This window comes from Pinus tabuliformis, chromosome 7 (assembly GCF_031772625.1).
Source record: "Pinus tabuliformis cultivar Carrire ecotype Pingquan chromosome 7, CPIR1, whole genome shotgun sequence".
NCBI classification, from domain to species: domain Eukaryota; kingdom Viridiplantae; phylum Streptophyta; class Pinopsida; order Pinales; family Pinaceae; genus Pinus; species Pinus tabuliformis.
The window spans coordinates 2,036,547,803-2,036,619,891 of record NC_142293.1 but is presented as its reverse complement, the minus strand read 5'-3'; the positions used below and the strand labels follow the sequence as shown (position 1 = coordinate 2,036,619,891).

General features: G+C 40.5%; 2 pseudogenes; both read left to right on the top strand.

The window, feature by feature from the left end:
* The first annotated feature begins 30,335 nt into the window (after window positions 1–30,335).
* LOC149256683 (bifunctional cytosolic FAD synthase/FAD diphosphatase-like) lies at window positions 30,336–49,597 on the top strand (annotated as a pseudogene).
* Window positions 49,598–51,601: 2,004 nt separating this feature from the next.
* On the top strand, window positions 51,602–54,503 carry LOC149256682 (bifunctional cytosolic FAD synthase/FAD diphosphatase-like; annotated as a pseudogene).
* The last annotated feature ends 17,586 nt before the right edge of the window (window positions 54,504–72,089 follow it).

Here is a 72,089-nt window from a genome sequence, read left to right as displayed (position 1 = left end):
AGCGCCGTTTCCACCAGGTAGGAGCTAAACCCTAGCTCTATCTTTTCATGGTCTTATTTCTCAGTTTTATGCTTGTTTCCCTGCCCCTATGAGCTCCTGGGGTTTCTCTAGGGCGCCCTACCATCAGCGCAGGTGCCCTATATCGAAACCTGCGTTGGGGGTTCTCATTTTCAAAGGCAGTTTGTCTCCCAACGCAGGTGAGGCCCTTCCCTACCTGCGTTGGGCGCAGAAAACATCTTGGTTGCACAATTTTTCATGAGATTTTTGCCATTTTCTTTACTCAGTCAGGGATCTTACTCCTCCTCTTGTTGGTTTTGCAGAGTTTATTGGAGCAAAATGACTCTTACGTGGCGAGAACGAGAGCATGAAGAGGAGGACATGATTGCCCTCCATGATCCTGTTACCGTGAGCGCGTTGCGGAACTGTGGCTTGCTAAAATTCTTCCGCATATCTAGCATGAGGGCGCAGATACGTTTACTGCAGTACCTGCTTGATGCTTGGGATCCTGTTAACCAAGTGTTCCAGATTAGGGGCAAGTCCATCCCTTTGACCATAGTGGACATTTACTTCTTGACTGGGTTGTCAAGGCGGGGTGCCCCCATTTCCTTGTCCGGTTCGACCCGAGGGAGTGATTCCGTGAAAGACTATATCTGTCAGTATTGCAGGGAGGGATCCCAGACGAGCAGAGACGGCAAGATTTCTATCTGTGATGTTACTGACAGGTCTCTCAGGTCTATTCTGTACACGATTTGTAGGATGGCCGGTAGTGCATCCCCTCATGTTGCCAACAGGTCATATGTGTAGCACGCCCTGGAGTGTCTTCAGCCGAAAGTTTTTAACTGGTGTGATGCAGTACTGGTTCAGATGAAAAACCAGTTGACCAAAGTAAAGGACAGGAGACTGAAGAATTTTGGCTTTGGTTCAGTTTTGACTGCCTTCGCTTTGGAGAAGATACCCCTGATGCAACCTCAGTACATTGTCCTCGACTTGCCATCTCCTACTGAGCCACGCATGCAGAGGTGGGTTGACCACATGGCTAGACATGCAGGTCAATCTCGGATTACTTTCACTGATGCCTTCTTTAGGTGGTTCGAGCAGCAGGATATGGCTTTTTCCGAGTATCCATATATTGGCATGGATTTCCGAGGTGATCCGGATTTGGTACTACCGGATGGCGAGCAGTGGGGTGATCTTGGTAAATATTTCGACCTTATCACCGTTTACTGTTTTTTATTTATAATGTCCTTGTGCTTTACTCTATCAAGACTCTAATCAAACTCATGTGTGCATGCAGATGTGGGCCCCGTCCGTCCAGCAGTTCGTCCGGGAGTTCCGGCCGCTGCCCCAGTAGGGGAGGCTCCAGGGAGGGCTATTCTTCGTGACCTTGACTTGGCCGAGACTCTTGCTGCTGTGCAGGAACAGGTCGAGGGTCTTAACTTCGGGATTCCGGATGTACGGATTGACGAGTTGCCTCTGCGATTGCAGTGACATACTGCTGGTGTTCCTAGACGATGGTCTCGTCTTCTGTGCATGATCGCACAGGCCGTGGCATGTTATCATGAGCATCACTAGGATAGGGTGCCCCCCAGCTATTTTTTGAGTTTTGGGGTCGTATGACCGATTTTGTCTTGGTTATAGAACATTATATGTAAACCGTAAACAGTTATATATATTTTTGATTTTCGGGGTTTATCCCAGTTTTTATGTGATCCATGTATGAAACATCGATGATGCTTCTCTTTTTATCAAATTTGCAAATGTCTATCTAACACATAGTTTGCTAATGAGTCGGTTAATGTGTTTAAGTTTCTGGAAATGTGTTGATATTGGATAAAATCAAACTGTCTTTCCAAGATTTTAACTCTTAGGAACTTGCGATAAATAGCTGGATTTCGGACAGAGTAGGTACCTTTGAGCTGTAGTACCATGAGCTGTAAGTCTAGCCTGACGACTAGCCGGCGTATGCCACGTGTGATGGCATCAGAGAGGAGCTCTATCAACGAGCTGTACTCAGCGATATTATTTGTTGATTGACCAATACATACCCCCCCCTGAAACTCATTAACTCGCCGCTTGGGTTAAAAATGGCCCATGCTACTGAGGATAGGTTCCTCGAACTACGACTCGCTCTGTCAGCATATCCAACCCATGGTTCCAATGGATTTGACATCTACAATAAGCGTAAAAAGGCGGATTACTTAAACCGGAACAAACGCTTTAGCGAAAACAAAAATGTAACAAAAGCATACAGGTTACTATTAGGCATAGTAACGCTTAAGGTACAACCCGTTGCGGGGTTGCGCCAGTGGAATTCCGTCATAATCTACCAACTCGTAGGCACCTTTTGCTAACACTATTTTAACAATATAAGGGCCCATCGACAAGGACTTGAATTTCCCAGCTCCCAATTTATCGGATTCTTGGTCATAAAGCAAGACCAAATCACCTTCCGAGAAGACACGGGGTTTGACATTTTTGTCGAACTGCGCTTTGACTTGTTTCTTATGGGCTTCGTTGGCCAAGGCGGCATCACGACGGGTTTCATCCAACTGGATTAATTCCAAGAAACGAGCTTCTTCTTCTGAGGTTCCGGGGAGGAGATCAATTGCGAGTTTAAGGGACGAAATTTCGCACTGGATTGGTAGGATTGCTTCCAGGCCATACACCAGTTGAAACGGTGTGAACCCAGTGGCATTCCTTACCGATGTTCGGTAGGCCCACAAAGCCGAGTACAGGATCAAATGCCATCTTCTTTTGTGAACCCCCACCATCCTTTGCAGCATGCGCTTCAGGACTTTGTTGATCGCTTCAACTTGTCCGTTAGCTTGCGGATAGTACGGAGTAGAGCTGTCGTGAGACAGTCCTAGTTTGGCAGTTAATTCATCCATCATGTGATTGCAAAAATGCGATCCATGATCTGTTACTATGGCCTGTGGCACGCCGAATCTGGCGACCACATGATTAAAAAAGAATAGGGCTGCTGTTTCACCAGTGTTATCCAATGTAGGCATCGCCTCGGCCCATTTGGTAAAATAGTCCACTGCGACTATAATATACCCATGCCCCCCGGTCGAGGTGGGGTTACATTGCATGAAATCGATGCCCCACTTGGCGAAAGGCCCCACAACTATTATTGGCTGTAGAAGAGCAGGGGGTCTTCTGGTTTTGCTATCAAAAATCTGACATGCATGGCAACTTCTAACTGCGGTTATGCAATCTTTGAACATGGTTGGCCAGAAGTATCCTGCTCGTAAGATTCTTTGTGCTGTAGCATATCCTGATTGATGCCCCCCACAGGTGCCTGAATGACATTCATTCAGGGCTTTTTCGGCTTCCTCATGGGTTAGACACCTTCTCAGGACCGTATCGACACCACGACGGTAAAGCGTATCACCGACGATCATGTAGTCTTTTGCTTGGTATCGAATGCGTTTTTGTTCTGAGTGAGAGGCGTCTGGCCGAAACTTTTGGGTTTGGAGATAAACTATTATATCTCCATACCACTCATCACTTGCTGATATCAGAAACAAAATTTCATCCACGATCGATTCTTTGGACGTTTCATCGTTGTACGATGACGGGAGATCGCATAATAATTCTGCGAAAACTAAAGCTTTCTTTGATTTGGATTTCACAAATTCCAGATCAAACTCTTGAAGGATAGCTATCCACTTTGAATATTTGCCCCCAAGCAACTGTCGCGACAGTATATAAGTCATGGGGTTGCAATCTGACAATACGGTGGTCTTCCTAAAGAGGACATAGTGCTGAAATCTTTGCATCGCTTGAACAGCTGCCAATGCTAGCTTTTCAACATGAGAATATCTACTTTCTGTATCATTTAAGTTTTTACTTAAATAATATATAGGGTGTTCAATTCCATCGACTTCTTGAACTAAAACCATTGCTATGGTCGTATCTGCTGCAGCCAGATACAGGTTAAAGTCCCTTAGATAGTCTGGGGCGTACATTAATGATGCTTTGACTAGCGCTTCTTTCAAAGCATCAAAGGAAGCTTGTGCAACCTGGTCCCAGACGAAAGGTACATCCTTTTTTAGGATACGGGTATAACCTTTAGCAAGTTCTGCGTAATTTGGAATGAACCTCCTCAGAAAGTTTGCTTTCCCTTGGAGTTTCTGAATCTGAAGCAAGTTCGAAGGTGGAGGCAAATTAATGATTGCCTGCACCTTGCAAGGGTCGAGACGAATCCCATCCTTGGAGACTATAAAGCCAAGTAGACGACCAGAACCGATGCAAAACACACATTTGTGCGGATTGAGTCTTATCTTGTAGTGTCGGCAACGTAGAAATATCGCTCTTAAATGATGCGGATGATCAGTCTGCTTTTGTGAATGAGCCGGAAGATCGTCGAGATAAGGTTGAACGATGTTCTTGATGTCGTGGAAAGCATAATTCATTGCTCTCTGAAACGTCGCCCCTGCGTTCTTTAAACCAAAGGGTAATTTTCGATAAGCGAATGTGCCCCACGGACAAATAAATGCAGTCTTTGACTGGTCCTGTGGGCGGATATTAATTTGATTATACCCGGAAAATCCGTCCATAAACGAAAAGATTTCACATCCGGCGCATTCATCGATTATTTGGTCGATGAAGGGTGTAGGGTAGTTGTCCTTTGGACAGGCTTGATTTACATCCCTATAATCGACGCACACTCGTATTGTTCCTTGTTTTTTCATAACAGGGACAATATTCGATACCCAATCGGTTAGAGGAACCGGGTAGATGAAACCAGCATGGAGAAGCTTCTCAACTTCTGCTTTAATGGCAGCGGCCTTCTTGGGGTGTACCTGCCGAAGCCGTTGCCTTACTGGTTTGACATCAGGATACATCTTAATTTCATGTTCAACGATACTCGAGTCAATGCCTGGCATTTCATCATATGACCAAGCAAAGACATCTCTAAATTCGCGGAAAAGAGCTTTATATATTTCTTGTTCTGAAGGGGAACAACCTTTGCCGACATAAATATTCTCTACAATGTCTGTTTTGGTCGAGATATTTATGGCTATAGTTTCTTCTATATTGGATAGGTTTCTCTCAGAATCCACCGTACTTACAGTATTTGTTAGGAATTCAAATACTGAAGGGTGATATAGGTCGCCTTGAGTATCTTCCTGAGGAAGGGAACGATGGTGGTTATCATCCCATGGTGCCCCTTCAATCAACATTGATTGCAGGATTCCTTCGTCACTTGCATGCACTCGTGACCAAGGATCCAAAGGGGTACCACATTCTCCTGACCTATCTACCCAAACGCTTGACGAGCATTGATTTGGGCTCGCCTCCCATGCCTGAAACATTGATTGCTACAATATTTCGATTGGGCTTGGGTGTAACACCATTGCCCGATCCATGACGACTTTGTCTTTTGCGACCTTCGTGGAAGATATCATGTTGCAGGTAGCCACCAATGGTACATTTCCTATGTACATATGATTTGGTAGCGAGAAAGTCCCCATCATCGTGGGGTATTTCAACAGGCCTACTCCTATATCTTGAATTGAATGGTCGCTCTCATGGATCATGGGAATGCTTCCCGTAACTTGTGAACCATTAAGGAGGAAGTTCTGTTGGTCGACGACCGTAATCCCTCCTTCAAACGGGAAAGCGATCTTCCTAAAGTAAGTCGACACGACAACTGCCATGGCATAAATCCATGGTCTTCCCAGTAGGATGTTGTAATCCAGATTTCCATCTATGACTTCAACATCGATCTCTACTGTTTTTCCACCTAGTTCAACTTTCAAGTTACTTAGGATACCGTAAGGGGTATATGTCCTACCGTCGAAAGCCTTTAGTGTTGTTGAAGATCTCGACAAGGTTGGTGACCCTAGCGTTTTCCAGCAGCTCATTGACATAATACATGTCGATGCCCCCTCGTCAATAATTGTTCTGTGAACAGTTTTGTTGAGGGCCTTCACTTGAATAAGGAAAGCTAGTTGAGCTGGTAACTGAGGGTCATACCCTTTGTGATCAAAGGACACAAGATTGGAATCCTTAGGATCAACCCCCCCTATTGCCGATAACAATGCCTGCCTTTGGGATGGACAATTTTGTAGTACTTCTAGAGTCGACATAGCGGATGGCGATTGAGCCAAATCTTCTACTATGTTATAATGCTGCGCCGCTCTGGCACGAGGATTAAACGTCGACTTGTGTACTACACCCTTAGGTGGTTTTATCGTTAATTCTGGCATTATGGGTGGGACAACTTCTGTCGAAGTCGTTGTCGAACTACTAGGTTGATCTTTACCTTTTTCGTTTGACAGTTGTGGATTCCCGTAATCTTTGTTCCTTGTTGAAATCAAAGCATCATTTTGCTGCTTAGAGATCGACAACATCAGCACTTGCGACGGGGAAGCATTTCCACTATCAACCATATTTTGACCTGGATTGGGAAATGGATCAGTCAGCACAGCTGGGTTCTTTGGACTTTTAAAGAATCTCTTGAGTTCAGCTTTGTACGGACACTCTGATGTCTTGTGATCTTCGTCACATATCATACAGGGCCATTTCTTTTTCCCTTTCTCAGGAGAGTCCGAAGAAGTTTTTCCAGGTGACAGATCATCTTGTTGCTTCTTCTTCCCTTTGTTTTGCTTCTTCTTGCTTCCTGGTTGATTGGTTTCTTTGCCTTTATCTGCTGATATGGCATTTACTTCTGAAGCAAGAATCTCTTCATGGGCATTTCGATCTGAAGTCTTACGGGCTTTCTGAGGTGAAGCCTTTTTCGACTTCGCGCTTGCAGTGCCAATCACGCCGTCTCCGGCATGAGAGTCAATATTCGATTTAGGAGGGGGAGGAATTGAAAATTCAAGTCTGGGGGCGTTAGGTATTTTGTCATAGAGCGTGCCAGACTGAGTATATACCAAGTCTAAATATTGAGCACGAGCGATGACTTGCTCCTCTGTTACGACTCCCCCCTTGGCCACATCTTCCGTTATAGCCGGAAGTAATGACTTTATAAACCATTCAGCTAATAGCTGATCAGGAACGTATGTTTTCACCATCCTACGACGGCGACGCCACTCATGTATATGATCAGATATGTGAGTAGCTGTCGTCTGTTTGAAGTTGGTTAGCATCTCGGTTCCTGTTTCATACCTGATAGGTAATTGAAAATGGGTTAAGAAAGTCGTGGCTAAGGAGCTGAAATTGTCGAAAGAGGCTCTTGGCAATTCTATATACCATTTAGCCGCCGGACCTGTCAATGTCCTCTGGAAGAGGCGAAGTCTTATCGAATCATCGTTCAGGGTGTTCGATGAACACCACAGATGAAAGGTCATGACGTGATTCGACGGGTCTTCACCTGGATTTCCATTGAATTTAGGAATGTCCGAGGGAAGTTTGTGAGGAATCGCTGGCCACCAAGGGGCGTAGGCAATCGGATCGTTTGTCAACCGATGTAAATCGGGTAACTCCAAAGTTGCCACGAATGGCAGCTGTTGACTCAGGTTAGGTGAAGCGTACCCAGGATACGACGGAATCGCCTGAGCAGTTGGTCTTTGCATACCAGCATAATGTAATTGATGCTGATATGATTGATACGGTTGATGGACTACTCCACCATAGAGTGGTTGGTTTTGACCGTATTGTAGGTACGGTTGTCCATTGTTCGCAAAAATTTGCTGCTCGGTACCTTGGTACACTTGCTGGAACTGCGGTTGTTGATACTGCACCAACCATGGTTGTGATACCATTGGTTGTTGTGCGATGCTTACCACTGGGCCAAGATGAGGGGTAAGGGTACCCGTTTGTGCTTGTGGCGCCCCGCCAGTCGGCGATTTTGGTTGGGTTGCAGGGTCAAAGGGTTGTTGCATTACAACCTGAGAAAACTGAGGTTGACATGCAACAGGTATCGTTTGAACTTGCGACACAGTCACAATTGCTGGTGTCGTCGGGATGTTCGTCACAGGCATCTGTTGTTGCATAGAATACACAACTCTTGGTTGCTGGGGTAGCATAGGTATCCAACCACTTGTAGTTATTCCAGTATAACCTGAGTATGGTTATGAACTCCCGTATGGGTAACCTCCCGGAGGGGGTAATGAAAAAGCATATTGCCCCCCATACGGTGGTGGTCCGGAACCGAGAGGATTTATTACACCTCGAGGACCGGATTGCCCAAACTGATTTCCGAAAGGATCAATCTGTTGAGTTCCAACATAGGAGTTACCGGGTATTATCCTGGGAGAACAAACAGGAACAGACCATACTGTCGTCATGGCCCCCGAAGGGACCCCCTCCAGCTGTTGAGAGTTAGGGACAGATGGTATGCCGACGAACATTGTCGGAATGACTGCAGGAAGTTCTGCTGTCGCTGTGTCATTCGGCACAGTCCTAGATGTCGACGGTTGTTCAGACATTTTGAGTCTATCCAATAGATTGCCTAGTGATTCTTCAGGAACTTCTCTGGGTGATAGGCTAGCTTCTGATGCAGTAGGAAGTAGAGTGATCCCTGCTCCAAAATGTGTTGGAGTAGTTGCTTGCGGATCTTCTACGATTTCCTCTATTGCGATCAGACCGGGTGGAAGAGGAAGACCGTCAGGTCCGTAGAATATTTCTGGTGCCGAAGAAGGGGTTGTTTCGACAGCGACAGTTGTTTGAGGAGCAAGACTCTCTGAACTGATCCCTGATGGAACTGATTCAGTAACACAAGTATTTGCTCTCAGACTAGGATCAGTGTTACTGTCCTTCTGGGGCTATTGAACTTCTTCAATAGGGGCAGGGTTTCCAGAAATGTTTGGAGGAACCAGAACCTCAGATGTCGTCGGAACACTTGTTCTAACTTTGACAGGAGATTTGGAACCAGTTGAACGAGATCGCTTTGCCCGGGTTGTTTTCGATTCCAGAGACAAAGACGGTTGACTCGTACGCCTCCGCGAACGACGGTTCATCGATTGACTTTCTTCCATGGTTGCGGATTACTTGATCAACCAACAATGCACAGGGTAAAATGTGTTTTCGAAATGAATTAATTTTAGACGCTTTTTTAAGACACAACTTGCTTTTTCACTTTTTAAGAGTCGAGAAAAAGCTAAAGATGACTCTAGTCTCCTTCGATGTATTAACGAGCCCGAAGTGACAAATGCTCGGATGGACTTTTTCAGTTATAGAGTTTGAAAAAGGCCAAAAGAAACTACTCTGGAGTTCTAGGCAGAGGGTGTGCCAAACCTTTCGCGAAACCACAGAATACGTTTTACGGTACGAGTGGTCGATCTTCGTGAATGCTGTGTTCACTGCATCGCGATCAGTAGGGCGGCCGACACGGCTTCCTATGGATAAAGGCTTTGTTCCTATAGGGGTCCCCCAATATACGCGACGGTACGCGGGGGCACAAGTCCGTATTAGTGCTATCGTCCCTCAGGAGGAATCACCCACCTTCATAGAGATCGACAGTCACTATGTTTAAAGACGCCGGTTCACGTCTCTACCTAGACCTCTACTGTGTTTCGTTATGTTTCAAAGCATTGTTAGATAAATTCAGTTCTTTTTAGGTTGATCTTGCTTAGCAGTTTGCCTTTATGGATCACCACGTGATGTATGATACAACTCCTAAATGCAGTCTAAGAATGATAAGCAAGCTTTTTCAATTCTTTCAACTTATGAAAACCTTAACTACTGAAGGAAAAGAAAGACATCATCTTTTCAAATAGATCATAGAGCACACACTGATGCACTTTTCCTAAATCGACATGCAAACTGTCAAAATGCACATGCACAATGCAAGTATTTCTTTTCTTCTTCCTTAATGTTGATGTATTACAAAAAGAAAGCTGTTGTATAATTTCGAATTCAATTTCAAGCGAAAGCAAACAAGTTTTGTCCAATAATCAAAAGAGCACCTTAAGATTCACTCGTTTCAACACAAGAAATACTGAAATTCGAACCATATAACGAAAGCAAATGCTCAAGCAGCTTATGAACAGCAATAAACTAGCTCTTAAAATCACAACGACACTTTCTCATAGGTCTAGATCCAAGAGGTCATAGCAAGACTAGTTCACTTTCGCTATGGGAAACTGTGAATGACAGCAAGAAATACAATAAGAACAATCACGGTTTCTTCATACAACTGAGGCGGAATGAAGGCAAAGAGAAGTGGTTTCAGCTGGGTATACAGGTTGACAACAGGCTGCAAAAACAATACTGAAAACTGGGCAACAGACAATGGGGAATCCCAGCTGCACAAGGCAAAACTGGATCAGCGCAGGTGCTGCACTATCAATCTGAGATGCAGCGCAGGTAGCCCCTTCGGGACCTGCGTTGCAGCGCAGGTAGCCTTTGCTGCAGCTGCACTGATGAGACAACTCTCGTCTCTCTCAGATTCCGGGTCACAGTTTACTAAAAAATCAATGGTTTTTGGCCAAATCAGAGGCTATCAGTCAAGTATACACTAGAGGATGATTAAAGGAAGATGAACACTATCACAAAGAGCTAAAAAGAGTCCTTGTGGATCAGCTCTTCAAATCATAAACATGCCCAGCACTGGGCTAGAGTAGCTGCCCTCTACTTTGCATTCGAAGGACTCGAATGCAGTTCGATTCGGTACTCCCTTTGTTTAAGAAATGAATAGCAAGAAACACAAGCTACCAACAAGACATGATCCCCAGCGGAGTCGCCAGTCTGTCGTGGGGGAAAGTATCCAACTCGGAATGACCCTAACCCACTCTAAGGGTGACAGTTCCTTAGCAACAGCTGAAAGCAAAGCTATCTAAAGTTTCGTCTTTATGACATGCAAGGAATGAAAGGAAGAGATCCACTTACCGATGTCTTGCGCAAATGGTCGATCCTATCTCCTCTATTTGCCGTTTGCTCCCAGCTCCAAGTCTTTTCACGGGCCCAGCTACACGAGATCCTGCAAACAAGACAAAGAAAGGAAACTACAAGAAGCATGCATTCATAACTGATTCAAGGATTAGCATAAATCAAATACGCAAGTAAGACAACACATCATTGAAACACATGCGAATAGAAGAACCTCAAATGCTTTATTAATATATGGAAGTAAGGTTCAGGCGGTGATACAACCATGAGAGGTCCAATCCAGCATCACCTTCCCAACGGAGAGAAATCTCTTCTTCACCTCCCTCAAGCAATCACCCAATGCTCACAACTGTAAACCAATAGCAATTCTTCGCGCTAAATTCCAGCCTCCAGATCCCATGGGATGAGATCCTTATATAGAGTTTTGGAGTGAAGATAAGTCAGCTTGATGTGCGACTTGTTGTCCTCTTCAACTCCAGTTGTTCTTCAGTCCTTCACTCGGAGTTTCTACCTTCCACTTGGAGTTTTAGAACCTCTTAATTCATCATTAGGCGAATCTTTTGATCAAGTGTCTTTTTGGAAGCTTCCTGGGCACTGGCACATTGAGAAAAAGATTCCTCCACATGTCAAAGTACGCCCAGCGCAGGTAGCCTTTGTTGCACTTGCTATGCAGCGCAGGTACACCATAGAGCTCTTGACATTCAGCGCATATGCCTAGTGGAGCAGCTGCTTTGATCCAAAATTGACCTGTTTTTGAGTGTTTTTCAGTGGAGAACTGATTTGCAGTGCTGTGGTTTGCTGACCTTGTTCCTCTAAGGGTAAGAACAACATGTTTAGGGACTTTGGATCCCTTAGATTATTGACATTTCATGATCTATGCTGTAAGGCACAAAAATGTCTATAACAGTGACATGAAGATCATAGGAAGACAGAGGATGGAACAAAGAAGGAGTTGCATGTGCTAAAGCAACAACCCAAGGAAGAACATGAAGCTACATAGATATATGAATGAGTTGCAGCAGTAATAGGAACAACAAGGGGCACAACATGCACCCACAGATGAAACTGTGCCCATACAAGTTGTAGATCTATCCCTGCAGCTGGTGTTGGGTGTGGTTTTTTACTTATTTTCTACACATTCTTTCCCCAGTTTTGACCGTCCTCCAGGCCTACGACTTTACATGATCAAATTCCCTATTTTCTTACCTTTTTAACCTATTCTACTGTCATGATACTTTGTTGTATTTTACTGAATAATACAAGGCTTTATTCCATTTTTGTGGCTAATTGGGAGAGTATTGAAGACGTATTTTCGGAAGCTCTTCTTTTCAGGTGATGGCTCATGAGAACAAAGCTATGAAGTAGACATGCAACACGAATTAACTACAGAAAAGGGTAGAATGATTCGTTGTTACACCCTAGATTCTATTACACATTGGATGTTGTTACACATTAGATGCTGTTACACTACGCGTTGATACAAGAATCTGCCGTCACACCAAAAGTGTTGTCACCAGTGATGTCGCATCATCTCGAATTGCCATTCACTCATTTTTTTTGCACCGAAGATGGAAAATGTGGATACTATTTCACATATTAGTTGTCGACAGTATGAATTGTTTATTTTTTTTGAAGCAACAAGACTCAAGCAGTTGCAATCATAACTGATGTATATTTGTATTTAGCAATAGGTTGTAACTACTTTTATTTTTGATCAACATGAGAATCGTGAGATTCTCATGACTGATCTGTTTCTAATTTCAGGTTGTAATAACTATAAAAGACTCGATTTTTCATGTACAAGGAGATGAAATATAGAAGAGTATTGTTACTCTGCTTCTGTAATTCTGAGTTTATTTTTAATATCAATTAGCATGGTGATGTTGTTACTGTTCTTCAGCTAATTCGTTAATCACTTTTGTGTCATTCCTACACCCTACTGAGGAGGAAGGGACCTCCTCTTTGGCAAGGATTGCAGTGATATAGGTAGTGTACATTCTAGTTTAGTTAATTGATTTATGGTTTCTCACTATTGTTGCACAAATCGTGGATTACGTTCGCTTCTGTTTCTATTTATATTATGCTATTACAGTGAGTTAATAAAAAAAATGGTAGTAACCAGCTGGAGTAGATATTAGTTCCTGTGTGGCACGCCTTTACTTTGATAGCTGCAAGTTGCGATTTAATTCTATAGTGTGTTTTTGTGTCTACGTGCATGGTTTGATTCATAAATTTAGGTCAACAACATCTTTTACAATTTTCTGCATTTTCTTATTCTTGGTTGGAGTGTATCGACATAGACAGTGCGAACTCCATTGAAACATCAAGACCTACCATGGGTTGACAATTAATGTTGCAGTCTCAGTCAATTAAGATTGATTAAAATAACACTACATTTTGGCGCCGTTTCCTGGGATGGCAGTTGACGATACAGTCATCCAAGTTGTTTGTTTGATATAGAGTGTTCCTAGTGCACAATTGTTGGGCAGTAAGATGAGAGGTAAGAACCTTCATCGTTCTAACATACCTGGGTGGGTTCACCATTGTGATTACTAGGACACCTAGGACTTTTTGGTGTTTTTTTAGCGTGTCTTCAACTCTTCAGTCACTGGGCGGTAAGACGAGAGGTAAGAACCTACACATTACTCTAACATACCTAGGCAGGCTCATCACTGTCAAAGATTGAGACACTTAGGGTGGGATTTAATACACATAGGGTCCATGTGTGCACTTGTAGGAATAATAGAGATACTGAAATCACCCCCACTCTAATAAGTCACAAGAACGATGGGTCGTAAAAAGGAAAGGAAGGGTGAAGATTTGGGAAGGAAGACATTTATCCAGGAACTAATCTCCAAGGTGGAAAAAGAATAGTCCATCTCTCAAAGGAATGCAAGGAAAATAGGGCCACAGAAAGCTGTTACTCCCATAGCGAAAGAAGAAACCTCTAATTCCTCCATCTCGGGACCGTATCATTCTAAAGCTAGCACTCATACCCCCAAGACCAAGGATTCAATTCATGAGCAAGAAGGGGAAGCTAGTAGCCAGAATTTGAGGACCAAGGGGCAAGGGGAAACTAAGGGGGAACATCAGACACCTGAGATGGAAAAGCACCTGTTGGTTTATCAATATCCAAATACAGGTAGTGCGGTGAAACAACCAACCCCAAGGGTATCTGAGGCACTAATCACATCTACAGGGCCATCACAAAAATAGTTTGAAGGATGTATGCTACAACAAGGGTTAGAAGAATTAGTCATGGGGGACAACAATGATAACAATGCTAAAACAGATGCCACTATCACCACCTTTGAGTTCCCAATCGGGAATATCAGAGGTGAAGCTCCTATGAAAAATATTCCTCTATCATCCTTACCATCCTTTCAGGGGATGACTGTGGAAGATCCAAACACATTTTTATTTGAGTTTGATGTCTTATGTAGAAGTTATGATTATACAACAGATGCTCAGAAATTAAAGCTATTCCCTGCTACGTTAAAAGGGGCAGCCTTGAGATGGTTCATGGGATTGGGCTCCACTTCTATTTCAATGTGGAATGATATGAAGGAGACGTTCTTATCAAAGTACCAAGACTATTGCAGGACCAGGGACTTAAGGGAAGAAATATTTAGAATGACACAGAAGGAGGATGAAAGCCTCGAAGCTTATGTAGAGCGGTTCCACTGTAATCCACAGAGGTCTAAACACAACAATTTAGACCAAGAAATCTTGAAGACTATATTCATCAAAGGAATGAGGGATGACTGCCTTGACACCCTGAACCTATTGGGAAAAGGGGATATATCACAAGAGCCATTAGATGAAATTGTAAAGCTCTGCATAAGATGCTCTCGAGGGTTGTCCAAAGGAAGGAGTACAGTTCGAGATGCCTCTATTCGTATACAAAAATCTATAGGCGAAGGAGTAACCAGAGTAGAGATCAGGAATTTTTTCAAAAACTTCAAGACTGATATCCTCAATACTCTCTCGGCCCAGATAATGATTGTCATGTGAAGAACTGTTACTACTGTAAAAGCCAATTCGGGAAAGGTTGATACATGTGTAACAATAGATTCGACTGTTGTAACGCAGGACCCCCTGTATCCTCAGAGATTGGCCAAACCTAGGATGACTTCACAGCTTGAATCTGATTTTCTTAAGGAGTTGCAAAATTTGCATGTACGAATTCCTCTGCTGCAAGCCCTTAAAGAAGTACCCATCTATGTTTAGACATTGAGATATTTGTGCGTCAAGAAACCTGGGAGTAAGCCTAAAGACCATGCCACCATACATGTGATGGGGAAATTGTTCGAATTAATGTATGCTCAACCTCTCCCAACTAAGTACAATGATCCAGAAAATCCTACGGTCACTCTCTACATTAATTATCAGCCCATACCCAACACATTGATCGATCTCGGGGTTTCCATTAGTGTAATGACAAAGGACATCTTTATCACGTCCTGGAGATATCCAACTATTTTTCTTATCTTACAGCCCAAATCCAACTTTTGGGGGGAATCCTTCTAGGGAGACCTTGGTTGGCCACTGCAGATGCATTTACAGGCTGCAGGATGGGATCTATGGTGATCTCAGATGGCCAGGAAACACAAAACCTTAATCTTTATCCACCAAAACTAAATATGGATGTGTACAACCCTTGGTCGGATGAGTTTGAGCCAGAGTTAGATCTTTCCCTACCACTCCTCACTTTGGGGAAAGCCCAATATTTTAAAAATGAGACAGAAGATGATGTCATTAACGGTTTTATTAGTAACTCATTTTCTGTCGATTCTGTTAAAAAAGAAAATGAGGAAGAAGAGGTCGAAGATATAGATTTTTAACAAATTAGAACCACTATGAATATTCTAGCAGTCTAATTAAGATTTAATTTGGAAAGTTTTTGAATGTTAATCCCAACCTGACTCCTGAACAAAACCAACGACTGTTACAGCTGTTACAAAAGTATAAAAAGGAATTTGCATGGGATTATACGGATATGAAAGGGATCCACCCTAACCTATTCACTCATCGTATTTATTTGAAGGATGGTTGCTAACCAGTTAAACGGCCACAACACTGCATGAACCCTGCACTAAAGGAGGTGGTGAAAGAAGAACTACAAAAAATCTCGAGTGCTAATTTTATTTATCCAATATTTGACAGTCAGTGGGTGTCACCACTTGTCATAATTCCTAAAAAAATGGAAAGTGGAGAGTGTGTGTTGATTACAAAGAACTCAATAAGGACACTCAAAAGGACCATTTGTTGGAAATAATACTGAGAGGGGGGGTGAATCAATATTATCAGATTAATAAATCTTTTTCAATGCTCAGAAACATATACGCTACTTCAGTTAAGTGAACCAGCGTATATACGCTACTGTGTCTAAAGAAAACAGCGTATAACCAGAAAACTTATAGTTCAGTTAGTTTATCTTCAGTTAACTGCATCAGGTCATTATTCACCATATTAAGAGTAAACAGATGCAGTATAACAGAACAGATCATCACACAAAAGCCACACACATGAACACCATGATATAAGGTGGAAACCCAATGTGGGTGAAAACCACCTGCTGCAAGTCGTCTCTATCTTTCTTTATTAAGGATTTCAGATTACAATCTTTTGTACTGGTGCAGCCTTATACCAGTACGCAGGCTACAACCTGCAGAAGGCTTCAACCTTCTCTCGTTCTCCAAACTTCCTTGGAAGGGAGCTCCAACCCCCTTTGCTCTTGTACTAGCTAAGATACTAGTACGTAGGTGCTGCCCTACAATCTTCTTTCCTTCAGGTACCACTTTTCATCAATTTTCAGACTGGATACTCCTGAAGCACAACATTACAATCTGAAGACCATGATTCATTCACAGATCATATAAAACAACCAATACTAGCATCATCAATCTTTGAATCACTGAACCACTGAAACCCTGTCAAACCCAGTCACCAGAACACAGAGCAGATTACAGAACTCTGCAATAACAGTCAGATCCAGCTGCAACCCAAAAATCAAGCTCCAAAAGATATACGCTACTACTATGAAGGAAACCCGCGTATACACGCGGTTTTACCGAAGACAACCTGCGTACAGATCTAAAAATAATCTTTCATAACTTGCAGCTGTACCAGATTTCATTTATACCTAGAACATAGCATTGCGTCACTATGCAGATCTAGAAAACACACATAATCAACCATATAAAGATAGTTCATTTCAAACCATTTGATCCCGATCTCTCCTTAGATCTTGGTCTTCATCAACCGATGAGATCTCTCCTTAGCTCAGATCAAGCAACCCAGAACCTGCATACCAGATCTCTTTCTTTTTCAGATATTCAAGCCTTTTCAAAAGATGATCTTGCCTAATGATCTTCTTCTCCTTATATAGCCTTAGGCCTTGCTCAATACCAAGAGCCAAAACCATAGAGATCCAATACCATCAACTTAAAAACTAGGGATCAACACGTCTGTCGAGATACTTTGGTCAAAAGACATAGGCTCAAGTACCGAGGACTAACTACCACGGACCAAAAGGAAGTTTCCCGACATATACGCACTTTTTGTTCATGCATCTGCGTGTATACGCGCCTTCGTATATAGCTCTCCTGCGTATACGCGACTTAGTATGCCGATCACCAGCGTGTATACGCAACTTCGACTTAATTAACCTGCGTATATGAGATTTCTCTTCATTCTGTAGTCTGAACGGAGATCTGTCATCAAAGAGAGTTGCCATCAAGGACAACACCAGTATCATAGCGCCACACCTGTGCCAAAATGCCAACAATCTCCCCCTTTGGACTTGATGGCAACCTCAAGCTCCTTAGAATCATTCTCCCCCTTTGTCATCAAGGGCAAAGGGCTGTGCTCCCCCTGAGTACATGCTGATACCTCTGCTTGGCTGTGCTGAATCATGCTCCCCCTGATTGTAGGCAAGATCTGCAAACGATGTTCTTCAAAGAGAACCAAGACTTATACACCATAAGGGACCTTCCTATCACCAAAAGACTCAATACATACATCCATACTCCCTGAAACTGTGCCTGAAGCATTCTGGCATACCCATCTCAGACCTTCTTCAACCAGAGTCTGCCCTTGCTGTTCAGAACTCCATATACGCAACTTATCCTGCATAAAACAACGTATGCACGCGGATATGCTTTCTGCAACATGCGTACGCCATATACGTGACTTTCCCACCATAAATTAGCGTAGATACGCGGATATCCCTTACGTAACTTGCGTATACCAACTTTTCTGTAGAACAGACAAGCTTCAACAGCATGATGAAGCATCAACTACTCCCAGCTTTTGTCTGAGATATTCAAAAGTTTCCCTGGGTAGTGGTTTTGTGAGAATGTCAGCAACTTGTTCCTTAGAAGGAACATACTCCAACTTCACCTTCTGCTCAAGCACTTGTTCCCGAAGAAAATGGTACTTGATTGGTATGTGCTTGGTCTTTGAGTGCATGACTGGATTCTTTGAAATGCTGATTGCACTTGTGTTATCACATAAGATAGAGACTGGTGAAGTGCAGGTGATTTGAAAGTCCTGCAAGGTCTGCATCATCCAGAGAAGTTGTGTGCAACAAGATGCCGCAGCCACATATTCTGCTTCAGCTGTAGATAAGGCAATCGAGCTCTGTTTCTTGCTGAACCAAGATACTAATCTGGAGCCCATAAAGAATGCACCACCACTTGTGCTCTTCCTGTCATCCACGCTTCCGGCCCAATCTGCATCTGTATAAGCATGAAGTGTGAGATCTGTATCTCTAGGATACCATAAGCCATAATTTTGTGTCCCTTGAAGATATTTGAAAATTCTCTTCACTGCCTAAAGATGAGTCTCCTTTGGATTTGCTTGAAATCTTCCAACTATTCCGACTGCATGCATGATGTCTGGTCTGGTACCTGTCAAATAAAGCAAACTCCCAATCATGGATCTATAAGTTGGTTGATGAACTGCTGCTGATTCATCATTTGCACTGAGGCTGCATCCTGTAACCATGGGTGTACATACAGGTTTTGAATCTTCCATGCCATACTTTTTCAAGATCTGCTTGAGGTACTTGGTTTGAGACAAGAAGATACCTCCTTCATTTTGTTGGATTTGCAATCCAAGAAAGTATGTCAATTCTCCAAGAAGTGACATTTCAAATTCTTTCTGCATAACCAAGGCAAAGTTTTGACTCATAGTCTCTTCATTGCTGCCAAAAATAATATCAACATAAACAACAAGTATTAGCAATTTTTTATTTTCAACTTTTATATAGAGATTGTTATCTGCTGATCCTTTTGAAAAGCCTTGTTGGTGAAGATATTTGTCCAACCGATAGTACCAAGCCCTTGGAGCTTGTTTGAGACCATAGAGAGCCTTTTTCAATATGCATACAAGGTTTGGATCATTCCCAAGAATGAAACCATCTGGCTGCTCAATATAAACTTCTTCTTCTAAGTCTCCATTCCAGATGCTCAATATAAACTTCTTCTTCTAAGTCTCCATTCAGAAAGGCTGATTTCACGTCCATTTGAAATACCTTGAAATTTTGAAAACTTGAGAGTGCAAGGAACATTCGGATGGCCTCACGTCTTGCAACAGGAGCAAACGTCTCTTCAAAATCTATCCCTTCTTGCTGCACATACCCTTTACAAACAAGTCTGGCCTTGTTTCTGATTACTTCTCCATTTTCATTCAATTTATTCTTGAAGACCCATTTTGTCCCTATGACATTCTTATCTTTTGGTCTAGGAACCAGTTCCCAAGTGTTGTTCTTTTCTATCTGCTCAAGTTCTTCATCCATTGCTTTGACCCAACATTCATCTTTGCATGCTTCTTTCACATTTTGTGGTTCAGTGGAAGATAGTAACGCCAAATAGCTTGAGGCTTCTGCAATTCTTCTTCTTGTTTGTACTCCTGTTTCTTTCTGTCCCACAATCTGAGATTCAGGATGATTCTTTTGAACATATTTGGATGGAGTCTTCTCTTCTATTCTTGTCTGCTCCTCTGGTTCTTCTTGAGGTTCTTCCTCTTCTTGAGGTTCTTCTTCTTCATCATTCTGCCTTTGAGGATAGTCTTCATCTTCTTCAATGTCTTCATGATGAATTTGCCTAGGAATGTATCCCTTCTCATCAACCACTACATCAATGCTATCCACAATTCTCCCAAGTCTTTTATTGTAGCATTTGTATGCTTTTCTGTATGGAGAATAACCAAGAAGAATACCTTCATCTACTCTTGGCTCAAGTTTTCCAAGTTGCTCATCAGTATTCTTAATATAACATTTGCTCCCAAAGATTTTGAAGTGCTTCACCGAAGGAGTCTCACCACTCCAGAGCTCATGAGGTGTTTGAGTGCTGTTTACTCGGACATTTGTTTTGTTAAGAATGATAACAGCAGCATGTGCAGCTTCACCCCAGAAAGTTGCGGGAGTACCTGATTCATCAAGCATAGCACGATCCATTTGTTGGATTGTTCTGTTCATTCTTTCCACCACCCCATTTTGTTGAGGAGTTCTAGCTGTAGAGAATTCTCTTCTTATCCCATGTTCTTCACAGAAATCAAAAAATTCGTTTGAGGTAAACTCCCCACCTCTGTCAGATCTGAGGCACTTAATTTTGTGTCCTGATTCATTTTCAACCAATGCTTTGAAGGATTTGAATTTTTCGAATGCTTCATCTTTGTGCTTCATAAGCCCTAGCCAGACAAACCTGGAGAAATCGTCAATGAATAATATCAAGTATTCTTCTCCTCGAGGTGTTCTTTTTCTGAATGGACCACATGTATCTGTATGTACTAGCTCAAGAGGCATGCTAGCTGATCCTTCTTTCTCTGGAAAGTTAGTTCTGGTTTGCTTTCCAAACTGACAAGATTTGCATATAGTGTTGTCTGGAATTTTGATATCTGGAAGACCACGAACTGCCTGATATTTGCATGCTTTCCTTATTTGTGAAAAGCTTAGATGCCCCAACCTTCGATGCCATAGCCAGTGTTCTTCATCCTTGCTCAAATAGCATTGTTGTCTTTCCTCAAAGGTATATAGATTATTTGGAGTCCTTCTTCCCTTGAGCACTGTTTCACCTGTATCAAGATCGCGAACACAACATCCATTTGATCTAAATATTACCTCTGTTCCTTGATCGCACATCTGACTGACACTCAGAAGATTATGCTTCAATCCATCAACATATAAAACATTTCCTGCTTTGACCTTGTCTTTCAATGGAGCAACACCTTTTCCTTTTATGGCTGCAGAGATATCGTTTCCAAAAGAAACTTTCTTCCCTTTTTCTAATGCAGTATATGACTCAAGCTTTTCTTTGTCCCCTGTCATATGCTTCGAACAACCGCTGTCAATGTACCATATACTTTCTTGACCTTCTGCATAAAAGGCTATCCCACATCTTTCTGGTTGCGGTTCCTTTATTCTCCATGTTCTGACATTTGAAGTTTGTTCCTTCTGAGTTGTCTTCTGGAACCTGCTCCTGCATTCAGAGTCTTCATGACCAAAGTTATTACAAATAGAGCATTCAACTTCATTTTCAAGAGCCGAAAAGTTGTTATAAGTTCTTTTCATGGTTTCAGTCACTCTCCCTTGCTTTTGAGCTTCTCTAGTCATGATTGTCTTGTAGGCAACACATTGAGCTGCTTTGTGACCGAAGTTATGGCAAGAAAAGCATTGGCCATTAAAGAAACTTCTGCGATAATAAGATCTATCATCCAACCGATTGTAGCTTCTATTCACATTCATTCTTGGAGCAAATTGGGAAGATTTTACCTGTGGCTGATTGTAGCTTCTGTTTGTCCTTAAGATGGATTGCCCTTGATAATTTTTGTTTGCAATTCGTCCCTGCTTTACCTGATGGTCTCCATTGTGCTTTTGCTCATTTCTTCTTGCTGCATCAAGATAACTTTTAGAGGTAGAGGCTTGAGATGTTTCTCCATTATATCCCAGACCTGTCTTGATCAGAGGAGATCGCTGCACATTGATAATCTCATCCAAGGTTTCAGATCCTTTAATAAATTTGAGATTAATAGCTTTTGTTTTCTCAATCTCTTTTCTAAGACCAACAATTTCATCTTCTAATTTTTCAAGGTGTCTTTCCTTTTCATCAATTTGAAATTGTAGAGTATCAATGATCATATTCTTCTCTTCTATACATCTCTTAAGTTTAGTAATTTCTTCATGAAAATAATCCACATCTATAGCATCCATATATTCATCATCTTCAAATGCCATTAACAATTTATATTCATTACCTTGTTCATCTTCATCACTGTTTGATAGACCATCACTATCTTCATGAGTGTAGTAGCTCTTCTTATTTGCACTTTGTTCCTTGTTCCATCTAGCAGGTTCCTTTCCTTTATCCTTATAAGGACATTTTGCAGCATAATGACCTACTTTTCCACAAGCAAAGCATTTAAAAGGCAACTTACCTCTGAACCTTCCAGAACCCCTTTGAAGATTTCTGACAAAGTTTGATTCTTCTTCTTCTTCGTGGCTTGCTTCATAATAATCTCCTTTCCTTGATGCCTTGAAAGCAGCTTCTCTTCTGTCTGATGGACCTCCCTTTCTCATTTCATAAGCAGTTAGAATTCCATGTAGCTGAGACATAGTAAGAATTCGTAGATTTTACTTTTCTTCTATTGCAGATACTTTAGATTCAAACTTGGGGGACAATGATCTTAGAACCTTTTCAACCACAATAGCCTCTCTTATTTCTTCACCCAAATTTTTCATACAATTAACAACTTCATCTACCCGAAGAAAATAGTTAGCCACACTTTCATCATTATACATCTTGAGAGTCTCATACTGAATCCTGAGAGTTTGAAGTTTGGCACGCTTTACCTATTCATCTCCTTCATAGCTCGTGACAATTTTGTCCCATATCTCTTTTGCGGATTTATAGTGCATTACCTTCATGAATTCCGATTGAGATATACATCCTAATAGGGTACTGACTGCTTTTGCATTTGTTTCATATTTCTTTTTCTCGTCTGCATCTGTAGGAGTAGCTGAAGGAAAAGCATAGCCTGTCTCTACGATGTCCCAAACTTCTGTGCCAAGAGATTGAAGATAGGCAGTAACTCTTACCTTCCAATAATTGAAGTTTGTCCCATCAAAAACCGGTGGCCTGATTGATGCTTCTCTCTCGTAGTTGCTCATGATGAACGATCTACCTTCAAGCGATCAAGCTTCTCTGAAGGACCTGGCTCTGATACCAATTGTTGGAAATAATACTGAGAGGGGGGGTGAATCAGTATTATCAGATTAATAAATCTTTTTCAATGCTCAGAAACATATACGCTACTTCAGTTAAGTGAACCAGCGTGTATACGCTACTGTGTCTAAAGAAAACAGCGTATAACCAGAAAACTTATAGTTCAGTTAGTTTATCTTCAGTTAAGTGCATCAGGTCATTATTCACCATATTAAGAGTAAACAGATGCAGTATAACAGAACATATCATCACACAGAAGCCACACACATGAACACCATGATATAAGGTGGAAACCCAATGTGGGTGAAAACCACCTGCTACAAGTCGTCTCTATCTTTCTTTATTAAGGATTTCAGATTACAATCTTTTGTACTGGTGCAGCCTTATCCCAGTACGCAGGCTACAACCTGCAGAAGGCTTCAACCTTCTCTCGTTCTCCAAACTTCCTTGGAAGGGAGCTCCAACCCCCTTTGCTCTTGTACTAGCTAAGATACTAGTACGTAGGTGCTACCCTACAATCTTCTTTCCTTTAGGTACCACTTTTCATCAATTTTCAGACTGGATACTCCTGAAGCACAACATTACAATCTGAAGACCATGATTCATTCACAGATCATATAAAACAACCAATACTAGCATCATCAATATTTGAATCACTGAACCACTGAAACCTTGTCAAACCCAGTCACCAGAACACAGAGCAGATTACAGAACTCTGCAATAACAGTCAGATCCAGCTGCAACCCAAAAATCAAGCTCCAAAAGATATACGCTACTACTATGAAGGAAACCCGCGTATACACGCGGTTTTACCGAAGACAACCTGCGTACAGATCTAAAAATAATCTTTCATAACTTGCAGCTGTACCAGATTTCAGTTATACCCAGAACATAGCATTGCGTCAGTATGCAGATCTAGAAAACACGCATAATCAACCATATAAAGATAGTTCATTTCAAACCATTTGATCCCGATCTCTCCTTAGATCTTGTTCTCCATCAACCGATGAGATCTCTCCTTAGCTCAGATCAAGCAACCCAGAACCTGCATACCAGATCTCTTTCTTTTTCAGATATTCAAGCCTTTTCAAAAGATGATCTTGCCTAATGATCTTCTTCTCCTTATATAGCCTTAGGCCTTGCTCAATACCAAGAGCCAAAACCATAGAGATCCAATACCATCAACTTAAAAACTAGGGATCAACACGTCTGTCGAGATACTTTGGTCAAAAGACATAGGCTCAAGTACCGAGGACTAACTACCACGGACCAAAAGGAAGTTTCCCGACATATACGCACTTTTTGTTCATGCATCTGCGTGTATACGCGCCTTCGTATATAGCTCTCCTGCGTATACGCGACTTGGTATGCCGATCACCAGCGTGTATACGCAACTTAGACTTAATTAACCTGCGTATATGAGATTTCTCTTCATTCTGTAGTCTGAACGGAGATCTGTCATCAAAGAGAGTTGCCATCAAGGACAACACCAGTATCATAGCGCCACACCTGTGCCAAAATGCCAACACCATTTTCCCTTACCATTTATAGATCAGGTCCTCGATACTCTCTTCGGAAAGAAATTCTTTTCATTTTTTGACAGATTTAGTGGCTACAATCAGATACAGACTGCCTCAGAAGACCAGGATAAAACTACCTTTACTTGTCCTTGGGGAACCTACGCATACAAAGTACTTCCTTTTGGGCTCTTTAATGCATCAGCAACCTTCAAAGGGAAATACTGGGAATTTTCTCTGACTTGTTGAATGACTGCCTGGAAATCTTCATGGACAATTTCACACCTTATGGAGATGTTTTCGAAACAAAATTAGTAAATCTGGAAAAAGTGCTGGAACAATGTGTACAGACTAATGTTGCTTTGAGCACTGAGAAATGTAACATGATGATGACTAAAGGGACTCTACTTGGACACTACATTTTTGTTGACGGGATCAAGGTAGACCCTGCAAAAATAGAGGTAATTCTAAAAATTCTAACCCCCAAAATGCAAAAAGAGGTACGTAGTTTCTTGGGGCATGCAAGGTATTACAAAAGATTTATAGAAAATTTTTCAAAAATTTCATTGCAATTATTTTCCTTTCTCATGAAGGATGTTGATTTCTTATGGACAGGGAAGTGTGAGCAGGCCTTCTTAAAGCTGAAATGTTGTGTATCAGTAGCTCCGGTCTTGTGAGGACCTAATTGGGAACTGCTGTTTCACATAGCTACGGATGCATCAGATATTGTTGTAGGTGTTGTTTTGGGCCAACTGGAGGATAAGAAACCTTATGCTATTTACTACATAAGCAAAAATCTAACCCTGATTGAGCTCAACTACATAGTGACCGAGAAGGAGTTCTTAGCAGTCGTGCATGCCATCAATAAATTCCGACATTACATCACCGGGTATCAAGTATTTGTACACACTGACCATTCTGCCATTCGTTTTTTAATGAATAAGCCAATTACAAATGGTAGGATTACACGTTGGTTATTGCTGTTACAAGAATTTGATATCACTATTGTAGATAAGCCTGGAAAAGACAATGTAGTAGTTGACTTTCTTTCTAGGCTAACTATTGATGACAGTTGCACTCCCATTGAAGATTCTTTCCCTGATGAATATATTTTTGCTATTTCTACTTACTCACCTTGGTATGCAGATATAGCCAATTATCTTGTTGCAGGGAAGTTTCCACAGTATTTTTCCTCCAAGGAGAAAAGAAAAATCATACAACAAAGTGCTACATATACCTGGATAGATGGGAACCTCTATCACACTAGACTAGATTTCCATATCAGACGTTGTGTTAGAGAAGATGAGGTCTTTGATATCCATAAAGCCTGTCGTGAGGAACCCTGTGGAGGATACTTCACAGACAAACAGATAGGATAAAAAGTCCTTTCAACAGGGTATTACTGGCCAACAATATTTCAGGATGCCAAGAAGTTTGTGAAGGGATGTGATATTTGTCAAAGGATGGGCCAACCACTGCAATCAGATGAGATGTCATTACAACCCTAAATCATCCTAAAACCTTTTGAGAAGTGGGCTCAAGATTTTGTGGGACCAATTAATCCTTCATCTAGACAGAGATCCTACATCTTGGTCTACACTGACTACGTCACAAAATGGGTTGAGGTGAAGACAATAACTAGAGCCACAGAGCATGCTATCTTAGAATTTCTGTTTGAAGACATATTTGTTCGATTTGGCATACCCAGAGAGATAGTCACAGATGGAGGGCCCCAATTCACATCTCATAAGATCTAGGAGTTGGTCGAGAAATATAAAATCCATCACAGAATCACAACACCTTATCATCCATAAGAAAATGGCCAAGTAGAAAGCACTAACAAAGTCATTGAGGGGATCCTTACTAAGACTGTGGCCAGTCATAGAAGAAATTGGGCTGACAAACTTCCGGAAGTGTTATGGGCATACAGGACTACAGGGAAGAATACCACTTGATTCTCACCATATGAACTTTTGTATGGCAAGAACCCTTTATTTCCCATTAAATTTGAAATCAAGACAATAAGGACAAAATTGCAGGTCAATTTGAATTTGGCTACAACACAAAGGCAAAGATTGAACCACCTCAATGAATTGGAGGATAAATGGTTGGCTTCTATCCAGAAAACATAGATTATCTAGCAGAAAAGAGCTAAGTGGCATGATAGATTTATAAAGAAAAATAAGTTCCAGAAAGGAGATTGGGTTCTCTTATATGACTCAAGGTTTAAAGACTTCAAGGGTAAGCTCTACACCAAATGGCTAGGTCCTTATGAGGTAGATGCAGTCTTTGACAATGGGACTGTAAATTGGTGACCATTGACAGTGCAAGGACACCATTACTTGCGAATGGGGACCGTCTTTGGTTATATCATAAACCTACCTCAAGGGATTCATTTGTCAACATTGTCACAAATTCGGATCTACAGATTACGGGAATAGGGGAAAGCCTCCCTGTGCTAAAATTTTTTAATTTTTCCAATAAGTGTAATAGTTTAAAATCAACTTCGGTTGGAAACGGTTACACCTTCAAACTAAAAATAAAAAATAAAAAATAACAAAATAACAAAATATAATAATAATAATAATAATATGGTTATGAAAACCTTTCCTAGGCATAGACAGACACTTTTATAGCAGTTGAAAACCACCTGGTGGTGGCTGTTGCACACTGTGTAACAGTATTTGTTATTTCAAAGCATATCTTAGAATAAGTGTTGTTACATCATCTTTTCTTCTTTATCTTTTTATAGAAATTAAAATAATATATATCAGTCATCTTAGTTGTTACGCCTGTAACAACTGACGACTTTTCAGGAATAAACGAGATATTTTATTGTAATAAGTAGAAGAACATCACCATGATCCTCGTAATCAGAATTAAGTTCATGTGTCTCACTGTCGGAGCTTGGTTCACGCATCGCGCCGCCCATTACATTGCCCCATGTCACCCAGGCATGTCATAAAAAAGGTAATATTTAATTTGTTTTATTTTGTAATTATGGAAACTTAACATGACTCTTGACGGCCGAGGATGACTGTCATATTTAAGCCGGGCGGGGAACGAATCATATTGCGACATGACTGTCACATGATTTTTGATTATTTGAAGAATCCTGTGATTAAGGCATGATGACCTGGTCATTATTGTTACTTAATGTTGATCATACCAAAAAGGGTAAGTGTACCATCGACGAGACCTCCCCATGACTCACCATTAAGGAAAAATTCATTGTGCAGTATGAACCATGCGTGCCAAATCCCAATTCGAAATCCTCACTTGTGCCACCCTCCCAACCTACCATTTACCCCTGCTGGAAGCACTAAATCCCCATTCAGAGTGCTCGGAGAAGAGGAAGATAGCAGTGCAGGCTGAAACAACTAGATTGTGTGTTGACTACCTCGAAGCACTTAAAGGGAAGGATAAGCAGGTGGAACAACACTAAATTCCATAAGAAATGGGAGGAGCAGCAATACAACATGAGCCGGGGTCCATAGAAGCGATTGTCCAGAAGAATGCCATATTTTCAAGGATGCAGGCTAGTTCGAATTCTTTCAGAGGTTGGAAGGATCAGACGGTGGTGTTTCCATGGAATTTGCAAAGAATATGGAGAGAAACCAGACATAGGTCAGAGGGTTGAAAATGGAGGTCACAGAAGAGGTGATTACTAGAGTAACAAGATTGCCAACGGAAGGGAAGAGATGGTTCAGTAGGAAGGTCAATGACCCCTCACTGAAAGGGGATTTCCTCCAAGAAGAAGAGTCACTGGTAAAGAAAGGAAGGGGAATTGAAAGACTGTCACTCACCCAGCCATGGGCAGATGTCACCCTCTACCTCATCAAGTACACTAATTACGAGGGAAGGGCAACAATTGTGTTTAATTATCATTTTCCATTGCTGAACCACCTCTGACATCAAAAATTGATCAAACTTCCTTATTTCTTGTTGTGAAACATGAAGCACATGATCGTGGCTGTGAAAACAACTGTGCACCCAGAAATGTGTGTTACCAACCATGGCCTTATAAAACTCATTGTGTTGGAAATTTTGAGCTGACAAGATAAGAATTGGGAAGAATTCATGCAAAAAAGGCCCAGGACCACCCACAGAAGGAAAACCGAGACGTCTGAGGAAGCTCTAGAGGTGACAAAGGAGAAACCCCAGCCCTCGACAGTAAGGGTCAGAAAGAGGCCGGTTGATAAACCAATTGGTGATAGGAGGCCGAAGCAGAGGATAAGGGTTAGCGGGCACCCAGAGTCCCCATCCATGTCAAGAAAGAACAAAGAAGTAGCAGAGCAGAAGGATGAGGAGCAAGCTTAGCCAGAAGAACCTTCTTCACCTGGTAAGAGCGAAACCCAATCCTTGCTGTCAAAAATTGAAATTCTAGAGAAAGAAAATAGAGAATTGAGGGAACAACTAGCAGAAGGAAAGGCGGAGCTAAGAGCCTCATGGACAGAGCCAAAAGGGAAGAAATTGCGGGCACTCGTGCGTATCCTGTATTGAGAAGTTGGTGGCAGTAGGATTCAAAGTCTATGCAGTAGACACCACCTCGAGGGAGACTCAAACTGAAATCTGGGAAGCTGTTACACAAGAACCTATCGAGGACGTTGCTGTTACACAAGAACCAGCAACCAAGATGACACAATCCACAAGAAGTGATCGGGTAATGGATACATAGGAGCCCTTGGCTGACACTGCTGTTTCATCAAAACCAGCAGTGGAGGAGGAAGTTAGCCAAGAGGAGGAAGAGAAAGATAATATCCATGAGCCTACGGTCAACACTGTTGCTACACAAGAACCAACAGTGAAGACAAAAGCCGATCTAGAGAAAAACGATGTACAAAAGTCTGTGGATAACATTGTTGCTACACAAGAACCAACAGTGAAAATGGAAGCTGACCAGGAAGATAAAGAAATTGTGACAAAATCCACTGACGAAGTTGCTGTTACACAAGAACTAGTAGCCGAGGTGGAACAATTTCACCCTCAGGGGGCTGCTACACCCTCAATTGATAGTGCATGCGGAAGAACACCAGGTCCTGATGAAGGATGGTGTTTTGAGAGATTGTTGTTGTTGCTAGAGCTGCAAAAGTTGGAGCAGCTGGCGCTCTCTCCACAGGAGGGAGAGATTTCAATCAAAATGCATAAAATAATGATGGATTCCCTGAGAGAAAAATGGCTAAAATAAGAATGGGAAAGAGAAGAGAAGGCACAAAGGCATAAGTAAGTTATAAAGAAGAAGGATGAACAACTGTATCAGCTACATCGACAGGTCTCAAACCTGATGAATGAGAAGACCAAACTCCATGACTTTGCTCTAAACTTGCTAGCATGCAGGTGGTCATCCCCGTCATACCCAGTGTTCCTTTGGAAATGTTATTACTTATTTCAATTAAAGGTAGTTTTTGAGAATAGGTCATATTTGGGTTCTTCAACCTATACTTTTTTGGAATTTTTTCGCTCCTGTGAATTTTATGACCAGAGCTTGCTGTGCGAGCTGTTCTTTCACACTATCATGTGTGAATATGTTAGCACGAAGATGGTAGTGAGTGTCCTCTCCTACATGGGGGACTTGCAGTTGCAGGCCTTCCTTTCATTCATGAGGAATTAGATTGAGTGGCACCTGGCCAAGGAAACAATAGAAACCAACGAGGAAAGAACGACATTGTGGGTTAGGGCTAAACCAAGAATGACTTATGAACTCCGACGAGAGTTTAAACTATTCCTGAGCACTCCAGAAATCAGAGAAAAATTGGCCAGCTACAGAAAAATAATCATGAGGATCTGCCTCAACCTGTTTACAAATATGAAAAGCCGAGCGCTAGCTGGATGTCTCAAGCACACTGAGGCCTATAGCGCGGAGTTACAGGAAGGGGACCCCTTTGAATACAGGAACTTCATGGCTACTGTTACACAGGTGCCAGAATATGCTCGGATTGTCCAGACACTGGGGGCATTTTGGATTAGCCTCAGGTTCAAATTTCCTTTGATATGGTTGCCATTGGATGAGTATTAGCCCGATTACCATTTATGTGACTACGAAGAGGAATCTTATCCACGTCAGTTGATGGCCATTCAAGGATTTAGAGCTCCGGGAAATGATACTGTTGGTGCCTTCAATTTCAAAGATTTGCATCAGGGGTACAGTAGAAGGAATTGAGATTCTTCATGGGGACATGCAGTTTCTTCAATCGGGGGGAGATGTTGGGTGTGGTTTTTTACCTATTTTCTGCATATTCTTTCCCAGTTTTGACCTTTCTGTCCTCCAGGCCTATGACTTTACATGATCAAATTCCCAGTTTTCTTACCTTTTTAACTTATTCTACTGTCATGTTACTTTGTTGTATTTTGCCGAATTATATGAGGCTTTATTCCCCTTTTGTGGCTAACTAGGAAGTATTTTGGAAGCTCTTATTTTCAAGTGATGGCTCACGAGAACAAAGCTATGAAGCAAACATGTAGCATAGATTAACTGCAAAAAAGGGTAGAATGGTTTGTTGTTACACCTTGGATGTTGTTACATGTTGCTGTTACACAGTGGATGCTATTACAGGTCGCTGTTACACATTGGATGTTGTTACAGGATGCTGTTAGACCACACATTGATACAAGAATTCATCGTCACACCAAAAGTGTTGTCGCCAGTGATGCTGCGTCATCTCGAACTGCCATTCACTCAATGCTGTTGCGCCGAAGCTAGAAAATGTGGGTACTATTCCACATAATAGCTGTCTACAATAGGAATTGTTTTTTTTTTTTAAGAAACGAGACTCAAGCAGTTGCAATCATAACTAATGTATAATTTTATTTAGCAATATGTTGTAACTACTTTTATTTTTGATCAGATTGAGAATCGTGAGATTCCCATGACTAATCTGTTTCTAATTTCAGGGTGTAATAACTATAAAAGACTTGATTTTTCATGTACAAGGAGACGACATATAGAAGAGTTGGCAGGGATTGCAATGCTATAGGTAGTGTACATTCTAGTTTAGTTAATTGATTTATGGTTTCTCGCTGTTGCTGTACAAATCGTGGATTACATTCATTGTTGTTTTTATTTATATTATGTTGTTACATTGAGTTAATCAATAGAATGGTAGTAACCAGCTGGAGTAGATATTAGTTCCTGTGTGGTGCACCTTTACTTTGATAGCTGCGAGTTGTGATTTAATTCTGTAGAGTGTTTTTATGTCTACACACATGGTTTGATTCAACAATTTAGATCAATGACATATTTTATAGTTTTTTTCATTTTCTTATTCTTGGCTGGAGTGTATCGGCACAGACAGTGCAAACTCCATTGAAACAACAAGACCTACCCTGGGTTGAAAATTAATGTTGCAGTCTTAGTCAATTAAGATTGATTAAAACAACACTACAACTGGCACGAAGAAGACATGGTAAGAAGTGTTGTTGATCACATGCAAGGCATTCAGTGGCATGCATGTCATTATGTGCATGCATGCGATCCAACCCATTCAGTACATTCACCAAGGCGAAGACAAGAAGAAACCCCGACTGGAGATGAATATGTAGTTGACAGTTGATGTGCATGACCACCAACACACACTGGAAGATCAACACGGACACTATGCATCCACACCAAAAGACCATGCACATGCTAGCAGATGAGTCAGATGGAGGAACCATACCAAAGCACCCTGATGCAATGAAGGCAAGAGTTCACTTCAGTAAGAGGTCACAATGGAGTGCATGCACAACATCATGGACAACCAAGCTTGGCATCATCTCACCACCTTCACCATCACAATCATGTCAAAGAGTTGGTCTCATCACAATGGAACGAGTGTCAGTGATGTCTTGCTTGGCTTTCTCAATCCATGTAGTTTCACACGAGTACATGTGCATTGTAATGTATGTCTTGTCAAGTGTAAGTCAAGTTTCAATAGTTGGATGTAATAGTCATAGAGTATATGAAGATTCATGAGGTAGTTGAACTGTCACAAAGGGGAATGTCAAGGGTCACCCCACCCTTTGCTATAAATAGCCCCTCATAACTCATTGTAAAGGCTTTTTGTTAGCCAAGTTTCTGATAAGACTATCTTGGAGAGAGCTTGGACAATATTGTAACGCGCCTTGGATTCTCCACTGCATGAAGCTATCACATCTCTTTGGAGGAGCAGGCAGATGTGGCTGTAATGTTCCACTATTGGGGCTAGCGGGTTTACATGGATGTATTGTATGACTGGAACTTACACTTATTTATATAATAAGAGCCAACATGTTTAAAAATCTTTCTGAAATGTGTTGATTGGTTTAACCATCACTTTGGATTTCTAGCTGACTTGCTTTCCAGCTTGTGATGCATCTTCGCTCATGTGTTCCCTTCCCAGCCGGGTACTGTTACAGGTTGCCAAGGGGCACACTCATCTCAGCCCACATGTGTTAGAACCTCTCATGCACCTTCCTTGAATTACCGCAGTGGTCACACCCTTGCTACTAATAGAGTTATCTTACTTTCATATGTGTGAAATCGCGGTCAAGGCATTGCTATACGACCCACTGCTGGGACTCCTACATCAAATGGTCTGAGGTATAACTGGGAATTCTTACTGGGGAGATCCCCTAACATTTTGATGTGTCTATCACTGTCAACAGAATACAACCATACAAACAAATGTCCCTCAAGAAAGCTAAGAAGGATAATAAATTATCAACAAAGTATTATGGTCCATACAAGGTGTTGCAAAAGCTTGGTACTATGGAAAAAAAATTGGAACTTCCTGCATATTCTTGAGTGCACCCAGTTTTCCATGTTTCATTCTTAAAGAAGGTTATAGGTGACAAGCTCCCAGTTCAAACAATATTACCAGAACTTGACGAGGAAGGAAAAATCATATTGGAACATGAAGCAGTCACTGAAACAAGAACTCGATAGCTACAAAATCTATCAATTTCAGAGTATCTGATCAAGTGGAAGAACTTACCTGCTAAAGATTCCATATGGGAGGATGATAGTTTTATACAGAAGCATGAAGAACTACTCAAGCATTGAGGACAACACTTTTTTGAAGGAGAGGGTCATGTTAGGTACCTATAATGTTAGTGTATTACCTTATTATTATTGTCGTTGTAGCCCCTTATTGTTATTGTTGTGCTCATGTTGTCCCCATATTTTTATTATTTTGCCCCATGGAAGTCGACTATTGCTATTATTGGGCCCTTACATTATTATTGTTATGTCGGATTTGATTATATTGTGACCCCTTAGACTCCTATATATAGAAAGGAGGTATTGTCATTTGTATCATCCAAGAATTTTTCATTTGTGTAATGTAAAGGAGGTTTCCCCTCGAAGAGGTTGATTTTGAAGTCATTTATCTATCTTTTCTTCTATTTTGTGAGCTGGTTGCATAACACTATGATCTCTCATTTCTCATAGGGTACTGTCAATGAGGATGGATGGTACATGGACAATGATGCAACGAAGCATGTGACAGGTTCACAGGAGGGTTTTGAGCTTCTAGCTGAATGGGACTCGAAGTTTCACATGGTGTTGGGTGAGAAGAGTTAGTTGGAAATCCAAGGATCAGGAATTGTGCCATTCAGTATGGAGACAATACGAGTGATGCGGGTCAAGGATGTACTATTTGTACCAGGATTCAGATATAGCGTAATTTTCATCTCTATGATCAATAGGAAGGGGTTTGAGATATTGTTCCAGGATGGGAAGGAAAGACTTAGGCCAAACAGCTCTAGCTCCACTAGTATCATACTTGGAGTTAGGGAGCATGGTCTATATAGACTGACAGGCAAGCTTATGGATCATGAGAAGCAGGTTGAGAAGGTGCGGGTTCCAGAGAAGCAGGTGTAGGTTCAAGCTTTAGAAGACCAGGTACAGGTTCCCGAGAAGAAGGTTCATCTTCCCGAGATGTTCAATATTATAGAGATTCAAAGGGATTCGAGTTTGAGAGGGAGCTTGCAGGTTTAGAGGGAGTCTTTGCAGTCCAAGAAGAGTGTGTGGTCAGTGGGGAGCAAGGATGCTCCTACAATTTCCAAGAAGGAATCATGGAGAGAGTGGAAGACGTTAAAGGAAAAGAAGGAGAAGTAGGGTGCTTCTAGCAGTGATAGTGAGACTTCCAAGAGAGGCATAGTTCACAGAATAATGATTATTGCAATTGTGAGCGCCAGGATTTTGGAAAGTATTGCAATAAGTGATGATGATGATGGGTTACTTATTAGTCTTGGAAGTAGCTCCCTTGCTAAGAGGGAGTGTTGATTTGTATAGCTTGGGAGGTACTCCAAGCCCTAGGGTTCAAGGTTTGGAGGGAAAAGCACCACAAGGGTCACTTATGGGCTTGGAACCCAAGGTTGAGGGTTTTCACCCATTGGGTTTGGGTCAAAAAAATGAAGAATTTGAGCATGAGAAAATTTTAGGTGATAGAGCTTGGCGTGCCGATTCCAATGTTCCAAGGATCACTCAAACCAGATCTCTAGAAATGAAGATATGAATTTTTGAAGTTGTTAATTAATTATGGATAGTGAAGTCATGTAGGCTTGGTCCAAGAGATATGTCTCTTCGCCAATTCATGGAGCCCTTCCATTAGTGTATAAATAGAGGTGGAGATGAGGCTAAAGAGCATCCTTTGTAAAACAAAAACACAAGAGAAGAACTCGGTGAAGGCAAGGTATTTTTTGGGTTAGCCGTAGAAAGGGAGAGGCAAAGCCAATGTGGGAGTAGGAGGTTGTTTGAAGCCTATCTTAGGGTGACCGAGAGCTGGAGAAGGGCTGAGTACCCTTGCTGGAGAAGCCACAACCTTAGGGACTATTTTAAGGGATGTTTTGAGGGTGGATATTCCTATTTAGGAAGGTCGTAGGCCCTAGAGCCACCACATGCATGTTCTGGGAAATACAAGAGGGTCGTAAGTCCTATTAAAGGGTTTTGTAGTAGAGATCAGGTAGTGAGGAACTAATGGCTCGCTAGAGAATGAAATCTGCACCAAATGAGGACTGTTACAGTAGTTTTATGAGGGTTGTTAGGACCGCGTTTACTGCCATAACCAGAACTAGAGCTGCAACAGTCAAGAAGACCCTTAAACAGTGAGTTGGAGCAGCATTTGTGTTTTATGTTGGGTCACGGTTTTTTGACAGGATTTGGATCGGTATTGCAGCCTATGGAATCCATGTATTGGAGTTGACTTGGGTGGCGAGAAGACATCAATTAGAAGAAGATTCTAGAGCGAAGGACTGGGCATTATTGGTCTGTGGAGGGAAGCATGTTGATAACCCAAATCATCCCTAGACAAGTTATCTTGAAGCGACAAAGAGGAGCTGAATATTGGGTGAAGTTTGGTGCCAAAGTGCACTACCTTGATGGATAAAGGTGTCTGTTAGCTTGGCAGTTTGGAGCTTAGGAATTAGGCCTACCCAGAGAGAAGATTGGATCAACCCATGCAAATGTTACATAAGTCACTCGCAACAGGGTTAGGTGGCAGCCCTCCTAGAGTCTCTATGTGTTGTCCTTTGAAGGACTAACGAGAATCTAGTGAGCAATATGAGAGCGAAGGACCTGCAGGACAAGATACAACATCCAGTCTATGCAACAAAGTTTATCATTGTATCTTGTATACCATACACTTTTGTATTATTTAGATTTGGTTTAATATAATGAAGATTGGGTTGTACATTATTGTACAATATTTGTTAAAGATTATGTACATGTGATTTACTGCTTTATATTTTTCACTGTGCAAGTAGTTCTTGTTGAGATTCTTAGTTTGGTAGCATAAGATATTTTAAGATTCTAACCTAGACCCAAGATAATGGAAATTCGACAGGCTCCAACCCTTTTGAATATGTCTCTTCCACAGTAAAAAATTTAGTTGAAAATCAGGTAGTCAAGGGTCCCATGTTGAATGGAACAAATTTTAAACTATGAAAGAGTAGAATGAAATTCTTTTTGATGGCTCAAGGCTTTAAAGTTTTGGAATCATTGATTACTAGGAGCACAATGGAAGAAGAGTCAAAGGAACATATGCAATAGAAATAAAGGAAACCTTGAGTGGATTAATCGTTCCTATAAAAGTCAAAATGGAGGAATATTCATCAGTGAAATATCTTTGGGAGAATCTTCAATATCTTCATTCAAAATAAATTTTGCTCATAACCTCAAATGATGATAGCCAAGAGGATAAGGATTATCTAGAACTAGAAAAAATAGCCAAAAGAAAAGTTGAAGACACCAAGAGAAATGAAGATTTAGAAGATGAAGGGAAATTCAAAGAAGACCTCAAGACGAAACTTGTAGTTTCCCTAGAAGAAATAAAAAGGATAAATAAAGAAAATGTGGATCTCAAGAAGAATATACAATTTTCTAATCATGATCTCAACAAGTCAAAAGAAGAAGTTGCTCACTTAAAACTTGAAGAGGAAGAAATATCTAAAGATCTCAAGGAATTGCATCAAATGGAGAATATATGAAATGAAGAAGTAACCTACTTGATAAACCAACTAAAGGAAGAAAATAAAAGGGAAGATAGTTTGAAAAACCATCTTGATCTAATATCTAAGGAATTGAACAAATTTGAAGCAAAAATTTGTAAATATAATGAAGAATTTTCCTCTCTTAAAACTCAGCTAGAAGAAGCAACGAAACAAGCACAAGGAGTTGAAATAGTGATGGAAGGTTTGGTCCTCTTGGAAGGACAAGTTGGTGAAGTAGAAAAGGAAAGGAATGGCATGGCATACCAACTTGAAGAAAAAGATGAAGAAATATTTAAATTGAAATCATATGTCACCTCTCTCAAGGCCCAAAAATGTGAATGAACGAGGATGAAGGAAGAAGTGGAGAACCATATAGCAAAGAAGGATGAAGAATGCAAGAAGAAGAAAGAAGAAATTGATATCCTAATGAAATAAGTTAATCAACTGAACATGAGTCTAAAGAGATCTCAAACTCTATATGACATCCTAAGTCATCAAAGATCCCCCCTTGATAAACTAGGTCTCGGTTATGTAGGTGAATGATCCAAATTGGATCCTAGAATACTCTCTAAGTTTTCATGAACTATGTAAAATTCATGCCAAAGTTTCAAAGTCTTATAAAGATCAAGCTTATTAGAGATAACCTCATAACAGTTGCAATTTGTGATCATCACAGAGCAATGAGGACCCTCGGTCAAGTGCAGAGACCGTCAGCCCATGGTAACGAGCGTTGCCACAAATTAGCAAAACCAGGAGTCAATTCAAGAAACGGGGGTAATTTCTGATATGCGGTTAGTGACAAGTAACTAATTACATATCGTAGGGAAAGCCCCTCAAAGAAGGAAAAGACCTGAGCGCCCGGACTCGAAATAATTGTAAATTGTGGAAAATTACCGTTCCGATTCTGTCAGAAGCCGGGTCCCACAAAAACTGACAGAATATCGGAAGGGCTTCGAGCGATAAGCAGTTTCAACTGAGTCCCACCCGATGCCACACAATGGGTGCCATGCGTCTGGTAGAAGAGAGAGAAAACTGTTCACATCGGATGGGTAAACATCATGTTACTTACTCGCCCGATATGGATGATAACCGTAGGATCTGGGGCCCCTAGATCAACGGCGGAGATGCATTTCGATGGGTGACTGGACCTGACGAGGTAAATAGATAGATTTGTATAATATTTGACATTCGACGTGGATGATGCTTTGGCAGAAGGTCGTGTTCATGGGCATTCTTGGAGTTAACGAAATAAACGGTCATTTTGAAATAGGTGGCTACCTCCCTGTGAAGCGTTATATAGTGATGATTACGTAGAACAAAGGGATTCAAACAGACAAAGGTAGGGGAGCCAGAAAGCCGGGAAGCAGAAACGAACAATCAGAAAGCATATTGGCTTTAAAGCCACGAACAAGCAGTGAAAGCAGTAAGCGAGTTAAGAAAGCAAAGAGCAGAGAATAGAGAGAAAAAGTCGAGCTGACCTGCAGAAGAAAAAGTGTTAAGTTATGGTATGTTCTATGCTTATAACAGTTTAATTCTTTTCCTTATTATATTCCAAAGTTTAGCAATCACACGTACATAAAGTAAAGTGCAGATAGAACATTAAATGATCAACAGAAAACAAGCCAAGACAAGAGACACAAGATGTGGCGGCTAGCCAGGGACAAACCCCACAATGTGTGGGGAAACCCTTTGATCAAATCTTCTTTTATCTTCAATAATTCAGTAGAGAGAAATAGTACAATAAATCTAATTCATATCAGCAGTAGCAAACCCTAGATCAGCAACATCAGCATTAGCGGCTTCATTATCAAACTAGGGCAGACCATATCTCACAAACTGACCGTCGGATTGAATTCATTCCACCACCAAAAGTTGTGGCTTTTAGAGGAGGTTCAGATGAACCTACAACGTAGTTCCAAAGAGGAGATCTTCTAGGCCACGCAAGTCAATATTTACTTCTGCAGTTGCAGTTTCAGTTTCAGCAGTTTCCGGCTTCAAACTAGGGCAGTTGATATCTTGCAAACCCTTCATCGGATTGACTTCATTCCACCAACAAAAGTTGCGGCTTTCAGAGGAGGTTCAGATGAACCTACAACATAGTTCCAATGAGGAGATCTTCTAGGCCACGCAAGTCAATCTTTACTTCTGCAGTTGTAGCTTCAAATTCAACAGCTTCCGGCTTCACATGTGTGAGAGAGAGACCCATTTCAGCGCAGTAGAGAAGAGACTCATTTCTGCGTAGTAGAGAGAGAGAGAGAGATGTGATGAGTTGAGTGAGTCCAAATGAGGATAAATCCTCTTATATTTATACACAACGTTGGTGGGTGAATAGATGTGACTATTGGGCTTCTGAGCCTACATGAGTTGTAGGTCGGCTTGATAATAATTCCATAATCAAAATAAATTCATATCTCCATGAATACTTATCGGAATCGGATGATATTTATATCAATCCTACACCTCTTGACAAGAGGAATCTAATAAAAATATTATCAGCCATGAATAAGATGAGCCACATGAAGTTTTGCCCTGGTTTCCAATTTTAACACTCCCTCTCAACCATGGAGAACTTCATCTGCAATCTGTCTATCGATCATTACTATTCATCCATCAAATGCACTACCCTGTACAACCTGACCCTTGCCCTGCTTTGCTCTATTCTGCCGGTTCTGCTTTTTCTTGTTCTGCCCTGTACTGATATGTACTGTTTTGCTCTGTTCTGATCTATTCTTGCATTGTTCTGTTCTGCTCTGCTTTTGTCTGAATTATGAAGAAGAAGAAATGATCGAGGATGTATCATACTGACTCAAAGTCAGTCTCAGAGTATGTACCACTGGTCCCAGACCAGTCTCAGCCAACCCGAAGTCAGCGTCATAGTGAGTACAACTCCACTGGTCCTAGACCAGTATCATCCTCCACTGACTCAAAGTCAGTCTTAGAGTGCGTACCACTGGTCCCAGACCAGTCTCAGCCGACCCGAAGTCAGCTTCATAGTAAGTACCACTCCTACCACTGGTCCCAGACCAGTATCGCAGTCTCAGAGAGTGTACCACTGGTCCTAGACCAGTCTCAACTGACCTGTAGTCAGCGTCATAGTATGTACCACTCTCACTGGTCCTAGACCAGTACTGCACTGACATGAAGTCAATCTCGGAGTATGTACCACTGGTCCCAGACCAGTCTCAACCGACCCGAAGTCAGCGTCATAGTATGGTACAACTCCTACCACTGGTCCCAGACCAGTATCGCAGTCTCAGAGAGTGTACCACTAGTCCCAGACCAGTCTTAGCTGACCCGAAGTCAGTGTCATAGTATGTACCACTCTCACTGGTCCCAAACCAGTACTGCACTGACACGAAGTCAGTCTCGGAGTATGTACCACTGGTCCTAGACCAGTCTCAACCAACCCGAAGTCAGCGTCATAGTATGGTACAACTCCTACCACTGGTCCCAGAGCAGTATCACAGTCTCAGAGAGTGTACCACTAGTCCCAGACCAGTCTCAACCGACCCGAAGTCAGCGTCATAGTATGTACCACTCTCACTGGTCCCAGACCAGTACTGCACTGACACGAAGTCAGTCTCGGAGTATGCACCATTGGTCCCAGACGAGTCTCAACCGACCCGAAGTTAGTGTAATAGTATGGTACAACTCCTACCACTGGTCCCAGACTAGTATCATTGATCATAGATCAATGGAGGTCATCCTAGCGTAGGGAGTACGGTAGATACAACGATGCGTCCATCGGTACTACTATGGTCCCTAACTTCATTTCCCTGCTCATTGATAAGATGAGAGGTACTTCCCATGAGTCCCAGACTGCATGGGTAGGATGCCTCGACAGGAGAACTAATCAATCCTGTCCTCACAGGAGAACACATCAATCCTGCTACAATCGTCGTGGAGAACACATCAATTCAGGCTGCCATGGAGAACACATCAATCCAGGCCTCACAGGAGAACTAATCATCCTGCTACACAGGAGAGCGAATCATCCTGTTCCACAAGAGAGCGAATCATCTTGTCCCACAAGAGAGCGAATCATCTTGTTCCATTGTGCACCACTAGGGGAGGGTGAGTCACCCTGTGGTCATATGTTGCTCCAGTAGGAACCGCAAGCCCTCAGAGCTCCCAGAGCTCAATGTATGCAACATGCAGGACCCTTGTATAAGGGTTTCTTGCCGACTCCAAGTCGTTTGGGAAAATCACAGATTAGATCTTTCCTCTGGGCTTTGACAAGGTGTATCAACCTGTACATCATCTTAATGTGATGGAGCTTCCTTGCTCATCGACTTACCATATCCCAGATGATGTCTATCGGCTGGAGCAATTGATGAATATGGGATTCCTCAATAATCGAACCCCACCTCTGGTTGTTACAGAGAATCACAGTGGTATCCAATGTAAATCCAAATAGCTCACTGAAGAGCTTTCGCAACCAGACTGCCTCACACGAGGTTATGCTAGCAACAATATATCCTGCTTCGGCGGTGCTCAAAGCCACCGACTTCTGCTTCCTGCTCATCCAGAATATCGAAGCAGATCCCAAGGTGAAAGAGTACCCGAAAGTGCTCTTACGGTCCACCACACTGCCTGCCCAATCAACATCAGTATATCCAAGTAGTCTCACATCTCCAGTAGTGTATCTTAATCGATGAGAGATTGTGTCCTGAAGACATCTTAGAAGATTCCTGGCATCAATCCAGTGAGGCTCAACCAAATATGAGCTCACAATGCTAACTACAAAACATATTTTCGGACAGAGGTTCACCAAGAACATCAATGCGAATGAGTTTTTGAAACTCAGAGGCATTTCCCAAGTCTGGTCCGACATCACTACCATATAACTTCTAAAAGTTAACATCCTCGAGGTAGTCACAGGCTTGCAGTCCATCATACCGAATATTTCCAATATATTTACCACATATTTTCCTTGAGATAGGAAAATTTCCCTTGGCTTCTGCCACACTTCAAGTCCTTGGTCCTTCATTTCAAATTCAGAAGCCATCTCCCTCTTACATTTGTGAATGAGGGGGTTTGCACCTGTTAGAAAGAGGTCATACACATACAACACCAGTATGAGAGGCTTGTCATCTTCAACCTTAAAGTAAAGGTTAGGATAAGCTTCACTCCTAGTGAATCCCAGCTTCATCAAGTAGCTATCGATCCTCTCATACCATGCTCGGGGTGCTTGCTTCAGCCGATAGAGAGCCTTCTTCAACTTGCATACATGAGGTTTTCAATCATAAATCTCAAATCCTTCAGGTTGCCCCAAATAGACCTCTTCTTTGATAGAACCATGCAAGAACACGGTCTTAAGATCCATCTGATGTAGGTTCCATCCTTGTGAAGCCACAAGGGCTATGATCAAGTGGATGGTCATATATCTGGCAACAGGTGCAAATATCATAGTCTATACCTCCCTTCTAGGATAAACCACAAGCAACAAAATGAACCTTATACTTTTCCATACTTCCATTTGCTACATGCTTTATCTTGTAAAGCCATTTTGAAGTAACAATTGTCTTGTCCAGGGTCTGGGAACTACTTCCCAGATATCATTCTCCATAATAGACTCATATTATATGGTCAGATCATCCTTCCATAGTTAATGCTTGATGACATCTCAGAATGATGAAGATTCATTTTGTATGATCGTGCTCATGATGGTCAGGTATCTCTGATACCTGTTAAGTTTCTTACTTTGATGGAAGGTTCCTCAGGGTGCAACATGTCCTTCAGCATCATCAAGTATCCCCCTAAGCCATGAAGGCCTCTTCCTAGAAGAGGAAGGCTCATGTGGATGAGGATCAATCGGATCCATGGGTTCTTCTACATCAGGCATTGATTCATCATCCTTTTCTTTCGGTTCCCTGGTGTCGGCTTCTTGAGAGCTACTCAAAGTCAGCAGATTTTCCACCTTGCTGAGAGCCATATCTTTGTCAAAGGTGACATCATGACTAATCACGACTTCCCTTTGATCGGTAGTGAACATTTCTTCAAGAGTTTAGGAACCCAATGCTTGATGAGGGCATCGATTTTGTACATATACAACAGTGATTGTAGTTTCAGCCCATAGAAACTTTGGAAGTCTTTGATCATGTAGCATGGCCCGGACAGCTTCCATCATTGTGTGGTTCATCCTTCCCACCATACCATTCTGCTCAGGAGTATGTGGTGTAGTAGTCTCCCTCTTAATGCCAACCTCAGGTATGCCTGAGTAAACCAATTGTAATATATCGGAGGTCTTGCTTTGGCTTGAGGGGAATGGTCCCCTTTTGAGCTTTCCTTTGGCACATCCCGGATACACCTTCTTTCTCTACTTGGAATTCGGGCATCCCTATTACCATCTGTCTTACATTGGGTAGAGCTTTGTAATGAAGGTGGGAAAACCTCCGATGCCAAAGTTCGGACTAAAGAGTTGTGTCACAAGACATGACACCTAGCGGACTTCCATCGACCTAATATAATGAATCAACACTAAACCCAAGAGTAAAGGCATCTTTAACATTATTTTTCCATATACATACCTTGCCATTGCTGAAGGTTACCTTGTAGCCTCTGTCTTCCATTGCCAAGATGGACACTAGGTTCCTTTTGAGGTCAGGTGCATTTAATACATCCTAGAATTTCTAGCCTTCTTGAATGCTTGTACTCTTCCTTGATTCCCAGCTCTCCTCTTACCATTGCTGTTGAATTTTTCATTCCTTTGATTGCCATTAGAGGGATTTCGAGTTGCACCACTGCATACTGTACCATGCTTCTCTAATCATGATTATCATCATGCTGCCCATGTCCATGATTTTATCCATCATAATGCTGCTCAAACTAGTGTGCATCATCATCATGCTATCCTATATGTCCATGATCTCATGTTGCCCTTTATGTCCATGATCTCATTCATCATGATGCTCATGATCTCATACATAGTGACTTGCTTTATCGCAAATGTAACATCGTCATTTTCTTCTAGCCTTAGGTCCAGCCTTTCCTTTTGATTTAGTCCTGGAATTATTTCTTTTCTTTGCATGAGAAGAAAAGGCAGCAGGAGGACCTTTAGGCATGGGCATTTCTTGCACTTCTTCCCTTGTTTCTTCTTGAATACATCTAGCCATTAATTCCTCGAAACCAGGAATTACATTATAGTTCAAAAGAGTAGTCCTGAACACATACCATTCAAATGGCAATCCTCCAAGAGTTGTGAGTGCCATTTCTCTGTCAGTAATAGTTTCCCCAATAGATAGGAGATCGTTCTTGATCTCGGTGATTCTTAAGAAGTATGCTTGCATACTTTCATCTTTACCCTTCTTGATTTCCCTGAGCTTATTTCTAAGAAATAAAACTTGATTTGCATCATTAACTTTAAATAAACTCACCAGTCTATCGTAGATTTCCTTGGAGGTGTCCAGTTTAGAGATGTAGGCCACCAAGTGCTTGTCGATAGAGTCCCGGATGATCTTCTATTGTTTTGACTTCTCCATTTTTTCATTTGTTCCAAGCAGCAGTGGATGCATTTGATGGAGGCTCAACAATATTGCCTCTCACATGATCCAACACTCCTTGATTCTCAAGGGTTAGATCGATAGACATCTTCCATCTGTGATAGTCAGCTTTCTCACGGAGCTTGTCTTCAGCAGGAAAGAGTGTTGAGGACCTCATAGTTCTTTTAGGATAGCCTTGCCAATATTCTCTTCGATGATTTCTCTTGCTCTTGCTCGGGCTTTGTCTTCACCTCAGCTCTGATACCATGTTAAGTTATGGTATGTTATATGCTTATAACAGTTTACTTATTTTCCTTATTATATTACAAAGATTAGTAATCACACGTATATAAAGTAAAGTGCAGACAGAACATTAAACGATCGACAGAAAACAAGCCAAGACAAGAGACACAAGATGTGGCGGCTAGCCAGGGACAAACCCCACAATGTGTGGGGAAACCCTTTGATCAAATCTTCTTTTATCTTCAATAATTCAGCAGAGAGAAATAGTACAATAAATCTGATTCATATCAGCAGTAGCAAACCCTAGATCAGCAGCATCAGCATTAGCGGCTTCATTATCAAACTAGGGCAGACCATATCTCACAAACCGACCGTCGGATTGACTTCATTCCACCACCAAAAGTTGTGGCTTTCAGAGGAGGTTCAGATGAACCTACAACGCAGTTCCAAAGAGGAGATCTTCTAGGCCAAGCAAGTCAATCTTTACTTCTGCAGTTGCAGCTTCAGTTTCAGCAGTTTCCGGCTTCAAACTAGGGCAGTCGATATCTTGCAAACCGTTCATCGGATTGACTTCATTCCACCACCAAAAGTTGCGGCTTTCAAAGGAGGTTCATATGAACCTATAGCGCAGTTCCAATGAGGAAATCTTCTAGGCCACGCAAGTCAATCTTTACTTCTGCAGTTGCAACTTCAAATTCAACAGCTTCTGGCTTCACATGTGTGAGAGAGAGACCCATTTCAGCACAGTAGAGAAGAGACTCATTTCTTCGTAGTAGAGAGAGAGAGAGATGTGATGAGATGAGTGATTCCAAATGAGGAAAATTCCTCTTATATTTATACACAACATTGGTGGGTGAATAGATGCGACTGTTGGGCTTCTGAGCCTACATGAGTTGTAGGTCGGCTTGATAATAATTCCATAATCAAAATAAATTCATATCTCCATGAATACTTATCGGAATCGGATGATCTTTACATCAATCCTACACCTCTCAACGAGAGGAATCTAATAAAAATATTATCAGCCATGAATAAGATGACCCACATGAAGTTTTGCCCTGGTTGCCGATTTTAACAAAAAGGCAGCATCGAGACAGAGTCAAACAGAGTCAAAGAGTCTATGTACTCTAGAAAGGGCTTGAGAGGTTCAAGTGGACTCCTCTGTATATGCCTGTCATGTATTGAGTCTCATATTGGACTCATACCATTGTGACCAGTAGAGGTCAAGAGTTAGTAAGGAGAGTCTGTGTACTCCAGAGACTTAGGGAATCCAAGTACAGTCTTGCTGATTTATATCTATTGAGTGAGACTCAAATTGAGCTCACTATTGTAAAAAATTTGCTTTGAAAACATAATATAGAGGCCACCACTAAAGACGAGACCAGGAGACATAGCCCAAGAGTATTGGGTGAACTCCTTATTAAACTTGTTGTGTTTATATGTTTGCCTGTTGTGTTTTCTTTAACTACTTCAGTGACTGTGTATTTTGCAATCTTATTGATCCGTTGCATAAAATAACATAGACATATCCATGCACATGAGTCTGTAATACCTTATTAATTGTCTTAGATCAATTTCAGATCAAGTGGTATTAGAGCTCTAGGTTACTAAGGTTAGACAAGCTTGTGCTGGATTTTGTTGTTGAATGTGTTGACACCTAATCCTTGTGATTGGGTGAATTTATGTAAATAGATAAATTAGAAATATGAACAGTCATCGGGAGATGAAATGAACAGTATCTCCCTCATGTATATAATGAAGACCTACCTGATGGAATAACACATACGAATCATTTTTGCCTTATGGAGTTACTGCCTGGCCTGACATGGTATCAGAGCCAGCTCCCAAAATAGTTGTAACTCCCTTCTGCCTTCTGCTCTCTGTCCACTGCCCCTGTGCGCTCTGTCTGCCATAAGTCTGAATCCTCTGACCTGACAGCCTCAGACCTGAAAACCATCTGAATCGCTGCATGCCTTGAGGCCGTGTTGCTGCATTGGTGCCTCCACGCAGGAGCGAACTACGTTGGTCTTGCATCTTGAACGCTGGTCTGTTGGTCGAGTCGTTGCTCTTGCATCTTGAACGCTACTCCGTTGAAGAACCAGAACAAAACCAGAACCATTGCTGGGATCTGTGTGTATGAATCAGTTTGGCCCTTTTGATTCGGTGAAAGCAGCTCTGCCCGAAGTCTGTTAAAACGGGGTTGAGAATTATTTGATGTTTCACCCTTTTCTTCATTGCCGTGGGCGATAACCCTGTGGAGTTTGCTTCGAAACTCCTCATAAGATTCAGTTCCATGGCTGCTCTATACTCTAGCTTACATTTAAGGTAGTTTCTATCTACTATGATCGATGGATGAGCTGTAACTCTCTTTTCATGGTGGGTTGAAGTTTTTTTTGCATACAAAAATCGTTGAATGCCAGTTTTTTAAAACGCTCAGTATTACAACACTGTATGTTTGGAACGCTGATATGATTAATACCATATGTTGAACGCTGCCCATATATTAGTCTGTTGTATTTAAGTTGCTGACATATATGTGATGCCGCTCCTACGTGTTGAGCTCCTAAAAAAAATCGGTTCATATTTTTATGATTGTATCAGCGCAGAGGCATTAAGGTTAAGTCTTGGAATGGTGTTGGTTCGTATGCATTGAAAGGAGTAGTAGTTTATCTTTGTGTGCTAAATGTTGAGACTGTGAAGGTGTTTGACTAGCCTTGGTATCACTAAAGAAAAAAAAAGGCGTTGAGCATAATAATATATTGGAAAGAAACAATTTTGCTCAAGATTTTTTCCTTATTTTATTAGTCATTCTGGGTTTAAGGAATACAATATATTGATAATGGTGCAGTGAGTAGTTCCTTTTTGTCAAGGGCATGGATGCTTGATATATCGTATGAAATAAGGTTGAAAATACAAATGGTGATATTCTATATGGATAAAATATAGTTTTGCTCTTTGCCAGCAGAAGTATTTTTTCTATCAGCAGAAATATTTTTTTTACAGAATGCATTCTGTTAGACTCCGTCTTGTCAGCCCGCTGCAATCAAATTCTCCAAGGTTCATTTCTCGTCATTCATTGATGTTACTGTGGTCCAGAAAAGAGTCATTTCAGAGTCAAGGTTTTATAGTTGGTCTTCAAACTTGTCAAATGATTCCTACAGGCTAGAAGAAGGTTCAGTGAGTTTATATTTCAAGATGGTTATCAATGCAAGACAGGGTTTTTGAAGAAGAAATCGTTAAATGTGTTTTCAAATATGTAATTATTGAAATTTTTCGATAGAAAGCATGATGTTTTTCAGAGCAGATTTAAGGACAGTACTATCCATGCCAATGATGAGAATGATTCCTTTACACCTGAGGAACTTCGGCAGCAGGCCCAGGAGGAGAAAAAGAAATATCATACTCTTAAGAAAGAAGGAAAAGGTGAGGAAGAATTACAGGCATTTAAACGAGGCAAGGAGCTCGAACGCCATTCTAAAACTTTAGAGCTTTCTTTGAGAAAGAGCATGAGAAGGGCTGTCATCATTGCTTGATGAAGTTGCTTTCAGTTTCAATGGTGGGAAGGACTCTACGGTTTTGTTGCCTCTTCTACGGGCAGGATATGCTCTTGTTGAAATGGGAGAACATGGAGGTAGTGAACATGTATGCTCTAGATTGAAGCGTCCAATAAGGACAATCTATTTTGAAAATCCGGGGGCATTCCGAGAAATCAATGCATTCACATACGAGACGGCAGAAACCTATGGAGATTATTCAGCTTGATTTTAAGTCTGGTTTAGAGGCACTGCTAAAGGAAAAGCCTGTCAAAGCAATCTTCCTTGGTACCCATATAGGCGACCCTAATGCGGTATATTAGCAGAGGCGAGGGAATGAAAATTTTTAGAATACATATCTTAGGTTGGTCAAGAACAATTCTACCCAAGCTTAGAAGGATGGCCACCTTTCATGAGAGTGAATCTCATCTTGGATTGGTCATACAGAGATGTATGGGCTTTATTCTTCCATGCAAATTTCCATATTGCATGCTTTATGATCAAGGATATACTTCAATTGGAAGCATTCACGATACAATACCAAATGGATTGCTGTGTATTAACAATTTATCTGGTGATAAAGAAAAATTTAGATATTCCATAGGCTGGGCAGTCACTCATCGGGCAGTAATTCCTAATGATATTGATACTATCTCTGAAACAGTTGAACAACATATTCAAGTTAGTGACATGGTGTTTATCTTTGGCGGCGTTGGACCTATTCATTCAGATGTTTCGTTGGCTGGAGTTGTGAAAGTATTTGGTGTGCGCTTGGCTCCTGATGAAGAATTTGAGGAATATCTGAGACAGTTCATAGGAGAAGAGTGCTCTGGTTATCAGAATGAGATGGCTCGGCTACCTGAGGGAGATCTGTTCAGTAAACCATATAATTCCAAAAAGACTCGTAAATATTCCCTCAACTTTGTGCATGAAAATTTTATTACTTCAAGGTAAGCTGCAATTCTCATTTGTAACGTGACGCTGAGAAATATGATTGAAAATTGGACGGGCTAATTAAGCTCGTTTTCAAAATTGGAAACTGGAAGGTGCGCTACGCGTTGGAGGTGTGTGCTACGCACCGGGCAGTGCGCTACGCACTGGGATAGCGCGCTACCCACTCAGTCCAGCAAAAAATTGTTTATATTCATGCGCCCAGAACTCAAACAAACTCATTCCAAATCTCGCAAGTAGGCTTCTAAAGGTTGCTCAGTAGATTTTAGCATGATTGTGGTGTTGTTAGCTTGCAAGTTTTACAGTATCGCCCAACGCTTACAGTTCATTTAGAGGCTCAGATATTCGCCTGGACTCAGTTGTTTTGGCTTCAACAACAAAACAATGGCTCTGCAAGCTATTTTAGCGTGTGATCAAATCTAATTCAGGTTTGTAACAACTGGGCATCAGCTGGCACGGAATTTAGAAGCGCAGTCACTGAATGACCTGGGTTTTTCCAAGAGATATGTCTGGTGCCTATAGATATCTGAGGTTGTGAAACAACATGAAGGATTTGATTGATTTTAGTCGGGAACATAATATGAGGCCATTGCAAGTTTAAACAATTTCCCTCGTCAGATTTCTTCTAACCTGCAAAGTCAGCAGATGCAGCAAGGAGATTCTGTTGGAAGCATTCAAGGATTAGTTTCAGACCATAACAGTGTAAAAAAGAATCTGATGCATGGTAATATGAACAATCACAATGCTACAGCTCTGAAAAAACTATCAAAATCTCTTGCGCCAAAATTCAATGACATCTTGTTCCTTTGGTGGCTCAACGCAAACATCACCATGCAACAAATAAGCACAGTTGTCATCATGAGCTGAAATTGGCAGAATTTTAGTTTAAAGGTTGTTTTTATTAAATGACCAATGTAACGTGGCGATCAGAGATCACTGGATTAGAACTGATGACAAGATCGCATGCAGGGAGATGATTTTTTTCATATTTTAATTTTTCACAGCCAGGATGTCACATATCTTGTGGCGCGCCCTCTAAAGATTGCAAAGGGACTACGTTGGACCATTTAAAATTATAATTTGCATGCAAATATTAGTGGGGTGCCGAGATTTTCTTCGCCTTAGTCAATGGGTTATATATTTTGGGGAAACTAAAACATATCCATATCTTGACAAGGACTCTTTGCAACGTGTACTCATTTATGGTAACATGGATGAAAGTGCTCCCAAAGTTACAAAGGATATTAATTATAAAAATTTGGTTGTTTTCAAATAGGTAGAGTAAAGTCAAACCCAAATTAAAACGCAGATTACCAACCTGAGCAGAAAAATAGGGACAGATTGCTTATCTTAGTCTTCAGTTATGATTTGGAGGGTTCATACTACAGTTTCCGCCTTTGTATTGGTCACAGAAAGTCTCGAATGAAAAATGTAGCGCTGTTCTTTAAGAACCGATGAGTGGCTTTTTACTATTTTTTATCCTGTCAGTTGAAACAGCTCCATCCTTTCATGGATCGGTTTTCTCCTGAGCTTTATATTGTATTAAAAATCATTTGTAAAGGGGGGAAGTTATTTCTGAGCGCTGGTGGAGAAAAACAGAGTTTCATTGTACAGATTTTGACAGGGATTTTAATAAAAATGCAGCTCTGACCCCTGAGATTCCTGTGGTATGAAATTTAACATTTGTGTCATCCTTTGTTTCATATGTAGCCTGTTATGTTTTCATTTCATTTCATAATCGTTTCTAAATGAATACTTTTAAGTGAGAAAGGCAGAATTCAATTTATTTGCTCTGTCTTGAGGAAGTGTTCATATTTAATGTTTTCTTCTGTTTGACAAGGATTCATCTTCTATGCCCTTGTCAACCCCTCTACAGTCCACCCACTCCACAATGCTTCAAATTTGATGTTAAATTTCTTGCCTATCTTGCCTCAGGAGATAATCTGTGTTTTTTGATTATCTTTCTTTGTTTCAAGTTGTTCTTTGTCCATGCAGCCCAGAAAACCCCATCATTAAAACCCCTTTTCCTATCAATTTACTAGCCTAAAATCGGTATTCCTTATTGGTCATCTCAGCCCATTTGAAGATTTGTCTGTCGAGATAGACCCGGAGAGAGCCCTCTCCTGTCCTCGTAGGTCTAGCTACGAGGCTGAGCGTGGTATGATGTTGCCTCGAGTTTTGCCTTCCTCAGCTTGAGGCAAATTCGAACGCTAACATAGTGGCGACCATACTGGGAAAGATGCTTTGCTTTTGATGTGACATTCGACTTGTTGATTGTCTTGTCCCAGTACATGAAATCAAATTGTAGATCTGATGCTGATGGTGGACAACAGTCAGACACTTATGAAGGCTGAGACATTCACCTGGCGACTCCAACTTGATCCAGACATTCCAGTGCTCGATGATCCATTTATGAAATGGTAAACCTTGCACTGTGTGAAGCTGCAAAAGAAGTAAGAAATCAGTTAGCAGATTTTGAAATTAATGAAGAACTTTTTAGTGCCTTGCTTCAATGTTTGAAATCTCCAAAGTTCCCTTTTGAGGCCAAAACTGGTGTTTGTGAATTATTTGTTGAAAGAGTTGAGAAGGAGATTCAATGTTTAGATGAGCAGATCCAGTCATATGATTTCCAAGACCCTAAAAAGTTCTTGCAAATCCTTCCTCCATCGAAACAAGAAATAACAGACTTGCCTACAGATGTTTGCATTGAAAGTGTGCAGCTGGAGGTATGTATTGCAGAGTTGGGGCAGCCAACAGAGTCTGGCTTTCGCGATCCAATTGCGATGTACATGGAAATGTTTTTCAGTTTGACTGACAAATCAAGCTGTCTAATACATAGCCAGATTCATTACGTGCATGAAGGGCTGCTAGCAATTACATCTGTGTCCTGGTGGAAGCATTCTCAAGTGGCATCATTCTCAGGTTTACTTGAATGGTTGATCTGGCATTTCAGTATTACCTGATCTATTGTGTTTACAGCAAAGTAGGGTAGATTTTGTAAATAAATAAGCAGTTAAAAGTCAGCATTTTGTTCTAGTTTCATTGCAGCTTTAGTTTGAAGTTTGTTGAGTCAGTTTTTCAGTTACTTTAGTCTCGAGATCGAATCAGTTTGAGTTCAGTTTCAGTTTAAAAATTCAGTCAAGTGTCGTGTTGGTTTGTCGGAATAATGGACTCCATAGCCCAATGGATGGAGGCACTGTCTGCTCTCCCAAAGCTCTGCGGTTCTTGGCACCTCCAAGTAGCGGCAACTGCCATCCCCATTGGAGCCGATGTTAGACTCCGTCTTGTCATCCTGCTGCAATCAAATTCTCCAAGGTTCATTTCTCGTCATTCATCGATGTTACTGTGGTCCAGAAAAGAGCCATTTCAGAGTCAAGGTTTTATAGTTGGTCTTCAAACTTGTCAAATGATTCCTACATGCTAGAAGAAGATTTAGTGAGTTTATATTTCAAGATGGTTATCAATGCAAGATTGATTCTTCTTCAAAACCCTGTTTTGAAGAAGAAATCGTTAAATGTGTTTTCAAATATGTAATTATTGCAATTTTTCGATAGAAAGCATGATGTTTTTCAGAGCAGATTTAAGGACAGTGCTCTCCATGCCAATGATGAGAATGATTCCTTTACACCTGAGGAACTTCGACAGCAGGCCCAGGAGGAGAAAAAGAAATATCATACTCTTAAGAAAGAAGGAAAAGGTGAGGAAGCATTACAGGCATTTAAACGAGGCAAGGAGCTCGAACGTCGTTCTGAAACTTTAGAGCTTTCTTTGAGAAAGAGCATGAGAAGGGCTGTCATCATTGCTTGATGAAGTTGCTTTCAGTTTCAGTGGTGGGAAGGACTCTACGATTTTGTTGCCTCTTCTACGGGCAAGATATGCTCCTATTGAAATGGGAGAACATGGAGGTAGTGAACATGTATGCTCTAAATTGAAGCATCCAATAAGGACAATCTATTTTGAAAATCCGGGGGCATTCCGAGAAATCAATGCGTTCACATACGAGACGACAGAAACCTATGGAGATTATTCGGCTTGATTTTAAGTCTGGTTTAGAGGCACTGCTAAAGGAAAAGCCTGTAAAAGCAATCTTCCTTGGTACCCGTATAGGCGACCCTAATGCGGTATATTAGCACAAGCGAGGGAATGAAAATTTTCAGAATACATATCTTGGGTTGGTCAAGAACAATTCTACCCAAGCTCAGAAGGATGGCCACCTTTCATGAGAGTGAATCTCATCTTGGATTGGTCATACAGAGATGTATGGGCTTTATTCTTGCATGCAAAGTTCCATATTGCACGCTTTATGATCAAGGATATACTTCAATTGGAAGCATTCACGATACAGTACCAAATGGGTTGCTGTGTATTAACAATTTATCTGGTGATAAAGAAAAATTCAGACATTCCATAGGCTGGGCAGTCACTCATCGGGCAATAATTCCTAATGATATTGATACTATCTCTGAAACAGTAGAACAACAGATTCAAATTAGTGACATGGTGTTTATCTTTGGCGGCGTTGGACCTATTCATTCAGATGTTTCGTTGGCTGGAGTTGCGAAAGTCTTTGGTGTGCGCTTGGCTCTTGATGAAGAATTTGAGGAACATCTGAGACAGTTCATAGGAGAAGAGTGCTCTGGTTATCAGAATGAGATGGATCGGCTACCTGAGGGAGATCTGTTCAGTAAACCATATAATTCCAAAAAGACTCGTAAATATTCCCTCAACTTTGTGCATGAAAATTTTATTACTTCAAGGTAAGCTGCAATTCTCATTTGTAACGTGACGCTGAGAAATATGATTGAAAATTGGACGGGCTAATTAAGCTCGTTTTCAAAATTGGAAACTGGAAGGTGCGCTACGTGTTGGAGGTGTGCGCTACGCACCGGGCAGTGTGCTACGCACTGGGATAGCACGCTACGCACTCAGTCCAGCAAAAAATTATTTATATTCATGCACCCAGAACTCAAACAAACTCATTCCAAATCTCGCAAGTAGGCTTCTAAAGGTTGCTCAGTAGATTTTAGCATGATTGTGGTGTTGTTAGCTTGCAAGTTTTACTGTATCGCCCAACGCTTACAGTTCATTTAGAGGCTCAGATTTTCGCCTGGACTCAGTTGTTTTGGCTTCAACGACAAAATAATGGCTCTGCAAGCTACTTTAGCGCGTGATCAAGTCTAATTCAGGTTTGTAACAACTGGGCGTCAGCTGGCACGGAATTTAGAAGCGCAGTCACTGAATGACCTTGGTTTTTCCAAGAGATATGTCCGGTGCCTACAGATATCTGAGGTTGTGAAACAGCATGAAGGATTTGATTGATTTTAGTCGGGAACATAATATGGGGCCAATTGCAAGTTTAAACAATTTCCCTCGTCAGATTTCTTCTAACCTGCAAAGTCAGCAGATGCAGCAAGGAGATCCTGTTGGAAGCATTCAAGGATTAGTTTCAGACCATAACAGTGTAAAAAAGAATCCGATGCATGGCAATATGAACAATCACAATGCTACAACTCTGAAAAAACTATCAAAATATCTTGCACCAAAATTCAATGACATCTTGTTCCTTTGGTGGCTCAACGCAAACATCACCATGCAACAAATAAGCACAGTTGTCATCATGAGCTGAAATTGGGAGAATTTTAGTTTAAAGGTTGTTTTTATTAAATGACCAATGTAATGTGGCAGTCAGAGATCACTGGATTAGAACTGATGACAAGATCGCATGCAGGGAGATGATTTTTTCATATTTTAATTTTTCACAGCCAGGATGTCACATATCTTGTGGCGTGCCCTCTAAAGATTGCAAAGGGACTACGTTGGACCATTTAAAATTATAATTTGCGTGCAAATATTAGTGGGGTGCCGAGATTTTCTTCGCCTTAGTCAATGGGTTATATATTTGGGGGAAACTGAAACATATCCATATCCTGACCAGGACTCTTTGCAACGTGTACTCATTTATGGTAACATGGATGAAAGTGCTCCCAAAGTTACAAAGGATATTAATTATAAAAATTTGGTTGTTTTCAAATAGGTAGAGTAAAGTCAAACCCAAATTAAAACGCAGATTACCAACCTGAGCAGAAAAATAGGGACAGATTGGTTATCTTAGTCTTCAGTTATGATTTGGAGGGTTCATACTACAGTTTCCGCCTTTGTATTGGTCATAGAAAGTCTCGAATGAAAAATGTAGCGCCGTTCTTTAAGAACCAATGAGTGGATTTTTACTATTTTTTATCATGTCAGTTGAAACAGCTCCATCCTTTCATGGATCAGTTTTCTCCTGAGCTTTATATTGTATTAAAAATCATTTGTAAAGGGGGGAAGTTATTTCTGAGCGCTGGTGGAGAAAAACAGAGTTTCATTGTACAGATTTTGATAGGGATTTTAATAAAAATGCAGCTCTGACCCCTCAGATTCCTGTGGTATGAAATTTAACATTTATGTCATCCTTTGTTTCATATGTAGCCTGTTATGTTTTCATTTCATTTCATAATCATTTCTAAATGAATACTTTTAAGTGAGAAAGGCAGAATTCAATTTGTTTGCTTTGTCTTGAGGAAGTGTTCATATTTAATGTTTTCTTCTGTTTGACAAGGATTCATCTTCTATGCCCTTGTCAACCCCTCTACAGTCCACCCACTCCACAATGCTTCAAATTTGATGTTAAATTTCTTGCCTATCTTGCCTCAGGAGATAATCTATGTTTTTTGATTATCTTTCTCTGTTTCAAGCTGTTCTTTGTCCATGCAGCCCAGAAAACCCCATCATTAAAATCCCTTTTCCTATCAATTTACTAGCCTAAAATCGGTATTCCTTATTGGTCATCTCAGCCAATTTGAATATTTGTCTGTCGAGATAGACCCGGAGAGAGCCCTCTCCTATCCGCGTAGGGCTAGCTACGAGGCTGAGCGTGGTATGATGTTGCCTCGAGTTTTGCCTTCCTCAGCCTGAGGCAAATTCGAACGCTAACACATTCAATCATATCCATGGTGGGAATAGTTCTCACTGGCAAGGAGAACTATCCTGAATGGTCCTGGATGATAAAACACACCCTCATTTTCAATGAGTTGTGGAAAGGAGTGTGTGTCGGAGATGGAGACAATGAACCAGTACAACCTACCTCAGACAAAGAGCTCGTCATTTGGGAAAACAAGAACAACAAAGCTTATGAATTAATCACAACATCTATAAATGAAGAGGTGAGTCACCATATTTTATCATATTCAACTGCCTTTGAAGCTTTACAAACGCTGAAAGAATTCTATGACTCACATTCTGCACTTGAAGTTGTTCAACTCATGATTAAACTCTTCACTCTTGAACTGCAAAATAATGATCCTCTTGCTCTTGCATCTGAAGTAAAGTCTATAATGCATGATATCAAATCCACTAAGGTTGAATTGGATGTTCCTCTTATCGCTTTTCTCAAGGCACTTTATCCTACTTACTCCAATTATCTTGAGTCATTGCAAGCAAATGGAAATCTCAAAGATATAACCTTTGACTCTCTTGTGAAAAAGTTTGCTGAAAGAGAGAAAGCTTTTGGAAAGAAGATAACCCCTGAATCTTTTGAAGAGGCTGTGTGCCTTGCTCATAAAGAAAAACATCCTGCTCAAGATTCTACAAGAGGAAGAGGAAGATATTTCAGAGGCAGGGGGGCAGACATTCTGAAGGAGAAAAGGCAGATTTGCACTGCATTCGTTGCAAAAGAAATGGATCACATGATGCCTCTACATGCAAGCTACCATGGAACAAAATTGAGCAGAAATGAAACCAACAAAAAGGTAAAACTGATGATACAGACAAAGGTAAAGCACCTAAATCCGCTCACTATGTTGTGGCACAATGTAACATTGGAGTAAATGAAGATTTGTTTAATGCTTCACTTGCTTCTTGGAAAAATGATTGGTTGCTTGATTCAGAAGCAACCTACCACATGACTCATAGAAAAGATTTTTTTGAAGATTTCACTGACAATGTTGATGGAGCAGTATACTTTGCAGATCAATAAAAAATCAAGCCATCAGGGCTTGGCACAATCAGGCTTAAATTGCCTGGTCTTCCAGACTTTCTTCTGCATCATGTTCTATATCTCCCACAACTTAAGAGAAACTTGCTGTCCTTGGTCCACATCCGCTAGCAAGGTCACTCCATTCATATGTTTGATGGCAAGCTTGAGGTAAGAAAAGCATCTGACCACTCACTTTTCATGAGGGGAATAGAAGAAGAAAGGCTTCTCAAGCTACAAGGAACCTCTGCTCATGCAAAAAATTTCTCATACAATTATTATCATGAAAAAGGTACACTTCCATCAAGTTTATAATGGCATGCTGGATTTGGACATTTGAACTATGACAGTCTCCGCTTGTTGAAGAAAAATGGTGTTGATGGTTTGCCTACAATTCCTAGGAAACTTAAGCAATGTGATGCTTGCATTCTAGGAAAGCATAGCAAACAGTATTTTCATGATTCACATTCAAGAGCACATAGAAAACTTGAACTCATTCATTCAGATTTATGTGGTCCAATGCCTGTTCCTTCTGCAAATGGAAATAAATATATCATGACATTTATTTATGACTACACCAGAATGTGTTGGGTTTATTTATTGAAGAACAAATTTGATGCTTTTCAAACATTCAAGAATTTTCATAAATGGATTGAAAATGATGCACAATATCATATTGGGTCTATTCGCACTGATAATGGTAAAGAATACACATAAAATGAATTTGAAAACTATCTTCGCCAACATGGGATCAAACATCAAACAACTGTGGCTTATAATCCACAACAGAATGGTGTAGCTGAAAGAATGAATAGGACAATCTTAAATATGGTACGATCCATGCTCTTCTTAAAAAATGTAAAGATAATGTTTTGGGATGATGCTGTTCCATGTGCTGCATATATAACGAATATATGTCCATCTAATGCTATAAGAAACAAGACTCCATATGAAATGTGGTATGGACATGTTCCTTTGGTAAAACATCTCAGGGTCTTTGGTTCCACCTGTTATGCCTTGATACCAAAGGTACATAGAAACAAACTTGGTGCTAGAAGTCGTAAGTGTATCTTCCTGGGGTATTCAAACACCTCCAAAGCATACCACCTCTATGATGAAGTAAATAAGAAGTTTGTTGTATCTAGAGATGTAATTTTTCTTGAATCATCCAAAACTGACAATGTTGTTGAGCGACAACTTGATCGCTTGGATAGATTTGCAAAAGCAAAATCATTTCAATAATTTGATAATTAGATTCCACATCTTGAAGGGGGGATTCCTATACTAGATCAACACGTGGAATCTTCTTCTGAGGAACATTCTCCCCCACATGAAACTCCAACAACAGATGATGCTTTAAGTGATGTGATTGATAGAATTGGGAAACTAAATCTTGATTCAGTCCCAACTCAATCAATGGAGCAGCCTGGACCATCTGAGAAAGGTCCCCTAAAGTGGCTGACAAAGACACTTGAAAGTGTTCATCCTAATGAAGTTGGAAAGACAGGAACCATAAATTCAAACCGGCAAAATGGAGGTGATGTAGATGACTCTAATTCACCTGTTGATATGGATGTTTCTTATGATTGTGAATTGAACTTGTCTATAGACTTTGAACCAACTTCCTTCAAAGAAGCTGCTTCTCATGATGAATGGAAAGAAGCGATGCAAAAGGAGTATGATGCCTTCATAAAGAACGACACTTGGAAGTTGGTTGATCCTCCATTAGGAACCAAACCAATTGGCTGCAAGTGGGTCTACAATAACAAGTATAAAGCTGATGGCTCACTTGACAAGCACAAATCTAGGCTTGTGGAAAAAGGTTTTGCACATAAGGAAGGGGTCGATTATGAGGATACTTTTTCCCCCACAACAAAATGGGCTACCATCCGGACACTCTTTGCACTAGCAGCTCAGAACGGTTGGAAAGTCCATCAAATGGATGTAAAAACTGATTTCTTGAATGGAGATCTAAAAGAGAATGTTTTTATGTCCCAGCCTGAAGGATTTGCTATGAAAGGACATGAACATTAAGTATGCAAACTTGTGAAGTCCTTGTATGGCCTCAAACAAGCACCGCGAGCCTAGTATGAAAAACTAACTGAGCATCTTCTGAAACTCAATTTCAAACATTTTGATCTTGATGATGCAACTTTATTTGTCAAGAAAGTTGGAAAAAAAGTTGTATATCTTGTGGTATATGTAGATGATCTTTTGATGACAGGGAAGAATGAAAGCTACAACGCATCCATAAAGAAGGAATTGGGGAAAAGTTTTGAAATGACTGATTTGGGCTATGTTCATTACTATCTTGGCATTGAAGTAACCCAACATCCAAAGTCCATATTTCTTTCTCAAAAGAAATACATTGGAGATATGTTGAACAGGTTTGGCATGACAGAGTGCAATCCTCTTACTACTCCAATGGAACAAAACTTAAAGCTCACATATATTGAAGGAAAAGAATTTGAGGATGCAACAAAGTATAGACAGCTTGTAGGAAGTCTCAACTACCTAACTACTACCAGACCAGACATTTGGTTTGCTATTGGAATCCTCTCCAGGTTTATGCAAAAGCCTTGTGAGGGACATTGGCCTGCTGCAAAAAGAATTCTAAGGTACTTGAAGGGAACTCAAGACTTTGGAATCAAGTATACATAGGTGGACGACTTCAGCTTGATTGGATACTTTGATTTAGACTTCGATGGAGACAAAGAAACTGGGGTATCAACTTCAGGATATGCTATGAGTCTTGGATCAGGAGCTATCTCCTAGAGATCACACAAACAATCAGTTCTAGCAGATTCCACAACAGAAGCAGAATACGTGGCAACAGCTAAAGCAACAAAAGAAATATTGTGGCTCAGGAAAATTCTTGAAGATTTGCAGGTAAAACAAGTACAATCAACTCCACTCATGATTGACAATACCTCTGCAATAAAGTTGGCCAAGAACCCAAAGTTCCATGATCGAACGAAGCACATTAATACTAAATATCATCTGATTCGACATCATTTTGAGGCCAAAACAATCCATCTCCGTCATTGTTCCACAAATGAGAAAATTGCAGACATCTTCACCAAAGCGCTTAGAAGAGAAATTCTTGAACGATTCAGAATGACGCTTGGACTCACCAACATCCCTTCATATTTAGGGGGGGAATGTTGACACCTAATCCTTGTGATTGGGTGAATTTATGTAAATAGATAAATTAGAAATATGAACAATCATCGGGAGATGAATTGAATAGTCTCTCCCTCATGTATATAATGAAGACCTACCTGATGGAATAACAAATATGAATCATTTTAGCCTTATGGAGTTACTGCTTGGCCTGACGTAATGCTAACTAGGACAAAGCTCAAATTAGGAGAAGGAGAATCGGTTGAAACTAACCCAGAGATTGGAAGAGTCCATCCTAAGAGGAAAATGGCAGAAGAAGGTCCCTTGGAATCAGACTCCCAGTTCATGGATAGTTTTATGACCATGAGAGCCATGGTAGAGGAAATGTTATGAAACCAGCTCAAGAAAAGATAGAAAAGATAGATCAACGCCTTAGAATTCAGCCTCTTCGAGGGGGAAACCTCCTTTACATTACATAAATGAACAATTCTTGGATGATACAAATGACAAAACCTCCTTTCTATATATAGGAGTCTAAGGAGTCACAATATAATCCAGCCGACCTAACAATAATAATATAAAGCCACAAAAATAACAATAGAGGGATTCTATGGGGCACAGAAATAACAATATGGGGGTAATAGGGGCACAACAATATAAATAAGGGGTATAACTACAATAGTAATGGGGTAATCACTAGTATTATAGGGACCCAACATGCCCCTCTCCTTCAAAAAAGTGTTGTCCTCAACGCTTGAGCAGTTTTGGATACTTCTGCATAAAATTCTCATCCTCCCATGTGGAATCTTCAGCGGATAAGTTCTTCCACTTGATAAGATACTCTGAAATTGATCGATTTCGTAGCTGTCGAGTTCTTGTTTCTGTGACTGCTTCCGGTTCCAATATAATTTTTCCTTCCTCGTCAAGTTCTGGCAATATTGTTTGAACTGGGAGCTTGTCGCCTATAACCTTCTTTAAACATGAAACATGGAAAACTGGGTGCAATCGAGAAGCTGCAGGAAGCTCCAATTTGTATGCCATAGTACCAATCTTTTCCAACACCTTGTACGGACCATAATACTTTGGTGATAATTTATTATCCTTCTTAGCTTGCTTTAGGGACATTTGCTTATATGGTTGTAGCCGTAGGAATACCCAATCACCTACATCAAAACTTCTTTCACTGCGATGTTGATCTGCCTGTTGTTTCATTCTATTTTGTGCCAACACGAGGTTATCCTTTAAGAGTTGGAGGAATTGTTGTTGATGTTCCACTGCCTGAACCTTAGAATTTTCTCTTAAATATGATGTGATTGATGGTGGTTGATACCCATAAAGTGCCATAAATGGGGTCATTTTTGTTGCTGTATGGAAGGAAGTGTTATACCACCATTCAGCCAGAGGCAACCATTTGACCCATTGTGTCTGTTTATCAGATACAAAGCAACGAAGATATCCTTCCAAACATTTTTTACTATCTCAGTTTGCCCATCAGATTGAGGATGATAAGATGAGCTATGAGCTAACTGAGTACCAAGACAAGAAAATAATTCTGTCCAAAAATTTCCAGTGAAAATGGGATCTCTGTCACTTACAATAATCTTTGGGTTTCCATGTAGCTTTTGAACTGTTTCCATAAATGCAGTAGAAACTGTACTGGCTTTAAATGGATGTGATAATGCACAAAAGTGTGCATACTTGGTAAGTCTGTCAACTACCACCATGATGACACTCTTTCCCTCAGACTTGGGTAAACCTGTGATAAAATCCATTGAAACCTCCTCCCAACGTTGGCTTGGAATGGATAAAGGTTGTAATAGACCCGGTGTCTTAATTGTTTCAACTTTATTTTGTTGGCAAACCAAACATTCTGCCACAAACTTTTGAATATCTGATTTAAGGCCATCCCAAAAAAATTCCTTCTTAACCCTGTGGTAAGTTTTTAAAAATCCTGAGTGCCCTCCTAAGGGAGAAGTGTGCAATTCCATAAGAATCTTTTGTTTTAGCTGGGAATTCTTACAGAGGTATAAGCGATCTTTGTACCATAACGAATCATTTTGCCAGCTAAATGTATCAGAAGTACTGGAATCTTGTTGTAGCTTTCGAATAAGTGCCCACACTTCTTCGTCATTCTTCCATTCCTCCTTTGCTTCGTTTATCCAATCTGGTTGGATAATAGAAATGGCACACAACAATGCTTCCACATCCTCATCCTTTCTTGAGAGTGCATCTGCCACCACATTTTGCTTCCCTTTTTTGTAGATGATTTCAAAGTCATAACCCAACATCTTTGTGACCCACTTTTGTTGCTCTTCAGAGGATAATCTTTGTTCTAAAAAGTATTTAAGGCTATCATGATCCGTTTTTACCTTGAAGTGTCTTCCCATTAGGTAGGGTCGCCATTTCTTAAGTGCATGGAGTATTGCCAACATTTCCTTCTCATAAATAGCTTTGCTTAAAAACTTTCCCTTGATTGGACGACTTTCAAAAGCAATGGGTCTTTCATCTTGCATTAGAACAACACCAATTCCATTTCCTGAAGCATCACATTCCACAATAAAGGTTTTTGTGAAGTCCGGTGTAGCTAAGACCGGTGCTTGGCACATTGCCTCTTTAAGATGTTTAAAGGCCTTTGTTGCTTCCGGAGTCCATGAAAATGAATCTTTCTTCAATAATGTTGTTAGAGGTGCTGCTATTCTCCCATAATTCTTAACAAACTTGCGATAATACCCTGTCAACCCAAGAAATCCTCGCAGATGCTTTATGGATGTGGGGATTTTCCATTCCTTAATGGCTTTAATTTTGCTAGGGTCTACCTTAACTCCTTCATGAGATACAATATGACCCAAATATTCCACCTCCTGGACTCCAAAGAAACATTTGGATCTTTTTGCATATAATTGTTTCTCCTCCAATAGTTGTAGCACCTTGTCAACATGTTCAACATGATCCTTCCAAGACTTGCTGTAGATTAGTATATCATCAAAAAATACTAACACAAATTTTCTAAGGAATGGTTTGAAAATTGAATTCATCAAACCTTGAAATGTTGAAGGTGCATTGGTAAGGCCAAAAGGCATGACCAAAAATTCATAATGACCCTCATGAGTTCTAAATGCCGTTTTCGGAATGTCTTCAATCTTCATTCTGATTTGATGATATCCCGAACGAAGATCCAACTTGGTGAAGTAAATTGATCCATGCAATTCATCCAGTAATTCATCAATGACAGGAATGGGGAACTTATCTTTAATAGTGAGCTTGTTGAGCTCCCTATAATCTGGACACATGCGCCATGATCCATCCTTCTTGTGCACCAATACTACTGGAGCTGAGAAAGAACTTTGACTCGGTTGAATTATACCAGCCTCTAGCATTTCTGCAACCATACGTTCAATTTCACTTTTTTGGACATATGGATATCTGTACGGCCTGATGTTTGGAGGAACACTTCCTGGAATCAGATGAATAGCATGATCATGATCACGCATAGGTGGGAGACCTTTGGGAGTCTCAAATACCTTGGAATGATTGTCCAGGACTTTTTGGAGATCTGGAGAAATAGATGATTCCAATGTGGAAACATCTAGCGAACATAATTGTGCAATTACACCTCTTTGCTCCTTTTTTAGAAGCTTTGTCATGCCATTAGAGCTGATTATCTTTCCTGGTTTCCCTGCAATACCCCTTAATTCAACTTCCTTTCCTTCCATAGAAAATTTCATGAAAAGTTCTTGAAAATTAAAAGCTATTGTACCCAAGGATTGTAGCCATTGGACTCCTAGTACAACATCAGCACCTCCCATTGGAATGGAAAGCATTGGGCTAGTCAATACATATTCTCCCATGGATAGCTTGATATTATGGCACTTTCCAGAACAATTTATTGTTCCTCCATTTGCAATCATCACTTGACACTCTGGTGCTGGATATAGGAAGCAATTCAATTCTTTTGCTACCCTACAATGAATAAAATTGTGGGTGCTTCCTGAATCAATCAACACTATTACCTTTTTCTTCTTGATTTGTCCTTCTATCTTGATGGTTTGAGGAGTGGTAATTCCCGCCAATGCATTACAAGATATGGTCGGATTTATTTGTTCTTCATCTAGGCTTTGTTCCTGGAATATATCCTCTTCTTTTGACCTTTCTTGCTCCTTTTCTTCTTCCTCTTCACAATCTATGTAGAATAATTTCTTCTCAGCACACTTATGACCTTTTGTGTATTTGCTATCACAATTGTAACAAAGCCCTTTTGCTCTTTTTTCTTCCAATTGTTGTGGTGTCAACCTTGTAGGTTGTGGAAGACTATGGGCAACAACACTTCCGTCTTTATAGTTGTGAAAGGTATGCTTCCTAATTGCCATAATTTTGCTTTCCATTTTTCTTGCTAACCTGAATGCCTTCTCTAATGAATCAGGTTCCCAAAGGCGCACATCATGTTGGATATTATCCTTTAAAGACCCTATGAACACATCAATCCTATGCTCCTCTGGAATATATTTTACCCTTATGTTCAATTTTTGGAACTCCTCAATGTGCTCCATTATTGAACCCTTTTGTTTGAGACTTATCAATTGGCTAAAAAAAGTGTTGCTTTTTGTATCCTCATAATGTGCTATCAATTCTTCCGTAAAAATTGCCCAAGTGATAAATTGTTTACGAGAACAAAGCCATTGATACCATACAAAATGATTTGGTTCCAAATTAAAAGTTTCCATACGTACCTTTTGTGTGTTTTGCACATTATTGAGATCGAAGAATTGCTCCATCTGTAATATCCATGTGGCGGGATCCTTGCCATCAAACTTCCTCATATCGATTTTTGGAACAAGGTGAGTCTTCGATCCAACATTAGAATCTATGGAATTATGTTTAACATTTATTTTGTTCTCATCATGAGTTTCCTTTAGTACTCTTTCACCCTTAGTGACCATTTCTTGTAGCAACTTATTCATATTTATCTTCAATTCTTCCATCTTATCATCCATGCCATCAATTTTAGCGTCCATGCCATTCACCTTAGCTTCCATGCCATCCATCTTAGCTTCTACGCCTTTCTTTAAACAGTCCATCTTAGCTTCTAGACCTTTCTTTAAACCATCCATCTTAGCTTCTACATCTTTCTTTAAACCATCCATCTTAGATTCTGTTCCTTTTTGTGCAAGGGATAGTTGTTGCACTTGGTCTTGTAATTTTGATATATCATGTTGCATTTCTTCCTCTTCTTCATGAGTCATGCTAGAGCTTTCAGGTTCCTTACTAGGTGTTTTCATTTTCTTTCCTCGGGGCATCAGTTACCGATAATAATGCTCTACTATGCCCTTTGAATTCCTCCAAAATAAATTTTCAAACCAAGCTTAAGCAAAAATTTAAAAAAATCTACACACCTTTTTCCACTTTGTAGGAGCTTGATATTTCCTCTGATGTATCTCTGTACTTTCCAATAATCTAGTTTTGAAGTTGTGACCTGTAGTAGCTCTTTGTGTCCTCTTTCCAATGCCACCAGTCTGATCCAAATTGGATTCTCCAAGAAAGAGTTATGCACAATCTCCCAAGATGACCTGATTATAGACCTTTCCAGAAGAGTGAACTTGTATGAAGTGCCACGTGTACAATTTTTGACCTTTGGTTTTGAAAAATATATAAAAGAAACAACAGTCCGTCCTCTTTCTGTATCTTCTGACGAAATTTCAATCCGATCCCCAGAGAGAAAGTTATGATGATTTTCCCTAGGTCACCTGTTTTGAATGTAATTCAGGAGTCTGCAAAAAGACCAACTTCCTCAGAGCATATCTCCGCACATATCACGCGAAAAGATCTGAAATTTGGACCCAAGGTTTAGCGTGATTTCTTCTCAAATGGGTTTTTTTTGTGACTTCTGAAACGTCACAGAAAAAACGTTATAGCGAAAATTCCACGATGACCTGTTTGGAGCAGCGAAACCCTAGAATCCAAAGCTCTGATACCAAATGTTATGAAACCAGCGCAAGAAAAGATAGAAAATATAGATCAACGCCTTAGAATTCAGCCTCTTCGAGGGGGAAACCTCCTTTACATTACATAAATGAACAATTCTTGGATGATACAAATGACAAAACCTCCTTTCTATATATAGGAGTCTAAGGAGTCACAATATAATCCAGCCGACCTAACAATAATAATATAAAGCCACAAAAATAACAATAGAGGGATTCTATGGGGCACAGAAATAACAATATGGGGGTAATAGGGGCACAAAAATATAAATAAGGGGTATAACTACAATAGTAATGGGGTAATCACTAGTATTATAGGGACCCAACAGGAAATGTATAGAGAAGTTAAGAAAGGTAGAGATGAAGATTCATCAAATTCCAAACAAGATAAAGGAGCAGAAGAACCTCTCCTCCATGACCATTCTAAAGGAAAAGGGAAAGAAGAAAAGATTCCCACACCTCCTAATTTCCCTGAATATAAAAAGAAAACATCCTTCATTAAATTAGATGTTAAATTTGATTTGCCGATATCTGATGGAGAGTTGAATGCAGAGAAGTTGGATAATTGGATTAGATATATTGATGTGTATTGCAGGGTGCAGAGCATTGATTCAGACAAAAGTAAGATTCAACTAGCTAGCGTATGTCTTGGAAGAAATGCCTTGGTATGGTGGGAAGGCAGGACACAAGCTGACCTGAAATAGCATGGTAAAATTCTTTCTGTCTGAAGTGAATTTGATTCTACAATTAAAAAGCAATTCTATCCACTAGCTTATATGCAGCAAGGCATGATGAGCTAGCAAACTCTTCGACAATTAAAAGGGAAAAGTGTACAAGGCTACACTCAATAATTTACAAAAAGAGCTTTGATTCTAAGAATTTCTATAGACTCACCTGAAATTCTGCTAAAGTATATAGGTGGTCTACAAAACTATTTAAAGCACACCATTCTCATGTTTAATTCCACTAGCATAGATGAGGTATCTGTTCACGCTACACATCTAGAGGCTAGAGGCAAGAATGTGAACCCAGAAGTTGGGGGATCATCAAAACCCACTACAAGAAAGAACAAGGAAAAGAGAAAACAGAAATGGAAAGAGAGGAAGAAAAATGTTGTACAAAAGACCAAGCCTTCATGCACTCATTGTAAGAAGGATGGGCATGATGATGAACACTACTAGATTCTGCATCTGGAGCTGAGACCCAAGAAGTTCAATGGCAAAAAGAAGAAGACTGCCACAACTATTCAAAAAGATTTGGGGTCAGACTCAGGGGATGAAACAAAAATCGCAGCCGCAAATATAAAAGGTAAAAATTTTGAAGCATCTTCTAGTAATTCTGCACAATCTACTGATAATGAAGAAAATGAGAGGAAAAGACATGAGCTTTTTCATATTCGATTTATTTCCAAGCATCAAAAGATTGATACTTTGTTTGATAGTGGCTCACAAGTAAATTTAATTTCTAAAGCAATTGTAAAGAAGCTGGGATTACTAACCACACCTCACAAGAAGCCATATCCATTAGGTTGGTTATGTGATAAAGCAAAGCTACAAGTGACTAGACAATGTAAACTTAGGTTTTCTTTTGGGTCAGCATTTGTAGATGAAGTTGAGTTAGATATAGTTCCTTTGGATATATGTGGAATTGTTTTAGGAAGTCCTTACTTGTATGATAGGAAAGTCATTTTCTATAGAGCTGAAAACAAGTATCAACTCATTAAATATGGAATCGAATATATTGTAAGAGCTCATAAAATCAAGAATAATTACACTCTCATAAACTCAGGGCAGATGAAAAGAATTGTAAATTCATGCAAACAATTTTTACTGATGGTTGTAAAGGAAAAGAAACCTGATAAAACCAGTATTTTTGAGGGCTGTAATGCTAAACAGCAAGCTGATTTAGAAAAAAGTTGTTTCAGAATATGATATACTATTTCAAGAACCTAAAATTCTGCCACCCCAAATCAAGAATATGATATTAATTTGCAGCAAGATGCTCCATTGCCTAACATCGGAATGTATAGGTTGTCCGCTTTAGAGAATGCGGAAATCAATAAGCGAGTACAGGAGCTACTCGAGAAAGGGTTCATAAGACCTAGCACATCACCATGTGGGTCTCCAATTGTCTTGGTGAGAAAGAAAGATGGCTCATGGAGAATGTGCATTGATTACTGAGCACTAAATAAGATAACGATAAAAAATCGTTATCCCTTTCCTCGCATAGATGATCTACTAGATCAATTGAAAGAAGGTGTTTATTTTGCCAAGTTGGACTTGCATAGTGGCTACCATCAGGTCAGAGTTGCAGAGCAATATGCATGGAAGACTACTTTCAAAACAAAGAAGGGATTGTATGAGTGGTTAGTTATGCCTTTTGGCTTAACTAATGCTCCTGCTACTTTCATGAGAGTAATGAATGATGTACTCAGGCCATTTATTGATGATTTTGTCATTGTATATTTAGATGACATTCTTATATTTAGTAAAACATGGGGAGAACATTTGAAGCATATAAAACAGACTCTAGATGTTTTAAAAAGGGAAAATATTTATGTTAAGCTATCAAAATGTGAATTTGGAAAAACATAGTTGAATTATTTGGGTCATATTGTAGGGGGGTGGTGAATTGAAGATAGATTCCTCTAAGGTTGCAGTCATTGTAAACTAGCCTAAACCCAAATCTACTACAGAAGTTAGAAGCTTCTTAGGAGCAACATAGTATTGGAGAAAGTTTATTACTAACTTTTCCCTGATTGCAGCTCCCTTACATGCTTTAACAGGATTGAACAAGGTGTTTCAGTGGGGAGGCAAACAATAGAAAGCCTTCGACACCTTAAAATAAAAGATTAGTACAACACCAATACTAGCACTGCCTGATCTTCAAAGATCATTTGATATTGAAACAGATGCCAATGACTTTGCAGGGGAGCAGTGTTGATACATCACGATAAACCCATATGTTATCATTATGAGACATTCAATTTTGTAGTAGTTAATTATCCCACATATGATAAGGAATTGTATGCATTAGTACAGAGTGTGTAAAAGTGGAAACATTATCTAATGGGAAAAGAGACAATTATACATACTGATCATCAACCACTTCAATATTTACACTCACAAATTAAATTGCAGCAATCGAGACACTATAGGTGGATGGGTTATCTACAACAGTTTCATCTCGTCATCAGATATAAAAAGGGCATACACAATAAAGTTACAGATATGTTGTCCATACCAATCATAAACACATCTACTATACTTAAGCATAATTCAGTATTGCATGAAAGCTACATTGAACAATATGCTCAAGATATAGATTTTAAAGATGTATATGCAACTTTAAGTCATGGCAAACAAGTAGAAGAATTGGAATATCATGTTAAGGACCAACTCTTGTATCATTTTGGAAAGTTATGCATTCCACAAATTGAAAGAGTAAAGATAGTTCGAGAAGCACACACTTCTCTAATGTCAAGTCACTTTGGTGTAAGTAAAATAGTTGCACAACTGCAAAGATTTTGTTATTGGCCAAAAATGAATGAGAGAGTTTCTAGATATGTAAGAGGGTGTACTATGTATGCTAAAAGCAAGCTTAACAATAGAAAACTAGGCTTGTACACTCCACTACCAGTTCCTTCTCATCCTTGGGAAAGTGTTTCCATGGACATTGTTGGGGGACTGCCTAAATCTAGAAAAGGTCATGACTATTTATATGTTATTGTGGATAGGTTCAACAAAATGTGTATTTTAATACCTTGTAACAAGCAAATTACAACTGAACAAACAACAAAGTTGTTCTTTCAGCATGTATGGGTTCATTTTGGATTACCCACTTCCATTGTATCTGATCGAGATTCCCGATTTGTTGGGAAGTTTTCAGCATGTATGGGTTCATTTTGGATTACCCACTTCCATTGTATCTGATCGAGATTCCCGATTTGTTGGGAAGTTTTTGTTGAGTTTGTGGGAATTGATGGACACCAGACTGAAGAAGAGCACAACCTTTCATCCACATATAGATGACCAAACAAAAGTGGTCAACAGGACAGTGATCCAGTTTCTTAGAGGCTATTGCAACAAGCATCCCAAGTTGTGGGATGAACATTTATGTTATGTGCAACATGCTTACAACCGTGCTAAACATTCTTCTACACAGAGATCTCCTTTTGAGACCTACTTTGGTTTCACACCAAGGTCTCCCTTGGATTTTTTCTTTGATATAGATGTAGCGGTTGGTGGACACAATGATGTGGACAAGGAAACCAAGTTCATTGAACAAATCCAAGAGATTCATTAGGTAGTACAGGAACAACTGGAAAAGAGCCAAGCCAAGTACAAGGCAAGGCATGATAAGCATCAGATTGAGCATAGCTTCCAAGTTGCTGATCAAGTCTGGCTATGTATCAGCAAAGACAAAATGCAAGGTGAAGGTAATAAGATAAAGCCAATAAGGTATGGACCTTTCAAGATACTTGAGAAAATTGGTGAGAATGCTTTTTGCCTTGATTTGCCAACTTACATGCAAATCTATTTGGTAGTTAATTCAGAAAGCTTGAGACTATTTGAACCTTCATTGATTGAAGATCCTGAAGAGCAGAGTCAATTACCTTCTATTGATGATCTATTACTTGAATATCTCAATGAATTGCAGGAAGATACAGTTCTGGACAGGAAGGTGAGAACTATGCGCAGAGGTGATGTTGAGTACCTCAGGATTGGACTCAAAGGTTCAAAACCAAGCAATGAAAAATGGATAGAAATTGGGCAAGAGAGGAATCTATACCCTCACTTGATTGATGCTTAAAAAACCAACTTTCGGTGGTCCAAAAGTTTTTTGTTTTTTGTTTTTGTTTTTTTTTTCTGTTTTTTGCTTTTTTGTTGTTTTGTTTTTGTTTTTGTTTTGTTTTTTTGTTTTGTTTTGTTTTATTTTGTTTTTTTTTCAATGGGAAGGCTGTGATCCAAATTGGATCCTAGAAAACTCTCTAAGTTTTCATGAACTTTGTAAAATTCATGCCAAAGTTTCAAATTCTTATAAAGATCAAGCTTATCAGAGATAACCTCGTAATAGTTGCAATTTGTGATCAGTGCGGAGCAATGAGGACCCTCGGTCAAGTAGACAGACTGTCAGCCCATGGTAATGCGCGCTGCCATAAATTAGCAAAACTAGGAGTCAATTCAAGAAACGGGGGTAGTTTCTGATATGTGACTAGCGACAAGTCGCTAATCACATATCGTAGGGAAAACCCATCAAAGAAGGAAAAGCCCCGAGCGCCTGGACCCGAAATAATTGTAAATTGCAGAAAAGTACCGTTCCGATTCTTTCAGAAGCGGGGTCCCACAGAAACCGGCAAAATATCAAAAGGGATTCGAGTGGTAAGCGGTTTCAATCGAGTCCCGCCCGATGCCACACAATGGGTGCCATGCGTCTGGTGGAAGAGAGAGAACCATTCACATATGATGGGTAAACATCATGTTACTTACCCACCTGATATGGACGATGACCGTAGGATCTGGGGCCCCCAGATCAACAATGGGGATGTGTTCTGATGGGTGACCGGACATGACGAGGTAAATAGATAGAGTTGTATTAAATTTGACATCTGACGTGGACGATGCGTTGGCAGAAGGTTGTGTTCGTGGGCATTCTTGGAGTTAATAGAATAAATGGTCATTTTGAAAACATCCAAGAGAACTAACACTCAGTTCGTTATGAAACAGGTGGCCACCTCCCTGTGAAGCGTTATACAGTGATGAATATGAAGAATACAGGGATTCAAACGGGTAG